Here is a 71,471-nt window from a genome sequence, read left to right as displayed (position 1 = left end):
TGAGTTAAATTCATTCACTCAATCCAATCCTATTTTATCTCATTGTCACCATTGTTTCTTCTTAATGATTAATATGATCACTGTCAATAAATGACTGTGATAAATTTCTTGTTTGAGAATAAGAAAATCGTGGTCATGTTTCATATTTATCAATCCACATAACGCCAATGAGAGGATATCATTAACTCTTTAATCAATCTATGAATTCCATTATTGTTAGTAAAGCCATGCCATACTCAAGTCATTTACCCAACATACCAATTATGGGCTCGATCATCTTTAGATCATAAGCCTCCACTTATATTAAAGCCCATGAGTTACATACGCATGATCAGTGACTAACTCAGGATTTAGGTAAATCACACCATGAACGTCACAAGTGAATTAATTCACTAATGGATTAAGAATTAATTCCACTTCGGTCCAGTCCAATGTATCATTCTTCCAATGAATACATCTATGTCTCTACCCATAGAGTCAACTGCTCCGATATCCAAGACTAGTCATCTCCCCAATTAGAATTGTAGGCAACATAATAATCCTTCTAAGAATTTGAATCAAATACCCACTTTGATTCTTTTACGGGATTACAGACTCGTTTAGATAATCTACTGAAGTAAGTTGTCTTTCTCGCAATATAAATGTTCTTATAGTGTCACTTATCATCAGTTTGAACTTAGACAATCATCGAGCTAATATTTTCTTGTCACAATTTTTCTATGCATGCAAAACACTAAAGAAAGAAACACAAAAGACATAATAGTGAAATGTAAAATTAAACTTATTTATTTATTCATCGTTCAAATACATAGAAAACTGATAAGTGCTAAAAGTAACATATTTTAATCTCATTCTTAATACATTTTTGGGTGATTATTTGAAGTTAATTGTTAATTTTATACTCCTAATCTTTTAAAATTATGTTTTAATGCTTAATAGAGCATTTGAGAGCAAAAGGAGCGAAAATTGAAGCGTCGGAGCAAGCTGCAAAAGCCACACGAGCTTAACCATTCCATACTGCCAAACCACGCAGTCATGTGACCCACACAGGTGTGTGGTAGGACATATTGATTTCACAGAATTGTGCATCAAACAACGGAAAATCATGATTTTTAGGTATGTCGAGCATTCTAAGACATATATGACTCAAATAAGAAGATAGGAGGGAGCCGTCAGAGAATACTCAAGAAAACAACTCGAAAAATACCATTGAAGCGGACTTTGAAGCAGAGTTGTGTCAAGATTGAAGATTTCCATTTGATTTCTTATGAAGTTATTATGAGTTTCTTTATTTCTTTCGGTTATATTGTGTCTCGGATGTTTTTATTTTCAAGCATGAACTAATTTTCTAAATACTTAGGGGAGATGAACCCTACGATGGATTTTGTCATTTGATTTTTATTTTACGCAATAAATACTTAGTCTTTTGTTCTGAGTTACGTGTGCTTAATTCTTGGTTTGATATTTCTAGATTATTAATCCAAATTTGATGCGCTTAAATCAGTAGTTGAATAGACCTTGTTTAAGAGTAGATATTGCGTAGGTGAGTGGAGTTGCATACAATCTCAGAAATAGGATGACATAAATCTACCAGATTAGAGTCAAATCTAATAGGGAAATCCATAGCACGATTTGATGAAATAATAAGGATTTTAATTAGAAAGAAATTTTAATTAATCAACCTAGAGTCGGTTGCTCTTATGCTCGAAAAGATATTAGCATAATTTAGGGATTTCTACAGATCAAGGTGTTAAGTAAAGAAATTACGTAATTTAGACTGATAGTGACAGATGAAATCTAGGTGAATTTTTTCTTAGGTATTGTTTCGCTTATTGGTTGTTACTTGGTTATTTTCGTGATTTATTCTCTGTTGTGTTTGTTAGTTAGTTAATTTAGTTAATTTTAATTTTAATCAATTACTCGAATTATTCAGTTAAATAATAGAAAGATGATCATTACTAGTACTTTTAGTCTTCATGGGAACGATATATTTGCTTACCATAGCTATACTATTAATTGATAGGTGCATTTACCGTAGTTAAATTTTTAGTTAGTTTCGCAATGCATCAAAAGTAATTACATGTTTACTACAATATAGGCACATTTCTCAATAAATATCTATAAAGTTAAAAGATAATGGAGTTTAGGGATTGTAATAATAAGCAAGTATGAACTTAAAATCCTATGGAGGTAGATGTCATTGTCGAAGAGCTGAGTGAGTTAAGGTTAATAGAGGCTAGTAAATTGGGTTAGCAGAGGTGTTAGGATTTGTGTGCTTAGTATACTAGTTTCACTATAATTTATTGCAATTTGAAGTGATTGTCAATAAAAGTAATTCGCATGATTATTTATTATTCTATGTATGCTTATCTTCAATGGTTTTGCATCTATAAGCAAATGGTATAAGAAAATATTGAGTCATTGATTACCTAAGTTAAAATAATTAGAAGTTGCATCACAAAAAATTTTTTAGATGCAGAAGACAACTTTTGTTGATTGTCAATCTAAAAGTATAGTCCATAGCTTATGGAATCATAATGAACAAGTGAATCATGTAATGACTATTATGTTATCTAAAGTCCCATAAGGAGATATACTTTCTTGGATATCCAAGTAGGATCAACCCCCAAGTAGAGACAAAGATGTTAGTTTAGACTGACAACATGTTCGACTAGACCTAAGATGAATTAATAATTTCGTTTAAAGCTTAATTCACTTGTGACGTTCATCGTTTTTTTACCCTAATTATGAGTAAATAAATTACTACATGTATTTAAATTATACATGATGTAGCTTTATTGATACATAATGGAATCATAGCTTGTATACAGAGTTAAAATTATCCTCTTAAAAGGCATTATATGGTTTATGAAATTGGAACATAGTCGTAGGTGATTTGAGTAGGAAAATGATTTAATCATTCATTTATATAAGTGAACATCATTTTCATTATTAAAGATATAGTGAAACCTTAAGATAAAAGTGATCAAACTAGGTGAATGGATATAACCTTAAGGGATCAAGAAAGTCCTATAAGGGTTATACACATATGATAATATTATTGGACTAAGGTTTTCAAATATAGCTTCCATAATGGTATATTATTGGGAGTTCAATTGTGATACTTTTAGTGGTTTGACTCTATTACTAATAATGATGTAATTAATAGACGAAAAGTTGAAGGATAGTTACATGTTATTGTAACCTATGTTATATATGTCCAATCAGCCTCTCCACTCGCTCACTATAACTTTGAATAGAATGCTTGTTGAATTATGAACAAATGGATACATTTAGATTCAAATAAATAGATTGTTTTAAATTATTATTTAATTGGATTAATGAATGATATAGTTAAAATTGAAATTAAATTATAATATCATTATTGTTAAATATTTTGGAGTTCAAAAATATAATTAAATATATATACATATATTTTCTAATACGATAAAATTATTATGACTTTAACGATATTATAATTAGGTTGTGTAAATTATTTAATTAAATAAATTAATATTAATTTAATTATTAAAATTAATTTGTGATCCTAATACATGTTTGAGTTTGGCAATTGATCCAAATCAAGAGTAAATATCATAAGACACAAAAGGCCCAAGCATAAAGGATACAAAGAGGTGTAGCACACTAGGGTATTTTTAACCCTAGCTATTACCCCTTGAGTTATATGGTAAAAAGAGATTTTGTTTTATTTATTTGGAAAATCCTAAGTTAACTAATTGATACGAGTCACAAAAGCCCAAATTCTTGAAGGCGAGGCCCAATAAGAAGATTCCAAGCCCAATCAAGAAATCCACCCATACTTAGTTAAAAATCAGGCCAAATTATCAAAGTGGCCCAAGTTGTAAAGTTTTATTTTTATTTATTTATTTTATTTAGTTTAAATTTTTATATTCAGTCCAAGAGTCCCAAATAAAAGACCCTTGGCCGAATTTCCATATTAAAATAATTAGGAGTTTTTTTTTAGTTTTAGTTTTAGTGTTCTAATTAAATTAGGAAAATATTTGAAAGGCCTATTTATATGGCTTGGCCAGCCACCCTACATTACATTACAATTACATTGAAAATTTCAGATTTGATTTGAGTGAAAATTCTCTTTGAGTTCTTCAAGGATTTTCTCTTGAGTTTTCTTTAGAAGTTGTTTTAACAATCTTTTTGATTGTGGGAGCCATCTTCAACCTTCTTCTTGCCATTGATATTCTTTGGAGGGGAGATTAGAGCCGTTTGAAGGGAGTTGTGAGATCTTTCGAGATTTCAAGGCTTCTTAGGACTTATCTTTTAATTTCTTACTGTCAATTCTTTCTTTATTTCTACTTGTGCTGAATCATTATCTAATCTATTTTCTGTTCTTATTGTGTTTTCAGCCTTTTTCTATCTTAAGGAATCAGCCCAAAAATCCCCAATTTCTAGGGTTTTTCCATACTCTTTTTGGGTGAAATTAGATTGTCGAAATTTGGGGAAAACTATCTTGGTGTTCAATTGGGCAGAATCACAATCTCCTTGAGGGTTTCAAGAACCCTAACACTTATTTCTATTCTCAATTTGATTCTTTGCTGATTTGGGGATTTTATTTCAGATCTGAAAATTCAAAAATCTAATCTTTTAATTTTCTGTTTCGCTTCAGATCTAATTGTTTAGGGTTTTCGTAGGAGTTTCTCGTGACTTGGCAACTCGATCTTGGTCCGCGCGCAACCCCGTATCATTTGGTATCAGATTTTGGGCGTTTTGGGTGTTCTTGGTTGATTTCTAAACTGATCTCTATTTTTTAAAGCATAAACGGCAGTTTTACCCAGAAAAATTGTTCAAAAAAATTCATTTGAGTGGGTAAACGTTGTCCGATTGATCTGAAATTTTACATACATGTGTTTGGCACTGTGATTGAATATAAAAAATTATTCCCGCAAAAAAATCAGTCAAAAAGTCAAAAAAATCGAAAAAAGACGAAATCCAATAAAAATTTAAAAAAAATTCAGCGGGTTGAGTTTTGTGCCCAAACTTTCCAGATCAAAAATTAAATATTTAAGGACATTCGAGATTTAATTTTGTGATTTTTTGAGATCAGGAACACCTCGAACGAAGTTGTCAAGTTACTCCACAGTTTTTCGGGTTTTCTGTTTTCAGCAATTTTTATTGATTCTTAGCTGTAGGTTTTCATTTGTTTGCTTTTTATTATCCTTTTAAAATATCTAACACCTTCTTGTTTCTTGTGTTAGTAGGATTTAAACGTGTGCACAATCCTTCCTCGGTGCAACACGAATCACTTGGTGTCTCGTCAGTTTTTGGCATCCTAGTCAAATTAGGATTCTTTGGTAGTTTGGTTCACACTCTCTAATTGGTTGATATAAACTCTGATAAAAAACTCACAAGATTGAATTCGACCTCATTGAGAATTTGATTTTTCTTTTTGAGTGATTAATGGTGAGGTTTGCTAACTTTTATTTTTGAGTGTTGAGTGTTTTGCAGGTTTTAAAAAAAAATGTCTACAGGTGATAATACTAGTGACATATTTAAAAAATTCCAACAACAGTTGGACGAACAGGCTGCTGCACTTCGAGCGTTGACTGCTACTATCAATGAGGTGCGGTTGAATCAAGAGCCTCAATATCGAGATCAAATTAAAGACGATGTGGATAACCAGCCTCCTGCTCATAGGCGCGCTCCTCGGCGTGTCCCTAGAACTGATTATGATCTTCATGATCGTGGACAACCCTCTTTGGCAAAACCAAAGAGCGAGCAGCAACGAGAACATCTCTTTCATACTCGCTGCCACGTACAAGGTAAGCTTTGTAGAGTTATTATTGATGGTGAAAGTTGCTCGAACATAGCCAGCACGACGATGGTGGAAAAGCTTTGCTTAACCACTACCAAGCATCCACAACCTTATCAACTACAAGGGCTTAGCAACGAAGGCCAATTTAGGGTCACTCAACAAGTGCGCATCGCATTTTCTATCGGTAAGTATCAAGACGAAGTTGTGTGCGACGTAATGCCTATTCAAGCCTGCCATTTGTTGCTAGGAGAACCGTGGCAACTGGATCGAAAAGTCACTCACGATGGTCGTACCAATAGGTATTCCTTCAAGCATCAAGGAAAGAAACTTACCTTAGTGCCGCTCACTCCGGAACAAGTCCATGAGGACCAAATCAAACTGAGAAATTCTGTTAAAACAAGTGAGGAAAAAGAAAAAAAGAATGAAAAAGAGCAAAAAGAGATTGAGAGTGAAAAGGAATGTGAAACAGAAAAGAAATTTGAAATAGAAGTTGAAGAAAGAAGAGAAAATGAGTTAGCAAAAGAAACAAAAGAAAAAGACGAGGAAAGGCTAGTGAGGAATGTCTCCACTAACCAAGATATGAATTTTTCTTGTGTTGCTACTTTTCAGGTTCCTGAAAGATCGAAAGATAACTTTCAACTTCAATACCTCTCAAATGAAAGACGCTTTCATACGATCAACTTAGGCAAAGATGAAATCACACTACATGATCCCGAAGGTAAGCGAGGTAAGGAAATTTTAGAAACCGAGTCCAGTGTAGATTTGAAAATTATTGATAAAACTTTTGGTGACTTCGTTCTTAAAAGATTCCCTCATTTTGATCCGATTAATTGTTACTCTTCGATTGTGGTTGATAAAGTCATTACGAAAAGAAGCGTGATTTGTTATTCTCTTGATTTACCTTGTGTAAAATCCTCGAATTTGCCCAAATCTATTTTGGAGAATAAGGTAACGAAATTTTCCAAATTTGTTTTCAATTTATATTCGTGCCTTAAACAGTTTATGTGGTTGTACATGAAGTTTGAGTTCCATTTGACAAAGGTTAACTCAACAACGGAGATTCGACTACACTATGCCCCCGATGAATGAAGGTTTGTTTTAAATGAAAAAGGTAAAATCGACCCTTATTCTTTTGCTTATCAAGGTAAGATGCTTGAAACCTTTGAAACACTTTTGTACTCCTCGGATAGTGATAAAGATCGTGTTGATGAACACTTAGATCGAAACGTGCTTGACTGTCCTATTTTATTTATTGATGATCTATCTGTTTTGATGGTTGATAAAAAGATTCTTGTTTTTGATAATGCATGTGTGAGTGAATCTATAGACCGTCGATTAATGCATGGTATGATTATGCAACTCTGTGAACCATGTGAATCTTTTCAAATACCTACTTGTGACGATTATGTTTACCATTTGATTTATTACTCGCAATTTATTCATGGTTTGTGGGAACAATGTGAGACGACTGAATGCCTTAAAACATGTCCATCTTTGTTTCAAATATTTGACGAGGCAGTGGTGAGTAAATTAGATTGTTTGCATGGTAATCTGAATCTGTCCATTCACATACGTTATACCTGTTCTGTTATGCTTATGATTGGACTACAAGCTTGTTTCCGTTGCTATTTACTATCTCATGGCTATTCTTTTCAGTGGACTCAATTGCCATTAGTCCCGTTCGATAGAGGAAAGTCGAGTTCATTTGATTTTTCAGATTCGAGGACGAATCTTTTTGAGGAAGGGGGGAATGATACGAGTCACAAAAGCCCAAATTCTTGAAGGCGAGGCCCAATAAGAAGATTCCAAGCCCAATCAAGAAATCCACCCATACTTAGTTAAAAATCAGGCCAAATTATCAAAGTGGCCCAAGTTGTAAAGTTTTATTTTTATTTATTTATTTTATTTAGTTTAAATTTTTATATTCAGTCCAAGAGTCCCAAATAAAAGACCCTTGGCCGAATTTCCATATTAAAATAATTAGGAGTTTTTTTTTAGTTTTAGTTTTAGTGTTCTAATTAAATTAGGAAAATATTTGAAAGGCCTATTTATATGGCTTGGCCAGCCACCCTACATTACATTACAATTACATTGAAAATTTCAGATTTGATTTGAGTGAAAATTCTCTTTGAGTTCTTCAAGGATTTTCTCTTGAGTTTTCTTTAGAAGTTGTTTTAACAATCTTTTTGATTGTGGGAGCCATCTTCAACCTTCTTCTTGCCATTGATATTCTTTGGAGGGGAGATTAGAGCCGTTTGAAGGGAGTTGTGAGATCTTTCGAGATTTCAAGGCTTCTTAGGACTTATCTTTTAATTTCTTACTGTCAATTCTTTCTTTATTTCTACTTGTGCTGAATCATTATCTAATCTATTTTCTGTTCTTATTGTGTTTTCAGCCTTTTTCTATCTTAAGGAATCAGCCCAAAAATCCCCAATTTCTAGGGTTTTTCCATACTCTTTTTGGGTGAAATTAGATTGTCGAAATTTGGGGAAAACTATCTTGGTGTTCAATTGGGCAGAATCACAATCTCCTTGAGGGTTTCAAGAACCCTAACACTTATTTCTATTCTCAATTTGATTCTTTGCTGATTTGGGGATTTTATTTCAGATCTGAAAATTCAAAAATCTAATCTTTTAATTTTCTGTTTCGCTTCAGATCTAATTGTTTAGGGTTTTCGTAGGAGTTTCTCGTGACTTGGCAACTCGATCTTGGTCCGCGCGCAACCCCGTATCACTAATGCTCTTTGAATTACTCTCTCTATAAAACATATTGGTTGGCTAGACATTTTAATAATAGAGAAATATTCTTTCTATAAATAAATATATTGGTTGGTGAGCCATTTTACCAATAGAGAAATATTTTTAGAGAAAAAATCTTGTTAAAATTTTCTAATAAAATTCACTTAGCCAAAGGGAAAGAAGAAAAAGAGTTTGTTTGTGTTATACTCAGTAATTCTATTTTTGTGATTTTAGATTTGGAGCCCACTCTCTAAGCATTCAAGATTTTGAGAATAGCAAAGAAGATTGTTTGGTTGAAACTTTGGATCGTTCATAAATCAAATCTGATAGATTAAAATGTTCGAAGACTTTCCTACTGGAATTTGACACCAACTCTAAATCCATTATGGTATTGATCAAAAAGGACCTAGGTAATTAGATTATCAAACATCACGATTCGATCCTACCATGTGTTTTTTTTTTAATTCCACTGCTACCATTTTCCCTATCTTTTGTAGTCATAAATCCAATGGGAGGTTGGTAAGTTAAGAGCATTCAATTTAGAGGTTGAAGTGTGTTAAGGGTTTGTTGGTGTAAGGGTTGTATGATCAAACTCGGTGACATTGGCAGTGACAACACTAGTAGTAAGGTTAGCCTCTGTGTTGGGAGGATTAGCATTGGCGCTTCTTAGTACAAATCTCCGGTGAAGAAAATCTCGAACACATGAACAGAACTCAAACAAAAAATCAAGAAATAGGACAAGGCTCTAAGGCGTGTATCAAGCCACTATCTTTAAGGTTATATTCACTCCCACCTATATTCCATGTGCAAAAGAGTTTCAAGTGAATTAACCTCGAGGATACAATGAAGTCAATGACTATTTGCGTTTTGCACTGACGAGAATAGTCCACTAAACACTAAGAAATTCATAACAAGAAACTCAATTTCTACAAAGAATTTCTTCAGTAATTCTTTATAGAACAATCTAATAATATTAGAAAATGAGGAAGGATAAAAAGAACTTTAGAACTTCTTGGTGTGATTTCCAAATGAAATCTCATTCATATTTATAGGAATTTTCATGTATCTTCATAGAGACATACGATTTAACTATTGACATAGGTGTCTTTTCTGAATAATAAAATCTTTAAAAAGACATACGATTATTCATCTAATATTACAACTATTCAAGTGATATAACTATTGACCAATGACCAAAAGATTTAACTTTTTATTAATTACACTCATTCATTTATAGGTATTGGAACACTATAAATATTTAAAAATATTCCAACAATCTCCCCCCATTTTCAAAATATTTTAGATTTTGATTTTTTGGAAATCAATTTGCATAAATGAAGGTGTCTTACGGTTGAACCTTTACTTAGTGAAAACACGTTAAAGTTAATCAGAATTGCATGGTAGACTAAGCTTTGAACCAACTATTTCATTTAATTAATCAAACACATCTCACACAATGATTTCAACATCGAGCAATGCATAGTATCCATGGGCACTATTATGGCCAAGTGTATGTGACCTTTTTCCATAAGTGTTGTCAGAGCCAAGCCTTTAAGCTTCTAGAAGCAGTCACAGTTCCACTCATATAGGTAGATGCCATCAAGAGTGTTCCCGTAACTATAACACTCTAACATATGTATGCTATGGGTTTATTAAGAGTACATAACTCATCCTTTCATTATCATTATGGGTACCTAGCACTTTAATCTTAGGATGGATTTATTTATAGTACTAACAGTCACATACTAATGATGTACTTTGTCTCATTGAACTCAAGATTTGACGTTATACCAAGCGTTGAGTCGAGTTTCCATCATGGGTGACTCTAATTAATAGGTTTAAGTCCCATCCCTTTTGAGGTCTTGTTAACTATATCTCTAGCAAGACTTTTTGTCAAATGATCCGCCAAATTTTCACTTGACCTCACATGATTAATAGTGATCACTCCATCATATTTTTATTGTCAGACATAGCTATGTCTTAATCTAATGTGTCTACACTTTCCATTATATACTTGGCTATATGCCTTTTCTAGAGTAACCTCACTATCACAACGGATGGAAATAAGTGAAATTGGATTAGGCTATAGAGGTACATCATAAAGCAAATTTCTTAACCATTCTGCTTCTTTAGATATAGCAGCTAATGCAATAAATTCTACTGCCATGGTGGAATCAGTAATACATATTTGTTTCTTGGAACCCCAAGAAATTGCTCCTCCACCAAGAATGAAGATCTATCCACTAGTAGATGCATGGTCTTCCAAACTTGTAATACAACTAGCATTCGAATACCCTTCTAAATCTGAAGGGTATCCATTGTAACACAATCCATAGTTAATAGTTTTCTTTAAGTATCTGAGTACTCTATTCAAAGTTTGCCAATGCAAACTACTTGGTTTACTTGTGTACCTACTCAATTTCCCAACAGCATATGCAATATTTGGTCTTGTACAAGTCATTATGTATATAAGACAACCAATTAGACTTGTATATTTCAATTAATAAATTTTCCTACCAGCATTAGATGCTAGTTTTATTTGAGGATCCATGGGTGTAGATGCTGGTATACAATTGAAAAGATCAAACTTTTTAGGGACCTTTTTAATGTAATGTGATTGTGATAAAGTTATAGTACTTTCCTCTCGGGTTATTTTAATCCCAAGAATAACATCTGCTACACTCATATCCTTCGTAGCAAATTTGTTTGACAAGAATTTCTTTATGTTTTCTATTTGTTCCAAATTCATGCCAAAAATGAGCATGTCATCTACATATAAGCAAATTATGACACCTTTTCCATTTTCAAATTTGTTATATATGCACTTATCGGATTCATTTATTTTATGGTCATTAGCTAAAACAACCTTGTCAAACTTTTGGTGTCATAGATTTGGGGCTTGTTTAAATCCATATAGAGATTTAACAAGCTTACATACCTTATACTCTTTTCCTGGAACAGCAAATCCTTCTGGTTGTTCCATGTACACTTCCTTTTTCAATTCACCATTTAAAAATATAGTTTAACATCCATTTGGTGAACAACCAAATTATACATTGAGGTAAGTGATATTAAGAGTCTAATCATAGCAATTCTTACTACTAGAGCATAGGTATCAAAGTAATCAATACATTATTTTTGTGTAAAACCTTTGGCTACCAACCTTACATTAAATTTATCAATGGTTCCATCGACCTTCATTTTTTTTTTTGAAGATTTATTTACAACGTATTGGTTTGGAACCCGATGGAAGATCAACTAAGATCCAAGTTTGATTTCCTATTATTGAATCCATCTCATCATTTATTGCTTCTTTCCAAAAAACAGAGTCTTAAGATTTTATTACCTATTCAAATGTAATAGGATCAGATTTTGTATTATACCAATAAGATTTCTTATTGCATATACTTTCACATTTTCCTTCTACAAGGAACATAATGAAATCTAGTCCAAAATCTTTGACCTTTTTAATCCTTTTACTTCTTCTTAATTCTTGACAAGATTCATCATTATTATCAATTTGTTCCAATGAAATCTCATTCTCATTTGAAGAATGAATCAATTGTTGTGGTTGTAATTGTCTTGAAATAGAATTAAATCTATTTTTATCAAAAATAGCATCTCTTGATTCAATAACAGTATTAATTGAAATTGAATCATTTGGTTCAATTACCATGAACCTATATGCCTTACTATTATGTGCATTTCCTATAAATATGCATTCAATTCCTCTTTCACCTAACTTTTTACGTTTAGGTGTTGTAACTTTAACAATAGTTCTACAGCCTGAAACCTTCAAATAATTAAGGTTTGATTACCTTTTCTTCTATTGTTCATAGGGGGTTATTTTAGTTTCCTTATTAGTAACTCTATTCAATATATGACAAGCCGTTAGAACAACTTTCCCCCAAAAACCTTGTCCATGACTTGAATATGATAGCACTAAATTTACAATTTCAATCAAGTCTCTATTTTTTTCTTTCAACTACATTGTTTTGTTGCGGTGTGTAGGGACTAAAACTTGATGGACAACCCCAGTGGATTCAAGATAACTTGAATTATAGTATTCTCCACCTCTATCCGATCTTAAGCACTTGATAAATTATTCACACTGAAGTTCAACTTCAGATTTATAAGCTTTAAATTTGTCAAGCATTTCTACTTTTGAATGCAATAAATATACATAGCAATATCTAGAACAATCATCAATAAGAGTAACAAAAAAAATTTTCCACCTAATGTAGGAGTATTATGCATGTCACATAAACCATTATGCATCAAATAAAACAACTTTGTTTTCCTTTTAACCTTAGGGAAAGGGTTTCTTGTAATTTTAGTCAACATACATCTATTGCATTTTTCAATATTATTATTTAAAACAAGAATTAAATCTAACTTATCCATGTCATTCAATTTTCTGTAATTCAAATGACCTAATCTATAATGTCATAAAGAAGATTCAACCGTATAAGCACAAAGAGTATTTTTATTCTTATTAATAATATTGAGTTTGAACATGCTCTCATACATATATCATTTCCCTACAAAAATCTCTCCCTTAGATAGAATAAACTTATCTGTCTCAAAAACAAGTTTGAAACCAAACTTATTCAACAGACTTCCAAACACTAAATTCTTCCTAACTTTTGGTACACAATATACATCATTCAATGTTAAAACCTTTCCAAAAGTGAATTGTAGTTCAACAGATCATTTGCCTTTGATTGCTATAGTGAAAGGATTTCCCATATATAAGACATTGTCATTTTCACATTATGTGAAATTTGTGAACAGGCTTTTGTCTTTGCACACATGTTTGGTTGCTCCAGTATCAATCCACCATGCATTAACATCTTGTGCCATATTAATTTCAGATATCATTACAATGAACTTTTCGTTATTATCAGCCTTAGAAGATGATTTCTTCTTTAAAAATCGACATTCATTCTTGAAATGTCTTGGCTTACCACAATGATAGCATGAGTCCTTTTGTTTCTTTTTGAATTTATGTGCTCTATTAGTCTGTTTGAACTTTCTCTTGGATGGTTTAGTAGTCTGTACTTCCTCCGTAACATGCACTTTGGCATTTTCTGAATCTAAGTTCTAATCTTTCTTTTGATATTCTTCTTCAATATGAAAATGATTTGCCAAAGCCTCAAAAGATATTTCCTCTTTCTTATGTTTTAGACTTCTTTTAAAGTCTTTCCAAGATGGAGGAAGTTTGTCTATTATGGAGGAAATAACAATCATTTCATATATTTTCATATCATATTGCTTAAATTGATTCAACATTTTTTCAATATCATGAAATTGTTCCATAACAGAACGGCCATCAATCATTTGATAATTATTGAAACGGCTAACAAGGAATTTTTTACTTGTAGCATCTTCGGTCATATATCTTGTTTCCAATTTGTCCCATAATTCCTTAGCGGTGACCTCGTTCTGGTAGGTGTCAAACAAAACATCGGATAAGCCATTCAATATGTGGCCTATGCACATGTAATAAGCATTGTCCCATTTCTGCCTTTCTTGGTTTGCAGCAACAGTTTTGTTTTCATTCTCTTCCGGTCTTGAAGAATCCAAAACATAGGCAATCTTCAAAGTTGATAATAAGAAGTGCATCTTTTCCTACCATAGTCAGAAATTGTCACCATCAAACCGATCAAGTTTGACAAAGTTGGAAGCAAACTCCTTTAGTGTTCCACTTTCATGTGTTGTAGTAGTCATCATGAAATATAACCTTAAAATTGTTAGTACAAATCTCCGGTGAGAAAAATCTCAAACACATGAATGAAACTTGAATAGAAAATGAAAAAATGGAACAAGGCCCCAAGGCATGTATCAAGCCACAATCTTTAAGGTTATATTTGCCCGCACCTATATTTGGTGTATAAAAGAGTTTCAAGCAAATTAACCTCGAGGATATAATGAAGCCAATGACTATTGGCCTTTTGCACTAACGAGAATAGTCCACTAAGCACTAAGAATTTCATAACAAGAAGCACAATTTTTACTAAGAATTTCTGCATTAATTCTTTATAAAACAATCTAATAATATTAGAAAATGAGGAAGGATAGAAAGAACTTTAGAACTTCTTAATGTGATTTTCAAATGAAATCTCATTCCTATTTACAGGAATGTTCATGCCTCTTCATAGAGACCTCTTTTAATAGGTGTCTTTTCTAAACAATAACATTTTTAAAAAGACATATAGTTTGAATAGTTATAATTCTTTTTCAAATATCAAGTGATATAACTCTTGACCAATGACCAAAAGATTAAATTTTTTATTAATTACACTCATTCATTTATATTTATTGGAACACTATAAATATTTGAAAATGTTCCAATAATGCTAAGAGGGTTAATTTCAATGCAAGATCCATGGCTCTTTAATTATTTTCCATAGATGACATCAAATGTTAATGTCTTCTTTAAAGGTGGTTTGGTTGGAGGTTGCAATTGAGCTAAAAATGTTTAGACTACAGAACAAAGAATAAGCTATGAGGGTGTTGAAGCTTGTTCTTCAGGACAGTCTCTGATGTTTATGTCAGAGTAGTGAATATAATGAAAGCTAAGGGGAGATTTTTGCAAAGTATTGATAAGGTTAAAAAGAGGATCCCTCTAAAGATAAACATACTTTAGTATTTGTTCTAAGGCCTTCAATTGCCCTAAGGTTGCCGATTGTGTAGAAGTATGTGAGGGCTAAGTTCTAAGGGGGGACTTTTGCAAAGTATTGGTAAGGTTAAAAAGAGGATCCCTCTAAAGATAAACATACTTTAGTATTTGTTCTAAGGTCTTCAATTGCCCTAAGGTTGCCGATTGTGTAGAAGTATGTGAGGGCTAAGTTGTCCCTCACATGTGATTGACTGAAATAGATATCCTTCATTTGACAAAATTGTGAGTTTAGAGTTTAACAATATAGTTCATTATATATGGGTAATATACATACATACACTCTCAACAAATCAAATGATATATCAAATCTAAAAAGTGATATCATTTACTTATAAAAATAATAATAAAAATTAGAAGTGGTTGTCAAGTGTGAATACACTTAGTCTAAAGAAACATAGGTGACTACTCCATAGGTGTAAATTGAAAAGGAAAAAGACAAAGAAGTGAAATCTCCAACATGAAGACACCCGCATAGATATTGTTGTCCAACAAAAACAACATATTAAAATTGGGTTAAGATATATAGATACCAATACCATCCTATCCTATCTCCTGTTGCTTATAATTATTGCCCATTCTCTGGGTCCCCTCCCCATCACCCAAACGGGGTTATTACAATCCAAACTAAACCTACCAATCCCATCACTCCATCTACATTTCTTATTCTAATACTATATTCAACAAAGCTTCTCAATCACTCACTCATCACTTTGCCCATCACAACTACAGGGGAACTACTACTCCATCTTTTTTGTTAGTGCTTTCCTCCCATCTTTTTCTCATGTTAATTATATTATGGGTGGATGGAAGGTCTTTTTTTATTACAGTATTATTGCCAATAGTTATAATAACAAATGTCATACGTTTCTTTAAATTCCATCCACATTATATTTAACTAACATACTACTTCCATATTTTATTTATTATAAAAATATATATGAATTCACGTATTTTAAATATAACCATAACTAGATTTATCAAAAACAAAACTTAACTAATATCGTACAAAAACTCAATTTAGAATTTAAATATCATTAATTCAATTAACCGTTTACAATATTGATTAAGCGAAAAAGGGTAATTATCGGAATAGTAATCGAAACTGCTAAAGGAAAAGGTTAGTGAAATGAGGACTGAGAATCACCTGCTTGAGCAGTTTCAATTTAGGATGTAAATTCATGCTTAATTGCTTCAAATTCTGATAATTAATCACTAAAGCAAAGCTATGATTAAATGGGAAATTTCTTTGTTATGTTATCTGAGTGGTCCATATATATAAAAGCTGGGGTTGTGGGAACTATTTTAAGATTATGATAAGTTTTTACCATAAATGCAACTCTCGTTTGGATTTCAATTTTCTTACTCCAAAAGGAATCATATAACTAAAGTTGTTCCCATTTCGACAAGGAAAGAAACAATAAAGGAGCTGAAAGATGGAAGTGGGGAATCCCAAGCCTTGATAAGGGGCAACAGTAAGTATGACATAAGCAGTACCCCTATGAAATAAACCTAATCATGTTCATATATATTTTTATATCTTGCTTGTGTCGTGTCTTAAAATTACTAAATTCGGGTGGAATTCATGTAATAAAATGTGATGAATAAAAAAAGAGGGGCAGACATCAAACCCTCTTACTATCCCACCATTTATTTCTCTCAAAGTTTGATCCAAGACTTCCACTTATACCAAAAGCTAAAAAAAAAAAAGAAACCTTTGTGAATCCTTTCAACCCTTGCTTTAACGTCCCTTTTTTTTTCTGAATTACAGAGAAAATATGATTTTCCAAAGACAAGAGGAAGCAGCTGAACCTGAAACTATATGTATCAAACAACAAAGCGAGCTAAGATTTGATGGAGATAGCAATGAAGCAGTTGAAGAAGGGAAAGCAGGAGAGTGGTTGAACCTGAGCTTGGGTGGGAATTCAGTATCAACAGCAGGAGATTCTGACACTCAACTAACACCAGTTTCAACCAAGGTTTTCTCATGTAACTTCTGCATGAGGAAGTTTTACAGTTCACAAGCCTTGGGTGGCCACCAAAACGCCCACAAGAGGGAGAGGGGTGCGGCCAGGAGATACCACTCCCAGCGGATGACGTCGTCGTCTATGATGGCTTTGCCAATGATTAGTAGTAGTAGTAGTAGTAGTAGTAATCATATGGTTCGATCACTTGGTGTTCGACCTCATTCCCTAGTGCATAAACCCAGCAGAGATGGAGCTGCAAGTGTAGCAAGGTTTACCGAAACTTACACAGGTTTTGGAATGTCAGGGTCAGGGATGCAGTTTACAGTGGATGATGCAATGGATTTTATGTGGCCAGGAAGCTTCCGATTGGATCCTCAGTCACCAAAACCACCATCCTCCGACCCATCAAAGCTGGACTTGAATCTTCGACTCTAATCAATGATTGGAGATTTGTTCATACATCAAAGCACAGATACTAACTCGCCTGACGACTTTAGAGACTCAGTGCTACGCTTCTGTTTCTGCCTTAAAAATAACTAGAAGAAACGCCAAGAATGTCCTTTCACTGTGCATTGGTATTTTAGTTATTAGTCTCTTTATTCCTTTTTTTTCTCCAAAATGAAAGAATCAAGATCATCCCTAGATATTGCTTTTCGGTTTCTTCGTTTTGGTTCTTAATTTCTAGTTTCTCCATGAATCCTTTCTAACTCTTTCAAATCTAATTGTAGTTTCGAAGAAGTCCATCAATTCCTAAACTAAAAATAATGGCATTTGTTTGTCACAAAGGATCATTTATTCCGAGATATACACACTATTCCACACATTGAACGTATCGTGTTGGTCTGGTTTAAATTTATCATTTCATATTTAATACACTGTTTACATGTTTACTAAACAGATTGTACTTATTTAATATTTTTCTAAACTTACCCGTTCTAAACTCGTACTCATCTTTCACATGTTTATGCAAACGAGATCATTGAGTAATCTTTGTGGACTGCAAGGAAATTTTCCCTATAACAAAGGGTACAATTTGGTTAAATGTTTTTACGGATTGCTATGGTTTTAGGGTGACTGCAACCACTAGAGATTGCATGGATCAAACCTAAACCACACCTTCTAGTTTATCAACTTTGCTTGATTTCTTTCCACTCCTGGCAATTGTCATGGTTAATGCTGGAAAAGACGAGACTATAATACCTTAAAACAAATATTAGATAGAGAATTCTTATTCTTGCTTACACTCAAAATCACATCATAAATTTTGCTTGTTAATGGTACATCAAGTGCATGAACATGATTTTTTTTGCTTATGAATCCACCGAAATGGATCAAATTCGCAATGTCTACATATTCAACTAATGAATCTGTTGCGCGTGGCAATTTACATTACCAGGGACTACAAGCTTTTGGGTCTGATGCATGATGACAGGTAGCCTTTGGCTGATGATGCTTGGATCACTATATGAAGCAGAATCAGTAGGATATCCTTTCTGCGCCATAGTTAGAAAAGCATCAAGAAGCAAAACATCAATGTCATAAGATTAAGCAGAAAAAGATTCTTTTGTTCATAATATATATATATAAGATTCAATGCGCTAATTTTATTGCATCCCTTGATAGACATACATCAAAGGTGACACTAATGTTACCTGATAATCTATCAAGTCAGTGTTGTGGCTGTCAAGGCTATATTGCCAAACATTAATATTGTGCTTAGGAACAACGTTCAACTTGAGTTAGATTTAAGGAGATACTTGCCCGCCCCAACAACACCAAAAGAAGGAAAAATAGCCACTTCAAATAGCACATTTTTAAAGTTAACATACCATGACAGAAATTCATTAAATGAATTCTCATCTGGCACTGGTTTGGAGAAACAATGAAAAACTACATAAAGTTTGTAGCAACACAAATTTAGCTTGTGGCTTGCCACTTGAACTTAAAAGGCAGAAAACAAGTTTCCCAGGTAACATTCCCAAGTACATATATGCAAATGAATACAAGTTAGTGTAGGCAAGGACACACAAATAACAGAGAGAAAGTAAGTGTCTGAATGATTATATACTTACAGCAGACAAAGCTTCAAATGTTCCTTCCCTCCAACATCTTTCTCTAAGAATGACAGGATTTGCACTCTCGTCAAAAACACAATGCATGCGAGTGTCCCTTAATCTCATTAGCACTCCGTCAACTCGCAGCTGTTAGAGAAACAGAGACAATGGCTGAAAGTGGAAACATATTTAAGCAGCTTATATATTAAGGGGTTTTCAGGCAACCACATGAACCAAGCTCAGCATTTCTTCCAGGATAAAGAGGAAAAAAAGGGGGCAGCAGGTGATTGGTAAAAACATGATTGCTAGGAAAATGTCAATAGCATAGATTAAGAGCAGTGCTAGTCTCCCAACTTACCCAAAATCGCAAGAGTAGAAACCAAGAACTTGGCATGACTCTCTGGGAAAAGAAAACCAATAATGTAATTAGTTGTCTTCCATTCTAACATTTTATGGATTACAATCCTTTCAAAAATCAAAATTTACCACTTTCACAGTTAGAAGTGACACTCCACTATCAGCCAATTCATCTTCATATAAAACTACCTGCAAAACAAAAACATGGTTATTTCTGTAATTTCAAACATAGGAGTATCAAGAAGAGCACATAAAATACATTGCGTCATGCCGTCATCTTTCATACTATATTTATAATCTAAGAAGCTGACCTCATCATAGAACAAAATAGGTTCCCTTAATGTGAGTGCTGCCATATCAAGCTGCTCTTTGCAATCTTCCCAATGGAGGCCCGAGTCCCCCCCAGAAATTCCCCCACTTCCATGCTGACCACAACGTACAATACCAACGAAAATAGCATCATCATCATTTAAAAAAACAATTCAAATTAGCTATAGGAAACAAAGATAAACCATTGTTGAAAATTCCTAATTTCTAAATTCCCAAACAACAAAACTGTCAAAAGTATGTCAGTCATTTTACAATTCCATTAAAAAATGAAAGAAACCCTAATTCAAGAAACGGTTTAAAAGTAAGTCGCATATGAAAAAGAGCTCAGACCTTGTCTGAATCCAGCTCCAGCTCAACCGTTTCACTTCCACAATAAGGCGTTGTAAACGTATAGTCGTAGTCCAATATCACCTGCTGGAAGGGTTTACTGCAAAATCCAAGCAATCAATTTTGCTTCACTTTTAGTTTTTCACTTAAAAGAAATAAAAAAATAAAAAATCGAAAAACACGATTGCAAATTAAATTAAAGAAAAGGTAAAATGAAAGAACATGAGATTTAGACCTTCTGAATTTCCATTTAGCAGCGGCAGGAACTTCAACGGGAGGCAAACCTTCCTGTTTCCAAGCGGCCAAAGCATCGAATGTATTGAAATGAATTTTGGTGCCGCTGCCGAGGTGTTTAAGAACCAAACAACTTTCACCGAAAATCATTTCCGGAAAGTGAGAGGTATGGAGCTTTTGCTCCCATTGTTGGAGAGTGGAGGAATTGAGAATAGAGCGCTTAAGGGACTCGATCTCCCATCCATGGATACGTAAACCGCGCCTTCCATCTTTCAAAAGCTCGGCTCCCGCCGATTTTAGGTCTTTCTCGTCTACTTCCACTTCCATCTTCGCCGATTCTACCAAACTTCACGCCTTGTTTTTCCCTCTTTTGCCTTGCAACCAAAGTTGTTCTCTTCCTAATCTTCGCCGTTTCCTCAACGTTGGTTATTCTCTCATGTCGAATCCGTTTTAGGCTCTAGGTCCAATAAGATTTTCAGAACCCTAATCGGTCCCTCCCGGCATTTCAAACTTAAAGCCCAACTCATAAGCCATTTAAGGATAAAAATTAACATGTATTTTTTTATAAAAAGAAAATTTTATACAATATTAGGAATAGGACAAGTCACATAATTTGAATTCATGTTAAAGGAATGTTTGACTAGAGTTTTAATAACGTCAAGCCTTTAATAGAATATTGGCGTGGTTTTTTTATCACTAATTATTAATATTTACATTTAATCTTAATTCTAAATATTTAAAAAATAAAAGTTATTATAAAAAAATCTAAAATTTGATAAAAATATATAAAATTCAAAAAATTATTCTTAAAAAAAAAGAAAAAATAATCTGAACGCATAAAAAGAATATTAATATGACAAAAACCAACATGAACGTATAAAAAGAAAAGCAATATGATACTAAAATCTAAGTTTATCACCACATGTTTATGAGTTTCTCATTTCTCATTTTATAGAAAATGGTACTACTTACTACCATTTTTAAGAACAAAAAAATGCAACAAATTGGCAACCTCTAGAGTAATCATATATAGACATGTACATTGAATTTTTCACGCAGATATACATTAAACCCAAAAAGAAAAACAATCCGGGTCTATGGTAATCATATATGTATTGGCTATGTAATTAACATCATTATTTACAAAATTAATAGTAGTTGCTTTGTAGAAACTATGAACACTGAACAAGTAAAAGGACCCACCCCTTTCAACCAGCAGTTGAACAACGATTTCATCCTCCAGGTGGTCAAGACAACATTCAGGGACCCCCTAACATCATTCATCAACAGCCTCCTTAAAATACCTTCCAGGGACTTCTGATGGCGAACACAACATGGCCACGCCCTTGAACTGTTTCAAATTTCTCATCAGAATATATTTGCACAACTAGTAGTGTCATGTCTTAGAAGATACGGCGTCATGATCTGAATCCTTGATGTAATATAAAAACTTGCAGCATCATTCAGCCGATTAAAGAAACTAACAACTATAGCTAGTTGGATGCTGATCCTATTATGATCTGAAGATGCAATATTGAACTTAAAAACTAGATAATCACCTTATGTTGCATATACTTCTCTGTCACAGCTCTCAAACAGTTCCCTCTTCGATTCAGATGCAAAGCATGGATGGAAAGCACGCATTCCTTTAATTCAATTGGTCTATAACCCGAGTAACGTTGCAGTGACTTGCTCTGAGAAACAAGTAAAAGAATATGTTCATGGAAACACTTAAGGTTGAACATTAAACTTCTTCACACAATGAACCTCAATCTAACTGAAACCAGTCACTGTAAAACACAAAATTACCACAAGCTTTGTGGCATTTTTTTATGATACCACCTAAGCAGTGCCAATAAATTGCCAAAATATGAAATAAGACAGCAACTCTTATATATGCTGTCTGAAGCCACTCAAATGTCACAAAATACAAAGATTGATTACCCAAGGATGCGTGTTTGGTTGGATAATGAATCTAGAAAGAAAAATAGCTGCTGAAGCAACTGTTGACGGTAAGAACTGTAAACATCCATAGTCCAGCAAGCTTAGCTCTGCAAGATAACAACTCAAAAATTCCAACTGCAATTCTTGATGCTGTGGAGCATAGAAAGTCGGCAGAGTCAGTAAGAATATAATATAACAGCAAGGACAAATATAAGTGTTGGGTTCTTACTTTGCATTTTTCCTCTGCAGCTCTCATAAAAATTCTACAAGCACAACAAGCACATACCATTTACTTCACTAGATATATTAAGATAATCAAAAGGATTTTGAGCAACATTCTTGCCTGAGGAAATTCCTAGTAGTGGGAGTACCAATTTCGAAATCCAACAATTTAAGTATTTCTTTCTCCATCTCAACCACCTGCAAAGTTATTGAGATTTCATAGGTGTAAAAGAAGTCGAGAAACAACGGGAAAAAGAGAGGAAAGACCAAAACTAAAGATAAAATTTAAATATACCTCTTCCTTAGTGTAAGAATTATCTGTGATGTAGCAAAAATCATCTATATGGGGAGGAGTGATCTCTTCATACTTACTGTGTCATCAATGGATCATCAATTCAATAACAAAATGAAATGAATTATCTAAAATAAAAAAAAAAGACCTGGGGTAACGTGTTTACGAGGCAATAAGCATGCATGAAACACCAAGAAGTTGCAACTTGTTCCTACTGACAGGATGAGAAGACAGGAATCTGTCAATGTATAACACTGTAAGATGAAGGGTGTCGGAAACAAGTTTGTATTCTTCAGTTACTTCCACCAACCATGCCATCAGCATTTCTCGCATATTCACTGTAATATCATTCTGCACCTTCTCCATGTAATTGGGCAATGGCCTCCTTTTCTCCTCAATCTGCATCAATTTCATCATTGACCATTATTACTTATCAATTACCATGCGTCTGAAACAGAGTCCCTGCTTCGTTTTTTTTTTTTTTACTTTTGAACCAAAATCAAAACCCCAAACCCCAGATTTCCTTAATTAGATTTAAATGCGAAAAAAGAAAAATAAAAGTGACTATTTCTCAAACCAACTTTAATACCTAATTAACGTTGAAGCAAAGTGAATATATAGAAATTAGAATATAGGGGGAAATTTATTATTTATAACTACCTCCAAAGAGTGGAGATGTCCATATATGGAAGATGAGAAGGAGCATTTCTTCAGATCGCCAAAGCTTTCATCAATCACATCGCTAGGTTCTTGTTTCTTCTTCTTCTTCTTCTTCTTCTCTTTCGGTTCACGCGTCAGTCTCTTCTCAGTACTTGGGCATTTCTCAATCTTGGATCCGCAGTTCGGGTTCTGACCCGATCCAATATCGGGCGAGCTGGCGAGTTCACCGAGTACGACCCGTTTCTTGGCCAAGGAAGGTTGCAGAGGAAGAGTGTTAGTGAGGGAAGTTCGCTTCCTAGATGGAGATGAAGAGCGCGTTGATGGCACGCGGTTCTCTTGATCAACTTCCATTTTTGGTGATGACTCTGAAAGGATTGTTGCAGAATTCATAAAAATTCTTGTTTCCTTTTATTATTTTAATCTTTATCATTATTTTATAAATAAGAAGATGGCGCTGTTGTTTATTTTGAAATGATTTTCCCGCCCTTTCATGACGCTTTCTTGATTTGAGTCACAACCATTCAAAACGACGCCGATTTACTCAACAATCCAATTCACATCTCAAATTTAATACACGCTTCCAATTTAAGGGTAATTTACTCGTTTAGTCACTCTAAAAATAGGTGGTTTTCATTTTAATCATTCAAAAGAATTATTAATTTAATTAATTAATTCAATCAATCCTCCATTTTCTTCCTATAGAGAGCTAAGTGGGGAAAGCATAATGGACAAGAGACTGCTTCATTTGAAGGGGCAATTGTCAGTGATATAAGATAATGGTTGTGTTTTATGATTAATTATGTGTGTGTGTTTTGTTATTCTGCTATATTAGGGTTAACTATTTGGGTTTATATACAAAATTAGTACATATTTTGTTATTTTATGTAATAATTATTAAATAATTTTAAGGGATTATTTTGTTATAATATACAAAATAATTAGTTAATTTCATAAATATTATTATTTAAATTTAGTATATGATTGAATTTCATTGATTCAGTTTAATAAGAAATATTATTTTGTTATAAATAACATTCATAAACTTATATAGGTGAGCGAATTTATCATCTAATTTATTAATCTATAATGTTTAAGAGATTTATTTTATTGCCGATTGAGTCTTATTTTGATTGACATAGGCATTGTTGTTAGTGTAGGAGAACATAGGTTTAAGTGCCCTAAAACGCATTATCTTCTTATTTAAGAGTTAGGGAGGGGCTATGGGTAGTTCTAGACATTATACCAAAAAGCAAATATGATAAGAACCTATAATGTGATTAATCGTCTTCTTTTTTACTCTTTATTATATTTAATCTTTCTCTATACTTTTTATTGTAATTCTAAATAATAGATTATTATCGTGACAAATAATAACTTATAAGGTGTAACACATAAAAATTATTTCTTTAACTGTAACTCTAAATTACTATATACATATATATTAGATTTCTTACATGCTACCAAGATAGATAATTTATTCAACATCATAGTGTTGATTGAATTTCATAGTAACAATGTTAATATTGTAAATTGATTTTAAGTATGGTTGTATTTGTTGAATATATATGGTTGCATTAAAATTTCAGATATATATATATTAAAGAATTTATATTTTTTTATTTTTAAGAAAAAAAATTATTAATTTGATTGTATATCAATTTGACAAACTTTTTAAATACAAATATTTGTATTTCTTTTTTTATTAAATGTTTAAATTTCATTTAAAATTAAATTTATTAACTTGACTAAGTTTATAAAATAATTGGTATTAATTAATATAAATATTTATTAACGTGATTTTAAGTGTATAATTTTAAGATCTAAAATTAATATATATTAACTATGTATTGATTCTTTATATATATATATATATATATATATATATATTTAAGAGATATTTCTTAAAAAAGCTTCTTTAAATAAGTTAAACCTATAAAATACTTTTATATTTTAATTTAAGAAAATTAATATATTATTTATAATTATGTAAATAAAGTAAGTTATTTGAAGACTTAAAAAGGAACTAAACATTATATAATTTAAATAAAATAAAATTAAAATAATTAAATTTAAACTGAAATCAGGAAACCACTACAACTAAGTGGCCAAATAAGGGAGATAATGAATTATTCAAATAAAAATGGTGTAACTATAATATTATAATTGAAATCTTACTTTAAGAGCAATAATATCATAATTGGAACCACCCTAATAATGTATTAGAAATAAATGACATGAGTGGCTTGAGTACTAATCATCTACTAATAACATATGATTTAAGTGAACTCTTGAATAAAATTTATAAATGACTCGAGCTATTAATAATTAAGGCATGCTAGGATGATCCATGATTACTTACTTAGCTCTCGAGCTTACCACTTTAGTTGTTTAAACTTGTAGGTGAAACTCATCCCGAAATTATTGAATTTGTGACTTGGAGGCATTGCATGACAACTTTAAGCTTTAAAGAAGGTTAAACCATGATATTATACTAGAATTCATTAGTTATCGCATGTATAAGACTTGAACCTTTTAGAGAACTATAATTATGGTGTTCTATGATTCTAGATGAAGAATGTATTCAATTTGTTGAATTGTATTTTAAATTTTGGTTCTCAACTACATTGAATTCATTTTTGGAATAAATGACATTTAAATGTATTTTAAATGATTTGAAATCTAATGGTACTCTATGATGTTGATTGGGGAAGCTATTAAATGTTTTTGGACTATTTTTTATCCTAGAAAACACAGGTTCTGGTATCTAATTCATAGGTATCAGAACATAGCTTGATGGTAGCCAAAATGCTACAATTTTAAGCTTAGGTAGTAGGTACCCATGCCTTGAGTATCGATACCAATACCTAGCCATTGGATAGACTCTCCTGCATTATTTTGATCGTTTTAAGCTTCTCAATGCTTGTACTTAATCCTGAACAGCCCCAATCACCCACAAAAAGATTGTAAATGATTTTAAGATAACCTTAAAGCCTTCAAAGATTATTTTTATCTTATTTATGTGATTCTATTAAATTATTTTAAAATTTGAACTATGACAAATCCCTAACTTTCTAGAATTGAAAGGTTGCAATTTAAGCTATTGAGCTACATATATTTGTTTTACGAATTGAATATATCCCTAGATGTACTTAAGTGACCCAAAATGACATTGAATTATATCCAAATCTTTCCAAATGTTTCTAAATGGTTTTAAAATGATTATAAAGACTTCAAAATGTTTTTATCTAAATTTTATAATTTTTTTAGATTGTTTCAAATTTTGATTTCTTAAATAGTTCTTACATTTTTTTTAATATACGTGTTGCTATGGCATTTCTCACCTGTACCGAATATTGAAATGAGTGAAGAGTTTTACAAAAACATGAAAAAAGATAGGGCATGAAAAATACTCCCACAACAAAAATATACACAAATTTATATAATACAAATTATTAATTATCAAAATGTATAAAAAATAAAATACTTCGAATATAATAATTACATTACAGAATATACAAACACTACCTGAACACACAATGAATTGCAAAGTCTAGCTAAGTGCCAGGTTAAAATTTTCTAATAGGGCAATGAAAAATACAAAATTCATTTTTTTCAACTAACAAATTCCTTGTCTGTTGCCTGCCTCTATGCCTTAATTTAAAGCTTACCCAAGAAAGAATTCGAATCTAAATCGGTTGCCTGAATCCATCCATTGACCATTTCGAGTTCTCCTGTACATCTTCACCTTCAATTCTTCGTTTCAAGAGCTGAGGGAATTTCATTTTCTGAAACTTTTTCGGTTGCGGTTTCGTGAATAGATGATGAATTATTGAAGCTCCAGCGAGCGTTGTCAAACCATTTGCTGACCTGCAGCACAAACTTGTGATAAGGAACCAAAAATAAAATAACAGAGAAATGTATGGTCATTGACAAAAGACCTGGTGGAAAGTTATATCTAGCTCTTTAGCCAAACTCTCTTTCGTGGATCGATCCGGATACTGGTTTTCCTTGAAAGACTCGTTAAGTCTCTGCAATTTTTTTTTAAAAAAGGACCACCAAGTTAATCAGTTTTTAAAAGAAAATAAATGCTGGATTTGTTTCAAAAAGAAAAGTTTTGACCCTGTCATGAGTAATCAAAGTCATAACGTACTATACTTGCCTGCTTTACAGCTTCCCCTAGTCTTCTATATGTTGATGAACCCGATTTTTTACCACTTGAACCAGATACAGTTACGCCTCCCTCTTCAGCAAGTGATAAATCTGTATCATTAAAATTGGTCTCTTCACTCCTACTTGCACAAGCATTTCCATTTGACAACGTTGGTGTCGCTCTTATAGTACATTTCATCCTTTTTCTCGATGTAGTGGCATCGTTCCAATCTTCATCATCACTGGAACTTGAAGGAATGTTGCCATACGTCTCCTATATACCCAAATTAAAGAAAACCACATAATGTAGGAAGACTGAACTGATGACGGTGACACCATCATGCACAAAGTTAAATGATTATTATAGCAATGGGTCATGGCAGGTTTTCTTATTGAACTTTAAATGACACTCACATCATATAACCTTTTGTAGTCCAACCTTTCGTTGTTTCGTTTCTTAGAAACAGCAGCACCATCTTGTTCAGAAGTTGATTCCAGTATTGATAGCAGCTCGTCCTTCAAAGACTCCTTTCCGCCACATTTAGATTTTCGTCTCTTGGAAACTGTGGAAGCACTATTAGACATGGGGTCTTCATCTTTTTGGGAAGCAATGTCATCTTCTAACATATAACCAAGATCCTCAGAATCAAACGTAAAATCAGAACTTGAGCTTTCCCGGCTTGTCTCAGTATCATGATTTGATCCATTAGGATCATAATCATCATCATCATCACCCTCTGCGTCATCAGATGGAAACTCCCCCAAATTCGGATCAACATTAGCTGGAACTTCCCATTCTTCAAATGAAAAAGTGAAATCGGATTCATCAGAACTCGACTCATCTCCCTCACCTTTCTCACCAGTTTCTGAACCATCAGGATTATAGTCATGATCATTAGAATCATCTGAACGTAGTCTGAAGTTAGGATATTGATTTTCTCCATCTTCAGATACCAATGCCTCAGGAAAGACCTTCTGTTGCAGGAATAAGCATGGTAAGCCAAGAAAAAAAAAAGGATAAAAAACTAGTACAAAGAAAGGAAACCTGTTATTGACCTCCCAATTGTCAGTAAGAGAGAAACTTGTTCCTTGAAATTCATTAAGCAGTTGAATACAATCAACTTTGCAATCGCATCCAGGGCATAACCAACCCTCATCATCGGGAGGAACTGTATCAACGAGGTAAGGGGTGGAAAAAGAAAAGCGTTAATGATAATATAATAGTTCAAACCCCGGATATCAATTTATTACTCAAGCAAGCAATGGAAAGTATTACTGTCTTCTTTTAACAAAGGCGGTTGCAAGCAATATTGATGGAATCCACGATCACAAGCACCATCACACAGAATGATATCATTGTTAGGAGATAGGTCTTTGGACCCACATTTTGCACAGAATATCTACAATTAAAGGATCTCATGTCTAAGAAATTCTAATTCTAAAACACAAATAAATCAATAAGACAAATGGCAACTAATATATGAAAAATTCTATTATTAACTATGATTCTCCTACATCCTCACTGTCGATTTGTCCTTCAGAATCAAATAAAGATTCAGGAAGCCTTCCTTCAGCACATAATGAATCAATGCGTTTAAATAGATCTTTGATTTTCAATTTGCGTCGAAGAATTTCAGATGTAGCACGCTGAAGCTCCTTCTCTGGTTTTAACTTTTCTAGGCTGAAGGTTACACAAACAATCCAAAGCAAGAAACATACGTTAGCTATCCATGGGGAAATGGGCAATCAGACTTCTACGATCACATGTAAAGAATCAATTTCAATTCCAAAAGGTGACATACATTATCATGACAATTAGTTCATAAATAAAAGAGATGCAAGATAATAATAATAAAGTAAAATAAACACACCTTTGGCCCTTCCAGCCTTCTGCAGAATATACAGCAATCAGGCTGCGCTCATAGCTTATTCGATTCAATAAATATCTAAGATGTCCCCTGATTCTTGAATATTCATCAACAACTTCTCTTTTTTCCCTCCTTTTCTTTTTCCTCCTTTGTCGCTGCTCACTAGAAGCAACATCAACCAAATTATTGCTCAGCTGACCAGGCTTAGATTTCTCTTGTGAATTTGATGGCAAAGCCCTGTCATTATTTGTCGAAGATCTTAGCATATATTTCTTCTTTATCGCTTTCAATGTTTTTCCATCCTTGCTTTGGCTAAAATTCTCGGACGTTGTTTCATGTTGTTCTACACTAGAATTTTTGGCCATGTCTTCAATTTTACTACTCTGAATAACATTGTGCGCACCTTGAGAAGGTGATTGTAAAAGCTTGTCACAATTACTCTTGTTTGTATCTTCAGGATTCAATTGCAAGGCTTGATTAAAAACATTCGTGGATACTGCAGTAGTGCTTTGCTCTGTACTATTTGGTAAACTTTCCAATTCAAGCTGTGGTCCTTGCTCTGGTGGCTTACTATGTTCCCTACGTATGTTGTCCTTATTAGAACCTGCTGTTGACAGCCCCAAACCTTCAGTAATAGCATTCTTGGACAAACCTTTAGAAAATGGTTTCGAATGTTTAGCGGGAAGGCCACAAACCCAACTACGGGATTCTTCAAGTTTAATTTTAACAATTTCAGAACCTGGCTGATGCTTCTTTTCTGATGTTTCCTTGTGTACATATCCAGAATGATACTCATGTGTCTTTCCTGGTACAGTTTCTTGAGCGCAAAAACTTTGATCGGTATGATTATGCTCACTAACACCTTTAGGAAGCAATCTCAAAGGTTCCGGGCAAGAACCGTTAGCCACATATTCAGAAGAAGATTTGTGAATGCTGGAGCAAGACACACCAGTAGCAATTTCTGTTGATTCATTTCGTGTTATAGCATGGCCACATTGATTATTATTTTCAAAAAGTTCAGTAAGTAAATATTCACTACCAATTTCATGGCCCTGCTCTGAAGTATTCTCTTCAGGGAAAACATGGTTCCCCTTTTTACTCTTTGCTTGTGATGGAGAGGCACCCATATGTTCAACCTTGATCATATCATTATGAGCCTAGCAATGCCACATTCCTGCACCCTATTACCACAATAAGGTTAGGATTTGTTACTTTAAAAAACCAAGTAAACTAATAAGTTTGAGAGTGGATGATAAAATTATCCAGATGATAGAATTCAAAGATTCGAGCATATAATGTAATCCCCCCCCCAAAAAAAAAAACTATATACATTTGCCTGGAATTGACAATAAAAAAGAACAAGACTTACCAATCACAATTATGGGAATGTTTTGTGTTGCATTCCATGAGTGGCAGCAAACTATCTATAATCTAGCTTGGCTAATGAAACTCTGAAAGGTAGAAATACTACATGGTTCAACATTAAATAACCAACCAAAATAAGTAAAAGATAAGCACGTTCTACTTCATTACAAACCAAATCATTGCCATTTACATCTAGCTATTATATAAGTTAATATAGTAATCAAATTTCTTTGTTGGCATGGACAATGTCGACGAAATGAAAGCATAATAAGAAACCAAAAATAGGTAGTATAAGTAATGGAAAAACCAAAATTTACTTGGAAACAGTGTCAATAAATCAACATATATCATATAAAGATGTAAAAAAGACTACTATAAAGTATAAACAAATTGCTAGGAGCAGACTCCAAAAAAGAGGTAACATAAAACGACAACCTCATTGATTCACTCTCGTTATCATCGACGAGATTATTTGTAAACCCTAACTCAATTGTCGTTTATTAGGAAGCATCATTCAGAAAATAAATAACATGCATTTTCAAATGTATGCCTCTTTACTTAACTCTCATTTATCCTATACCTGATATTGCTTTAACTAAACTATTTTCTTCTAAACAGATTACTAATATTTTCAGCATTTAACAAATTTAATCTTCAAAATCCGGAAACATGTTGCAAATCAAACTTAAATAGTTAATCATGCACTGAACACGAAACTTACGTAAAATAAAGCATAAAACCAACAGACATGTAGTAACCTAAGCTAAACCTATCAGCTTCGTAAAGAAAAATGAGCAACCTTTTGAAAACATTTTAGCCTTGTCTTTTTTAATCTTAACCTCAGTTTTCTCAGCAACCAAACAAATATAGACAGAAAAAAAAATGTTAACTAAGATGACAAATTGAATTGCTTGTTGAACAAGTGAACGCAACAGAAAGCATAAGATTCGAAATAAATAGTGCTCAAACTTCGTCTGGCATTATTCTTTTTTATTTCTTTTTGTTTGCGTCAAAAAAGAAAAGAAAGAGAGGAAGGTGTTAAAAGGAACTAACCTTGAATTATTGGTGCAATTCGCAAACATTCAAAGAGAGAGAGAGAGAAGGAGAGTTTTTGGAGCAAAGAGAGGGAAAAGAGGGGGGAAGCGTTCGTGTAATAATGGAAAGGGCCTTTAAATCTGGGCCACCGTCAACCGGAATGAGCGTGAGAGAGACAAACAAGGGGGATTGTATTCAGTTGGTATACTTCTTTCGCGATTCTAGCGTCACACTGTTCCTTCTTCTCCAGTTTTTGTGGCCTAGGTTGCTTTTTGGGCTTAACTCTCCTCTTCTTTCAATTTTTTTTTTTAACTTTAGAAACCATAGTTGTCAAGGATAATTTATCAAAAAAAGTCGTTTTTTTTCAAAATTTATCGAAATGGGCCAATTTTTTTATTATTTACCGGAATGGTCCATTTTTCGAAAAATTGTGTCCACGTCAGCGCGACCTGCGGACGTGGACGCTATATCCTGACACGTAGCGCGTTCCGGGGGACGCGATTTTGACGTTTTTTCACGTTTGGTTTTTTTGGCTTTTAGGATTTAGGGTTCAGGCTTTTTAAGGTTTTTAAGTCCCGGAATAAATTATTTCGAGTTGACGTTTCTGAGTAAATAGTATAAAATCGCTTCTACCAGGATGCTATTTGAGAAGAAATTATGAAATCACACCCTCGTGGACGTGATTTTTCTACAGTAGGTCATGTAAGAAATAATTTTTTTGACGTTTCTGAGCAAATAGTATAAAATCGCTTCTACCAGGATACTATTTGAGAAGAAATTGTGAAATCGGGCCCTCGTGGACGCGATTTTGCTACAGTTGGTCATGTAAGAAATAATTTTTTTTTGACGTTTCTGAGCAAATAGTATAAAATCGCTTCTACCAAGATACTATTTGAGAAGAAATTATGAAATCGCGCCCTCGTGGACGCGATTTTGCTACAGTAGCAAGTTTGGGCTGAGTCTATAAATTAGGCAGAAAATATTCTTAGAATGCATAAGTCATAGCAGAAACAATTTAGAGAGGCTAAGAAAGTTAGAGTTTCAAAATGAGTGAACGTATTAGTGCTGTTATTTACTACGATGGTGAGGTTTGCCACACCGAGAATGGTGTTTTTTTTTGTCGGAGAATACGGTGCGACTGTCATTTAACCAGAACATAGATTTGACAGAACTTCGTAAAAGAATTAGGCGTAAAATCTTCGGAACGACGCCAATGAAAGTTCTGTCAATCACGTATCGATTTTGTTATTGTGTTGATCCGGTGACATATGACTCGTTCGACATAAAAGGTGCTCGTAGCTTGGAGGCAATGGTGCAGACTTATCTTGCTAGTGGAGCATCTTATATTGAGTTATATGTACAATTTATGTCGCCAACTGATGTACTTTCGTCCGGTGTTCGAGATGTATACACGACCCCTGGCCGACACTCGGTTAGCGGGTTACAAAATACGGAACAGCCCATATTCGGTAGCGGTGTCGAATGCACATCCCCTGCAAGACACTCTGTCGGTGGATGGGACATGTACGTCGATGGCTCGACGTTTGATGCCGGAAATACATACTGGGGAACTACATCAAGTTCTAGTGGATGGCAATCTACATCCAATTGGGGACGTTATCAAATGCCCAGAAGAATGGATGACGTACTACCTACGATGTCAACCGGTGAGGGGACGTCGTACGCTGCAGATGATTATGGGTTAGAAGATGACTCTAATGTGGATCCACCTCGAGAGCCCGGGCCGGATGGTGCAGAAGCGGGATTATTTTCTGAACCGGAGCCTATTCCAACAGAAGGTGAAGATGCTGAAAGAAGTTCAGATGATGAAGAAAATCCACGATTCAGAGCATACTCACCTCCAGCCCACATGCATAATGTCGATCTGTCAGCAGATGATGCGTTAGAGTTTCCAGATCTACCATACCGGTTGTGCGATCGTACAAGTTCGGGGGTAGATTTCGGTGAACTTGAAGTTGGTAATCAGTTTACCAACAATGATAGTTTTAATGGTGCTTTAAAACAGTATAGCATAAAAAACGGCGTTAATTACCACGTCGTTAAATCAAAATCTAATAAGTTTGAGGCGAAGTGTGCGGTGCAAGACGGCACATGTTCATGGAAAATCGTCGTCTCGTTAAGGAAAATGACAGGGTTGTGGGAGATAAAAAAGTACAAAGGTCTGCATACATGTGATGTAGGTACAGTATTTAATGTATCTGAATAATAATTTTATTTTGCAATGTTGCATTATTTAATGTACTCCCTCTGTAGGTGTTTCACAAGATCATCCCAAAATGGATTCAGCTATGTTAGCTAGCTTGATACCACCCACGATAAAAGCAGATCCAAGGACTTCAATGCCAGTGATAATTGCCAATATCCGTAGCCAAATGGGGTACGCGGCCTCTTACCGCAAGGCTTGAATAACTAAGCAAAAGGCGTTAGAGAAGATGCATAGTGGGTGGGATGCCTCATATAATGAAATATGGCAGTGGTGTCAGGTGCTAGAGAGATACGTCCCAGGTGCCATCACAGACCTTGAAACGGAACATGCGTACTACAACGGTCGATTGCTACGTGGATGCCAAGTGTTCAAACGCCTATTTTGGACCTTCAAGCAATGTCGAGACGCATTTCCATACTGCAAGCCGTTGGTACAAATTGACGGTACCTTCATGTTCGGTAGGTATACTCATCGGCTATTGGTTGTAGTGGCACAGGACGACGGTGGGAGAATTCTTCCAATTGCATTTGCAATAACACCGGGGGAGTCGTCTGATGACTGGGATTTCTTTCTCTCTAGGTTAAGGAGGCATGTGTGCCATCAACCTGATATCTGTGTTATTTCAGATCGGGGCGCCGATATACTAGCTACATTTGATCGAGAGGGAAGCTTGTGGCAGCACACACACCATAGATATTGCCTAAGACAAGTTGCTTCGAACTACTACAGGCAATATCCATCTAAGAGCGAACGACGACAAGTGACCAACATGGGTATTTAGTCTATAATTGTATTAATTCATTTGTCAATTTGAATTAGTTTTATTGGTAGAAGTGGTATAAAAGATTCGCTATGATCTTATATTGGCATGGTATGAAATAAATATCGTTTTCACGAGATGTTGGCAATTTTACGATCCCAAAACGGAGAAGGGGCGGACTACCTTTGTAACATACGTTTCGAACAGTGGGCACAAGCATACGACGGAGGCCTACGATATGGCCATATAACGTCGAACTTGGCAGAATGCATAAATTCTGTTCTTAAAGGAATGCACCATCTACCGATAACATGGTTGTGCGAGAGACATATTTCCGTTTGGCGGCGCTATTTACAAAGCGAGCAGCAACTTATGCAGGCCAGATGCAGGGTGGCCATATATGGTGCAGTAAGGTAGTTCAAGAAATTAACAAGGCGAAGGCGCGAACAAACATCATGCACACAGTGTGTCACGATCGAAACAATTTATGGTTTCGCGTGACGGAGTTTGACAGACCGCACTAAGGTGTTGTTGGCGGGCAATATCGTGTACACTTGTGAAACTGGACTTGTGACTGTGGGAAGTTTGATGCACTTCGTTATCCATGCGCTCATGTTATTGCAGCTTGTTAGAAACTCCGTCTGGATCCGATGAGTTATGTGGATGAAGTGTACAAATTAGAAAACATGTACAACGTATGGAGACACGTTTTCCCACCGGTCCCAGATGAACGTAAGTGGCCGCCCGTATATCTTACTCCTTTTAAGCTATTACCAGATAGAGAATTGCGTCGCAAACCAAATGGTCGACCTTGCTCCACTAGAATACGAAACAATATGGATATCCGAGAAACAGCCAGTCAACAGAAGTTGTGCGGATGGTGTAGGAACCCAGGCCATACAAGTCGATCATGCCCTAATCGCAATAGTTGAATATAATTTTAGAAAAAATTATATTTTATTCAATTATTAATTGATAATTGTATTAATTGTATTAATTTTTAGTAAAATTATCAAATTAGTTTAATTTCTTAATTGTTAGTACCAGTCAAAACATTTTACCAAATCTAACATTATGTAAAATTATGTAAAATTATTAAGTCCAAAAATTGTGTTAATGGTTAGTAAAATTATCAAATTATGTAAAATTAGGTTAGAGTTAGGGTTTTTAATTAAATTAGGTTAGGGTTTTTAATTAAATTAGGTTAGGGTTAGGGTTTTTAATTAAATCAGGTTAGGGTTAGGGTTTTTAATTAAATTAGGTTAGAGTTTAGGGTTTTTAATTAAATTAGGTTAGGGTTAGGGTTTTTAATTAAATTAGGTTAGGGTTAGGGTTTTTAATTAAATTAGGGTTTTTATTACATCAAATAGAACTTCTATTTTATTACATCAAATAATATCAAAATAACTCGAAAAAATTTCTATGCGTATTACACCAAAGAAACTTATATTTTATGACATCAAATAATAAATTTAAATACAACAATCAATGTTTATGCCCGGGGGATTCGGTTCCACATGGCAGCCGTCGACGGTTACGCGCTGGATTCCTCCTTCCTCTAGCTTCCGGCGGCGGTTGTTCTTCCTCCGGTGGTGATTGTGGTTCTTCCGGTTCGGCATCTGGTTGTCGGACTTGGGACAATGATCCACCTTCAAAGAATAGTGTATGTGGAGGTGTTTGCATCATGAACGTCGACGGTGTTTGAAAGCCAAACGTTGGTGGCGATTGGTAAAAAGGAGAGCTCCCCGACGACCCCCCTTGCGATTCCTCCTGCGCCGCTGGCCTAGATATCGGCGGTCCGCTCGGCATAACAGGAAATAGAGCTGAACCGGGTATTTGGCTCCAACCTGCAATAGGATTCGGAAAAGGATACATGTAAGGGTTAGGGTACATATAAGGGTTAGGAAACACACCTGGCATCATAGGGAAAGGCGGTTGCGTGGGTATCATCTGTTGAATTGCTGTGTCAGGTGACTGCGCCGGTGCTCTCGTTGGGGACAGTGATTGCCTGGCCGCTCATGATGAGCCGGGTAACTGTCTGGGCCATGTTGAGAGGCTGCCTTCGTAGTCTTGTCGTCTTGGATTTAGAGGCTCGCGCATTTCCCTTCCAATACGTATTTGCCGCTGCCTCTCCTCTGGCGTAAGTAAATACGACTTGCCATGGATCCTAAACCATGGCATGTATTCTGGAACACTCGCTAACTCCGGAACGATGATTTGTTCCCGAGTAGGTAGATATTCATGCCGATTTTCCCACATTTCCGTGTACTCGGACCAGTATCTAGGTCAATCCGTACCTAATAGCCGAAGGTCAATTTTGTGGTGATCGTCAAACACCTCAGGGTCCACAGGAATCGGTTGTCTACATCCAAACTGTCGTAGCACTCTGTCTGTCTGGTGGGGCTCCACGGTTGCATAGTTGATCAACACCACTTTCGCGTGCCAAGCGTTCGGATTTTGTAAAAACTCTTCCGGGATTACTGCCCGAATTGCCGGATCCTCGTATGGTGTCCATTGAAACTATATGAACATGATAGAAATATTAGTTATATACATAATACTAAATATTAAATACTAAATATCAATCGACTAGCAAATGTATGGAAATATCTATTTGCAATAATACTTACTTCTGCTTCCGATCGTTGCTCTAATAGAAGCCGTATATCTTCAAGTTTAGGCGGTAATCCACGATAACTTGCCGGATGGTTCCACCTAATTAAATAAATTTTTAGCATACTTTTATTTTTTAAAAATCTACATAATAATTCCAAAATGTAATATAAAATTTACCTCGTTACAAGTGGGAATGTATATGGGTGGTTCACTCGAGGACGTAGAAATGGAAAGCGAAACTGTACCCATGATTGCAGTAGTGACAGGCAACCTCCGATGTTTGCTCTCCTCGGTTGCGTCGCCCCGCACATCTCCCTATATAATGTTGCCAAGACGGCAGACCCCCAACTAAATTCACCAGCTCCTCTAAAATCAACGAGTTTTAGCAACCACCTTAGATGTACACGGCTCCATGACGTGTCGGGCATCAGATAACCTCCAATTATTTGAAGAATTTATGATCGAGCATATCAGATTCTTTCAATTTCGATTGGATTTTCATTCAGATCGGGGAAGGTGGCACGTAACCAGCCCATCTCGACCTTACCTCCATCCATTTTATCCGGAATAGCTCCCAAAAGCTCGTAGCACACCGCCTCCCAATTGCTAGATTGGGTAGACCCGGTGACTGGGTGCCCGTCCACCGGCAATCCCAATTGCAGATGGATATCTTCTAGAGTGATAGTGCACTCTCCACATGGAAGATGGAATGTGTGCGTCTTGGGTCTCCACCTCTCGATCAACGCACTAATCAGTTTCGGGTCCAACTTGCATCCCCGGCCTATCGTCGCCACGTGCCAAAAACCCGCTTCCCGCAAGTAGTTCTCTACTAACGGTGATGGAGGAGCATGCATATTCCGGATATTGCATTTCAATAACCGATCTTCAGACTTTTATAACAAATAATAAATTAATAATTATCTAAAAATACATAAATAAAAAAATCTTAAATAATATTTAAAAATTAAATTTAATACTTACCATTTTCATTTGCTCCACCGATATGTGATTCCTATCAAGACGAATCAATGATCTGGCCATTGATGAAAATATAAAAAAATTTAAAATTATTTTTAAAAATATAAAAAATTTAAATTATTTTAAAAAATGAAATTGAGGGGAAATTGAAATTAAATATGGATTTGAGAGAATTTTGGAAGGAAATTGAGAGGAAATTGAAATTAAATATGGGTTTGACAGAATTTTGGAAGGAAATTTGGAATGAAATTGAGAGGTACTGTTCTCGCGCGGTCAAATTTTTTAATGTTGGGGTACTGTTCTCGCGCGGAGGACATCGCGTCCACGTCAGCGCGACCTGCTGACATGGAAGGAAATCGCGTACCCTCACATCGCTTTGACGTGGACGCGATTTCTCGGAAAATAGACCATTCCGGTAAATAATCAAAAAATCGGCCCATTTCGATAAATTTTGAAAAAAACGGCTTTTATTGGTAATTTCCCGTTGTCAAGGTGCATTTTAAAAGATTAAAAGTATTTTTTACCAAAAAAAAAAGTAATTAGATTAAAACATATGATGTTTGATGTGTGAAAAAATTATGGAAAAATATACTTGTAAAAAGATTATAAAATGGTAAAATTGTATCATTAGAGGTTTAAATATCACCTCTTGTAATTTTATTTTAGTTTAAATTATTTTTTTATAGATTTTATATAAAAAGATAAAAAAAACAATACCTTCATAAGAATATTTGTTAATTTTTAAATAGAAATATTTTTTTATTCAATTTCCAACCATTCAATCAGACATTTAATAAAGATAAATAATAATTTAAATATATGATAACATTTAATTATGTTCACGAAATTAAAAGAATTTAATGAGAGCATATCAAAAATTATTAAAAAAATAAAATAAAAGGTAGAGTAGGAATTGTGAGTATTGAACGTTTGACATGGTAACCAAATTGAGTAAAAAAATAAAGTTAGTTGAACATGATTGTTGTTAGGTTTGGTTTGGAGGATTATGAATGCATGTTAATTTTGATAGAAGGGTGTAGGCAAGGCTTTGGTGTACGAAGGAACTGATATAATGTGGTTTTGTAGTGGTAGGATCGGCCATAAGAAAAACCCACCAACACAAATAGTTATGTCAGCACCGGAAGGAAGTGAAAATGGAAAGCTTGGATCAAAACTGTAGGCAGGTAACAAGAGAGGAAGAGGTCAAAGATAGCCAAACCAAATAAGGAGAGGACTATGGATCTTGGCTGTTGGCTGTTGGTCCTTAAAAGCCAAAAAGTGACTGAGGTTGGCAAAGTTAGCATTAACATGAAAAAGGTCCAAAAAAAGAAGTTACAAGTGGGAGAAGGTGGTAGATACTCTATATAAATATGATAAATATGTTTTTTTTCTTGTATTTTTCATTTTTTTTTCTCTTTCAAAATGTCATCTCCGAGATTTAAATTTATATTCTCTCTTTAAAAGTACAATATGTTTTATCATTACATCAAATAATTTGTTGATAAAAATGTATTATTTTTATTAATTGTGTGTTGTGATTTCATATTTAATCAAGTTAATTGTCGAAACCACTTTTTTTGAAATTTGAAAAATGGATATCGATTTTGAAAATAGAAATGGGAGTCGCCACCGATCATTTATTGAGGTGTGATCGGCTCACTTTAAAAATGATTTTAGGTCTGCGAATTTTTGAGAAGACGGGTTCGGGAGTCGATTACGTACGAGGAAGGGTTAGCACCCTCGTGACGCCCAAAATTTGTACCGATTTGATTGTTTAATGTCTTAATGTCGAAATTTTGAAAAGATTTTAAAATACGATCATTTTATTTTGAATAAAATGAATTGGAAGATAAAGCTCATTTATTTAAAAGAAGTAAATTGTTACACTCAGTAAGTTAAAGTGCAACTTTCAAATCCTTGAAATTAAGTTTGTTCTTTGATTTTTAAAACCTATGCGTTTTGAGAAGGATATCCGATTATTTGGGTCAAATGAGAAAATCAAAACCCAGTAAGTTAGGGCTCGATTTCACAATATCCCTAAATATCGAATATTGCCTTTGTTAGAAAAATCCTCGTCTCGAGAAAATAACATGTCATATCCAATGCGTTAGGACACAACGTGTCGAATTCCCGAGAATGGGTTATTTGAAATTTGTATGTTAAAAAAGATATTCGATTTTTAGATTCGACAAGGAAAATTGGAACCCAATACGTTAGGGCTCAATTCTCTCGAGGATTCCAAACTTCGAGTATTTGAAAGTTTTTTTTTCTGAATGAAATAACTTTGTAATTTGTAATCTTTTGAATGAATGAAAACGATTGTATAATAATGTACCATGCGAATTGATTATTCGTAAATTAAAACGTATACTAATGAATACAAATAATCCATACATAAATACACACAAACATAGTAACAATAGCCTCAATTATGTCGATTTCAACATCAATGTTCAAAATAAACACTATTAAAAAAAATAAATCGAAATGCCTTATATCATAAACATACATTAATTTAAAGCAAGTAATACATAGGGAATGAAAAATTTCATAATAATATATAATAGTATGCAAAAGGTTGGCATGAGTAAAATAAAATTGAGACTTTTTAAAGAAATGAAATATATATAAAATAGGTAAGAAAAATGAAATTAATAGCATATTATGTATATACATGTGTATAATAAAAATAATTAAATATAAATTATGTATGTGCATGAAACGGAATTATGAAAATGTTATTATATGAATAAAATTACAAATATACAAAAATAGAATTTATGAATACATTGTAAAAATAAAATTATAAAAATATGTACAAATGAGTCGTAAAGAATATTTAAAATAAAATATTATGTAATTGAATAAACAATAATACATGATGTAATCACTGAATTTTGCCCGGGTAGAATTTCAGGCCGGGCTGGTCTCATATGGGCCCGATGATTGGGCTCATTAGGATTAAATTTTGGGTTTGTTTTAGCTCATTTTTAATTTTTGTTTTAAATATTAATAAAGTAGTAATAATAAAATTTTGAAAAATGCAAAAAAATAAAAATTAAATTTTAACCCTTGTATTTTTTGAAATTTACATTTTGACCTCAAACTTTTCTAAAATTACATTTCAACACCTAATCTTCCTCAAAATTACACTTTAACCCCTAAACTTTTTGAAAATTACATTTTAGCCCCATATTTTCCTAAAATTACATTTTTACCCCAAATATTTTGCGTCTTTTACATTTTGGTCCTTCTAGGCATGTCAGACCCCCCAATCAGCAGCCGAGCGTGCTTCCCCTCACCTCCATCTACTCCAGCAGATGACCTAGGCCATGATGCCCTCTTCTGCCACCTGAAGACAAGAAGAAAGAGGACAAAAAATGAAGAGATTAAAAAGGAAAATCAAAAGAGAGAGAGGGGGGGCAGCCAAAAAAACCAAAAAAAACAGCAGAGAAAAATTGAAAAAAAAGGCAGCAAAACACAAGGAAAACAGCAGCTCCACCGCGCGCCACCGTCTCCACCACAACGACAGCACCGCCACTACCGTCCCAACACAATCAAACAAGGCTACAAGCAAAGAAAAAATGAAAAAGCAATAACCAACAAAAAGAACACAGCAACCAAAAGAAAAAGAAGAGAAGAAGGAGAAGAGGAAGTGCAGCACCGTGGCCGTCATCCGTCGGGCAGCAAGGCGTAGTCGACGGCAACAGTAGGCAGCGGCATCACAGGTAGCGGCGGCGCAAGATAGGGCTCGCCCGAAGAAGAAAAAGAAAAAGAAAAATAGAAAGAAAAAGAGGAAGAAAACAGAAAAAAAATTTTAAAAAAATATTCTGGTGACCCGAACCGGATCCGACCCGACCCGACCCGGATCCGATCCAAGCTGCAGCAGCCACCAGCAGCAGTCTAATAGCAGACTGATTTAGGTCCAATAGCAGCAGGCCCAAGCAAAAAAAACAAAGCAAAGCAGAAAAAAATAAGAAGAAAACCAGGCCCAAGCAGCTCCAAGCCCAGCTCCAGCAGTAGTCCACCAGCAGACAGCAGCAGGCCCAGCGCCCAGGCCAAGCGCACCAGCGTCCGGCCCAGTGCACCAGCATTCGGCCCAGCGCCCAGGCCCAACGTCCAGCAGAAAAAAAAAGGGGAAAAAGAAAAAAAAAAGAAAAAGGCCCACAACTTTGGGCTTTTTGGTAATTTCCTTAAATCTTTTTAATTTAGTTTTATTTATTTAAATATTGTTTCATTTAAATTTAATTAGCAATTTAAAAAAAATAATAGTTTTTTTAAATATTAGTATGTTTTTATTTGCATGTAAAAAATATATATATATAAAAATTACTTTAACGCATAAGGCAACAGACCGGTTTAGCATCGAGACATCGATTTCATCGCTATGTTGGATGAATATCGATGACTCGTGTTAAATACGGGACGCCCTTCTAAAAATCGAAAATATTCAAAATTCCTCGTGTTTTAATAAAAATTATCTTGTTTTATTAGAATCCCGATTAAATATCAAATTGAATCGATTTAACACTAATTCGATTATTTCATCGCCATGTAGGGGTGAATATCATAGTTTCGTGTTAAATACGGTACGTTTTAAAAATAATAATAATTTCCGTATTTCAAATTTTCGTGTTTTCAAAAATTTCTCGTGCTAAAAAATTCGACCTTTCACTTTTTTAAAAAAAATTACGTTTTCAAAATTTTATCGGGTTTACAAATTTCTCGACTTTTCGCGTTTTTCAAATAATTTTCGTGGTCTCAAAAAAAATTATTTTCATGTTTCTAATATTCTCGTATTTCAAAAAATTCCGTATTAAAAAAATTCTCGTATTTCAAAAATTTTCATGTTTGAAAAAAAAAATTCGTGTTTCAAAAATTCCTGTGTTTTAAAAGTTTCCGTGTTTTCAAAAAAAATCTTCGTGTTTTCAAAAAAAATTCGTGTTTTCTAAAAATTTTCGTATTTCAAAAATTTTCATGTTTTTCAAAAAAATTCCCATGTTTTGCAAATTACCGTGTTGTAAAAATTTTCAGGTTTTCAAAATTTTCGTGTCTCAAAAAATTCATATTTTTCAAAAAATTTCGTGCTTTCAAAAATTTCGGCGATCCAAAAATTTTCGTGTTTTCAAAAATTTTCGTGTTTTTAAGAATTTTCGTGTTTCTAAAATTCTCGTGTTTTAAAAAAATTTTCGTGTTCTCAAAATATAATTATTTCAAAAATCTTTGTGTTTTAAAAAAAATCGTATTTTGATCGGATCGCGATCAACTATTAAATTGAACTTGTATTTTTGAAAATTAAGACAACGCGCATTTAACGAGATACCAATTTTGGGCGTCGCGAGGGTGCTAATACCTTCCTCGCGCGTAACTGACTCCCGAACCCTAATTCTCTCTGAATTTTCACGCAGACCTAAAATTACCTCTTTTTTAAGAAAATTTAAAAATAAAATTTTCTTCTAAAAGAGAATTTATTAGGTGTCCGATCACACCTAGAAAAAAGATCGGTGGCGACTCCCTTTTCAAATAAAATCGAAACTCTGTTTTTAAATTTTCAATAATTATTTCGACTAGCACCCGTTCCCGAAAATTTTAAGTCGCTACACATGATAAAGGAATAAAATACATAATAAGACAAAATAAAAGTAAATAAATATACTAACTAATACGATAATAACATCTATAATAATAGTAGTAATAATAGTAATAATAATAGTATTATAATTAAAAATAAGAATAAAAAACAAGGACCATTTCAAAAACAAAATAATGTATCAGGGTCTACTTTGAAATAAATATGAAGACTATCAAATTGAAAACCATTGCACACCAGAGGGACCAAAACGGAAAATAAACACATATATTCGGAAATTCAAATCTGATTAATGAAAACGACACCGTTTGTCTATGGACTGAAATGGAAACCGAGTCAAATACACAGTACAAATTAAAAAGAAAAAGAATTGAATCGTAACAACGCCCGAATACAGAGGGACTTATAGCGCAAAAAGACCATTGAGCCAAAAAGGCGCGAATCCTTCCCCAGGTCGGGTCACTGCGCGGGTCGCACGCCCTTAAACGGCGTCGTTTGATGCTTTACAGAACTAAAAATAAATAAATAAATGAATAAATGAAACCTAAAAACTGAAACGAACTAAAACCCTAGCCCCCTTTCATCCAAAAAACGTGCCGCGATTAACCTCCGCCCCCTTCGATCTCCGACCACTGTGAAGCGGCCTAAGACTCGATGACTCGACGGTTTTGATGCGCAGGTAAGCCTCTATCCTCTTTGCCGCCTTGAAAGCCAGAACTCTCCTCTCTCCCATTCCGATTCGGACGGAGTAGAGGATGGCTCCAATGGCGCGCAAAGGTGAGATCCCTCTTCCCTCATTTCTTTTCTTTATCTATCTGCTCATATATTCTAATGGTAAAACAAAAAAAAAACAACAAAAGAATTGGAAAACAGAATGGGAAAGAAAAAAACCTTTCGTATTGATTTTTTTTGTTTTTGTTACAGTATACCCTCCTCCTTTACAAAAAATTTTGTAATGGCTTTATATAGCCTAAAATGAAAATATAAAATCCCTCTTTTTGTTTTTTGTTTTTTCTCTTTGCTATCACGATTTTTGACTTGCTCCCCCCTCTCTGCTGCATTTTTCGTGTGTATCTCTGCTGTTGCTGGTTGTGTGCAGGTGTACGGGCGTACGAGGGCCAGCTGGGACGTGGCGCGGCTGGTGTGAGGCATCACGCGTGGTGGGCACGCGAGGAGGTGTGCGGCGCTGGGCTGGATAGAAGCAGGAGCGGCGCCCTAGGGTTTGCTGAAGTGTTTGTGTTGCGGGCCTGTTAGGCTAGGGTTTATGTAATCGGACTAGGTTGGGCCCTGATAGTTGGGCTGATGGTTAGGTCTGGGCTAGGCTTAATTTTGGGTTTTAATTTTTGGTTTGTAACTGGACATTTAATTAATTTTTTGGTTTTTATTTTTTTGTGATTTTGGGCCCGGGCAAATTGGGGCTCTTACATTAATATATTTTTTTAATCTATGGTGCATTATTGTCTCACGAAGTCAACAATAAGAATCATTCATAATTAGGTGACAAATTTTGGAATTATATTAGCTACATTGCATTTCTTTAATAAATTTCGTACTAGCTAATTGAATCTTAGTTCGATTGGTATGGGTATTGTTGTCAATACAGAAGGAGGATATGGGTTTGAGTGCGTTAAAGTGCATTATCCTCTTATTTATGGGTTAGGGAGGGATTATGGGTAATTCTAAACATTGTGTAAAAAAGAAGAAGATGTAGACGCCTATTTTTGTCTGAGCTCGATTGGGAGCTTATTTAAATTTTGTTCTCTCTTGGGCCGTTCGAAGCCCACCCAATTTTGGTCTATTTAAGACCTTTATTTTTCTTTTATTCTTTCCTTTTTAGGCCTGTCAAAGGTCCAAATTATTATTACTATCATCACTACTATTATTATTAAATACTATTATTATCATTTTTTACAAATAAGCAAGATTACAAAAACAATATATAAACATGAAATGAGAAGAGGAGTCTTTTCATTATTTTTGTTCTTTAAAAAAAGGTAAAAAAAAAACACACAACAACTACAAGCATTCTACTTCTTCTTATTTTTTTCCTTTTATTCTATCTTTATTTTTGGCTGTAGGGATGTCATGAGGAATTAGATTTTGGGTTCCGATGAAAGGGACGTCATCGGACTGTCGGTCCTCTGGCCCTAGGAACCCACAAAAATCCCGTTTTTACCTCCCCTTGCTAAAAGAAAGTTTTTTTTTAAAAGCTTGATTTTGGGAAAAATAGTGTTTTTTTTAAGAAGAAAGTTTAGATTTTGAAATAATAATAATAATATGGTTTTTTTAGTTATTTTAAAGAGAAGTTTAATTTTTTAAAATAAAGTTTTGATTTTCTTTTCAACTATTTCAAAGTAAAAGTTTTAATCTTTAAGAAAAATAATCTTTTTTTTTTAAAAAGAAAGTTTAGATTTTGAAAAATAAAAATCTGTTTTTTTTAGTTATTTTAAAGGAAAGTTTAAATTTTTAAAATAAAGTTTTGATTTTTTTTTCAACTATTTCAAAGTAAAAGCTTTAATCCTTAAGAAAAATAGTATTTTTTTTAAAAGGAGAAAGTTTAGATTTTGAAAAATAAAAATTTGTTTTTTTAATTATTTTAAAGGAAAGTTTAAATTTTTAAAACAAAATTTTAATTTTTTTAACTACTTCAAAATAAAAAGCTTTAATTTTTAAGAAAATAGTGTTTTTTAATAAATAAAAAAAAAGAGAATGTTTAGATTTTGAAAATTAAAAATCTATGTTTTTAAGTCATTTTAAAGGAAAGTTTAACTTTTTAAAACAAAGTTTTAAATTTTTTAACTATTTCGAAATAAGGTTTTGATTTTTAAGAAAATTAATGATTTTTTCTAAAGATCATTTTGATTTTGAAAAAAAAAAAAATCTAGCCACCATACGCGGCGGCCCACCACCGGAGGCCAGAGAGCCATTGAGCTCTCCAGTGGTGGAGCCATGGCCAACATAGAAGTTGGAAGAAGAAGTTTTTTTTTTTAAAATAAGGTTAAAATGAAAGAATGAATAATTTTTTTTCATTTATATGTGTCAAACATGGGTAATTTATTCTCACCCCCTTACTTTTAAAATTTACAAAAAATACCTCATTTTTTGCAACATCACCCTCGCTCTCTGACCTCTTTACACTCGTAACCCTTTTATTTATTTAAACATTCGACTTAATCCGGAATTTAAAAATTAAAAGGCAAATTAATTGCTACATCAGTCCTCTGCCTTCCACATTTTTTATCTTTTAGTCCTAAAATCAAGCTATGTCATTTTGTTTCCATCTTTAATAAATAATTTACACTTATATCTTCCATTTCACTTGCATTTATACATTATATATTTAATGTTAATTATGTATTTTATTTTAATATTTTATATTTATTCACACTTGTATAATTTTTATTTATTCTTATTTCGTTTTATTTATTTTCATGTCTATGTATATTTTTTTTACACATTCCCTTTATATACATTTTAATATTATTTATTTATGTTACCAGCTTGATTCTTTTATTGTATTATGAATAAGGTATATTATTGTTATTATTATTATCATCATGTTAATGTCTTATTTATTTCATTTTTCTTTTTATTATTTTCATTTTAAAAGAGTTTTAAATTTTCATTAACTTTAGCTAATTTAATGAATTTTTTTATTTTATTACTATTCGTTTTAAAAGAGGGAACTTTAGGTCATTTTGCCATCCTATAATTGTTGACATGAAGTTAATTAAGTAGGTGTTATATTTTAATGAAACCGTAAGATTTTTACATTTGTATTTAGGTTAGTCCTTAAGATCTCACCTACCATTTACCTTAGAAAATTTATAAATAATATATAAGATTTTTTTTAGGGTTTTAAATATCGTATAGGATTAGAATATTAAGTTAATAGACTTTATTCACGATTAAAACTAAAGATTTTTGTAGGTGATTTGTAAATCATGAGTAAATTTTTCTAAGTATTTTATTCTAGAAACTTTTTTAAGAAAGCTAATAAATGTTATTTAAGATTTATTATTTTAGAATTTTGACAAATTTAAATCTTAGATCAAGAATTTTAAAGTAAGATAAATCATAAACCCGACATAGGATACTTTCGTAAGATCTTGATAGGTTCAATGTTATTAATTAAATATTTTAAAATAATAATAATAATAAAATATAGAATAAGTTGTAGATGTATTTTAGTAATTCTCTTAATTCATTGGTAATTTCTAGGTTTTTTTTTTTAGAATTCTAAAATAGAATTAATTTTAGGAATTGAAAGTATTTTACTAGAATTATTTAGGTATCATTTAGGGTTCCCATTTGGTGAACACATCTTAATCGAGCTACAAGTAAACCGGAGGCGTTTCATTTAGAGTTTTTATTTAAGATTTCCATAAGATTTTAGCTTAGATTAAGACATTAATATACTTAAATAAAAAAAATCTAGCTCTTAAGACCTCGTAGGACTATCCCTAGATAGGCATTGTGGGGGTGATATAACTTTCTCGACAAGTAACCGTACTCCCGAACCCGAAATTTGGTGATGAGATCGAGTCTAGATTTTTAGGATTTTTCCGTAATATTAATTCTAGATTTTTAGACGATAGATGGCTAACCAACCTAGCCCTAATTGGCTAGTAGCGACTCTACGTAATTTAGTCCCTCCATGTCTAGCTTTACTTACTAGGTCCTCATACTCTTATGTAGGCAACGTTTTGACAACATATATATGATCAAAGATTGTTAAAAAGAATTTCTACTATAATAACTCACACAATTAAAAAAAAAAGTGTTTTTGACCCATTTATAAATAAAGAACCATATGGTATTATAGTAATTCCATTGATAATTAACTTTTTATTAATGTTATAAATAGTCAACATAGTTTAGTTGTATTGTGGTAGTTTGATTTGAAAGTTTACCAAGGCAACATCCGATATAGCCTCAATTAAAAGTTTCCATTTCCCTAAAACTTATAAACAAGTATTATAATGATGTCTCGTAGGCCGTCAATTTGGCTTAATTAGCTTAATGAAATAAGAGATCGAATCATTAAACTCCTTAGGTTAAGTTCAATCATTAATTTATTTGATAATTTCTTATATTTAATTGATGATACAAGTGTTAACAAAGGACGGAATAAGGATTGTCGATTCATTTAAACAAATGGAGAGCCAAAGTAAGGAGGTGAGTAAAGAGGAGGATAAGGTAACAAAGGAAGCTGTGTGCTAGGGAGTGCTTAAGGTTGCTGAAAAGTAAGAGGGTCGATCACTCCTTCACTGTTCTATAGAGTATTTATAGGGAAGGAGGTCTCATGTTCAGTGAGGCCACGTTACTAGCAAATCTGGGACATGATGATCGTACGGTCAACTAGGTGGCAAGGTCATTTGTATGTGGATTGTCCTCATGCATGGTACTGTTCTAACATTCCCTTTACTGAGGTACTACGAGGTTGTTACACCTAGTGGTTCCTTGGTGGTCTCCTCTTTGAAGGTGAGAGCGTACTCGCTAAAAACGGGTGACCTAGAGGATGAGATTGACCTGCCGAGTGGCAGAGGATTGTTCCAACACTTTGGTGGAGAATATGTTAAGTCTTGTAGGTCAGGAGGTAAGTGGATTTGATTGTATTTAAGTGCATACTTTCTTCGGTTTAAAAGTTAAAGAGGGATCAAGGGTTGAAGTCATGCTAGTTGGTACCGTACCATTATGATCCTAAACCGATGCCAAAAAGTCTATGTTCTATTTTTTATAGAATTTCGGTATATTGACTTGTTTCAGTCTAATATGACTGGTACCGATGCATACTTGCATGCATCGAATGGTACAAAACTTTGATATTTTAAATTATTTTTTTAATCTTAACCATTTTAATTTTTCTCTAATTACATTTAAAATTAAAATACATTTATTAAATTAAGTTACTAAATTTAATTAATAATTTTAAAATTTATGTTTACCTACAAATATATTTATATGGATGTAATTGAAAAATGTTCCATATATGATATAATTTTTTTGAGTAATATAATATATACCTTATTAATAAGTTAAAAATTAGACTATAAATATATATGTGAAAAATATTTTAAAACATCAATAAATCGCAGGAGGTTTAGTCCGCAACCAGCATGGTAATTAGGTAGCTTATTTTTCTAAAAAATATTGGATCCTACTCTGTTATTAATGCTGAAATTTGGGGTGTACTTGAGGACTTTCAAGCAACTATTGGAATTTAGGTTAGAAACAAGTGGTTCTTGAGATGGATAGTGTTGCGGCCATCCAATTGATTCAAACCATTTCAACTAAGCACCATCGTTCAGTAGTACTACGAGCTATTAAGGGGTTACTTCAACTATTTTGGATGGTTCGGATTACACATATTTTCATCAACCACTAGATGAAATTTTACAATTGTTGCACGATGATAAATCTGGCAATATGACTTAACCAAGCTTAATTTAGTTGTGATTTTATCATTCTTTTTATACAAAAAAAATCTATAAACTCCAAAACCATATATCAAAACATGCCTATCTAAAAATAAAAATAATATACAATTTCAACCACTCGATAATTTGTTAGGTTTTAAAAAATGCAGAGGAAACGAACCACATGTGGTTCTCGTCCCATTTATTTGGGTAAAAGAGGGAAGTTAATAAAGCTATTTCCCGTTGGTCAATTAATTTAAACCAAATTACAAACTCTTACGATTTAATTTTATCATGCATTAATTAATATAAAATAATGCACTTTAAAAAGGGAAAAAAGAAAAGGAAAATAAATAATACTATAATTGTTGATAATTCAGCTGCTATTTCAAAATTTAATGCTATATGTTAGTGATTCAATTTCATTTTAGAAAAAAGAAAAGCGATATAAAGTTTAGAAAATGTTTTTTTTTAAATGAACATTAATTTGAAATGGAATGATCAATGTTAATTATTTTTTTTTAAAACGATATTTCTGGAGGATATTTTTCTTAAAGATGGGATTGTTCTGAGAATGAAAAAAGAAAATTAATGTAATAATAGTAATAAAGTATAGGCATCTGTCTCACGTGCCGGATGGCCATCGTTATCTGTCTGAGAGTCAAAAATATTACCCGAAAGCAGCCGTGTGGTTGTGTGCAAAGTGTAGTGCCGTAGACTCCATTTTCAGCTCTGTGCTCCGCTGGCATGGCGGTTACCTAACCCCACATGTCCCCGACATTGCCTGCCATGTCTACCTGTGGCTGTGATGGCCCCCCATCTTGTCCCCATCCAACCCTACATTTCACTACACGACCACCCCCACAAAACAAAAAATAAAATCTTTCTACGCCTTTTTACCCTTTTTCTCTTCATTCCATTAATAATAAGTAATAAATTACACAGCTTGTACGTCGAAGCTCCCACCTTTTTTTGTTTCATTCACAAGTTCTAGTGTTCTCCTATTTAAACCCCCATTGGTTCTTCCCAACCTCATCCCAGACCTAGTTCATTATTCATAGTGTCCTCTACCTCCACCCTCCCTCTTTTTCTTTCTCTCTATCATTTTGAAGCTTTACTTAACCCATTAAAAATGGCGGTTGATTCTCCTCTCTCATCTCAGCTGGGTCCACCAGCATGCGAGAGAGATGCCAAAGCTTTGCACTTCATAGAGGAAACCACTAGCCATGCCGATTCAGTTCAAGACAGAGTCCTGACCGAAATCTTAACCCGAAACTCCCAGACTGAGTACCTTACAAGGTTCAAACTCAACGGTGCAACAGACCGTGAAACGTTCAAGTCCAAACTTCCGATCATTACATACGAGGACCTTCAGCCTGAAATCCACCGTATTGCTAATGGTGACCGCTCTGCCATTTTGTCTGCCCACCCCATCTCCGAATTTCTCACCAGGTTCCTATATAAACTCTTTTTTTCCCCCTATTTTCATTGAAAATGAGGTTGATATGCCGGCGTTTAAAGACTTGAAAAACCATGCAGCTCCGGGACTTCAGCTGGTGAGAGAAAATTGATGCCAACAATTAAGGAAGAGCTAGATCGTCGCCGGTTGCTCTACAGTTTACTCATGCCCGTAATGAATCTGTAAGCATTTAAAAAATTATAATCTATAGACTATATTTATTTCCTTTTTACATTAAAGTATAAAGTCTAGTTGGGTTTCGCTTTTTATGTATGTAACAGTTATGTGCCGGGATTGGAGAGAGGCAAGGGACTTTACTTCCTATTCGTAAAGTCTGAAACTAGGACCCCAGGTGGTCTCTTGGCTCGCCCTGTGTTGACCAGTTACTACAAGAGTGACCATTTCAAGACACGACCCTATGACCCTTACAATGTTTACACCAGCCCCAACGAAGCCATCCTATGTCCCGATTCTTTCCAAAGCATGTACGCCCAGATGCTTTGCGGTCTCCTCCAACGCCAACAAGTCCTTCGAGTGGGCGCAGTGTTCGCCTCAGGTTTACTCCGCGCAATCAGGTTCCTTCAGCTGAATTGGCGTCAACTCACCCAGGATATCGAAACAGGTGCCTTGAACCCTAAACTCACTGACACTTCACTAAGGGAATACATGGATAAGATCCTAAAACCCAACCCTGAACTCGCTGAGTGTGTTCGCCATGAATGTTCGAAAGACAACTGGGAAGGAATCATTGCTAGAATTTGGCAAAACACCAAGTACCTCGACGTTATAGTTACTGGTGCTATGGCACAGTATATTCCAACGCTGGATTATTACAGTGGTGGGTTACCTTTAGCTTGCACTATGTACGCTTCGTCCGAATGTTATTTTGGTTTGAACCTTAACCCCATGTGTAAGCCATCACAAGTTTCTTATACCATCATGCCAAACATGGCATACTTCGAGTTCTTACCCCACGAGCCTGACTCATTTGGTTTCCCTTGTGACTCACCTCCTAAACTCGTTGACCTTGTTGATGTGGAAGTTGGGAAAGAATACGAGCTTGTAATCACAACCTATGCAGGGTTGTACAGATACCGAGTCGGTGACATCCTCCGAGTCACTGGATTCCACAACTCAGCCCCGCAATTCCATTTTGTGAGGAGGAAGAACGTGTTGCTCAGCATTGACTCGGACAAAACCGATGAGGCGGAGTTACAAAAGGCAGTTGAAAATGCTTCCCGACTCTTGCGTGAGTTCAACACCAGCGTCGTTGAATACACGAGTTACGCGGACACAAGGACAATCCCCGGTCACTACGTGATATACTGGGAATTGTTAGGGAAAGACTCAGCTAACTCGCCTACTGATGAGGTCCTGAAACAGTGCTGCTTAGCAATGGAGGAGTCTCTCAACTCAGTGTACCGACAAGGCCGAGTTGCGGATAACTCAATAGGTCCACTGGAAATCCGTGTGGTAAAAAACGGCACATTCGAAGAGTTAATGGATTACGCAATATCAAGAGGGGCATCCATCAACCAATACAAGGTTCCAAGGTGTGTTAACTTCACTCCAATCATGGAGTTGCTCGATTCTAGGGTGGTATCTTCGCATTTTAGCCCAGCGTCGCCACATTGGACCCCAGAAAGAAGGAGATGATTTATTCACTGATAGGTTGATGGTTTTAAGTTTTAACTTAATATAATTAGTAGGTTCACTTAGTTTTCGTCTTTATAGATAGTTTTTTGTTAGAGGTAAAAAGTGTAAGTTGGATAAGGACGTTGCAGAGGTGAGGTTTGCATACTTGATGCCAAGGATGTAAGCTGAAACTGATGTCTGTCAGGCTGTCCCACTGAAATGTTTCTTTCATCATGTAATGAGGATTTAACAGATGAGGTTTTTGTTTTGTGACATTGCAGATATTTATTGCTTTAAATATCCTTTGTCTTTGTCTTTTGTTTTCAACAATTGTTCTCTGTCTAAAGTAGTTGCCAAGATTACTGTTTTCTACCCCAAAATGCAGGAAGAAGAAGCTTTTCAGCACTACATAGGCTTATTATGACTAATAAAAATCTAGGTGAACGATTTTCACACCAAGACTCCCTTTGTAATTCGAAAACAGTGTATCAGCGGAACCTCAAGATGTAATTCGGATTTGTTAGCTTAAAATCTTCTTAAAAAGCTTGATACTTGTTTTGGAAGGAAAGTGGCTCATAGTTATTATTGATGCAGACATTTCCGACATACCACCTTTTTTTATAATTGACTTTGTTTGGCCATTTTTTCCAGGGAACGATCTGATTTTTCTCTTCTTGTTATGCTTGGTGTGGAACAGCAAAACCCAAGTAAATTTTAACATTGATTTTTTCAGGTTCTAGCTACCAAGTGTTGCTATTGAATGGTTAATACTGTAGGTCCATTTAAAATGGTTCAGCGTTAGAATAATTCAAATCTAGAAGGGACAGGTGTTGATAAATTAATTGGAAAAGTAACCTGATCAGGCTTGCAAAGGATATAGAGGGCCTACTTCTTCAGATCCAATGGACAGTTAGTGAGTCTCAACAATTAGTGAATGATGATATGTTTCCTTGGTTTAAAAGGTGCTTCACAACACTCGTTAAGTTTGGCGGTGGGAGCAGTGCAGAAACAAGACAAAACCCATTATCAGTTGGAACTCTCAAGTAATGCTAAACAGTACACAATGGGGGATCAAAGGGTCCATAGCCTGCCACCCTACTCACTCATAAACATATAATTAGTCTTAATCAAAATTTATCATACAAAGTTAGTAGCCATTCTTGTGGGTGTCAAGATTGCTTGGCAACGGGGGTTTGTGAAGGTCATATCAAAATCAAACAGTCAAGCTGCGATTGAGTTAATCGGTGACAGTTATGGGACTGCAGGATCTTTTAAGTTGGGTGCATACTGACAGAGAATTTTATTGCAGGAACTGGGAGGTAAGATTTCAATACACAGCTCGTGGAAAGAAAACTGTGACAGATTACATTGCAAGGTCTGCTAGCTGAGAGAACAACCTGCGAATCTACACTAGTTCTATCCCAAAGGTAGAAAATTTTTTATGAGCTGATATTGCCTTGCTTTCACTTAGCCTTTACTTCGTCTTCTCCTTTTCCCTAACAAAAACATCCCCTAGAAATATAATTTAATTTGTATATAAAAAATATTTCGACAATTTCGTAATTAAATTTAATGTTGAATAGATTTATGATAATTTAGTAACACTTAAAAAAAGTATAAACAGGTGATTCATTAAAGTTTGAATCCAAATAAGCAACTGATTAGGGCTTTTGTGGACTCTTTTAATGCCTAGAAATCACATATTTATTTGGTTAAATTCTAATATTAGTCCCTATACTTTGTCCAAGTTATGAATTTAGTTAATGTACTTTAATTTTATCAGTTTTAGTCCTTATACTTTTCTAATTTTAAATTTTCATTCCTCACTAAACGATTATTGTTAATTCATTAAGTTACATATTTTTCAAAATTTGATGTGTCAAATATATTATCATATGTGTAATTTCATGTTAACTTATTATTTCTACATAATACTCACTAAAAATCTAATTAAGGAATCAACGATGATTATTTGTGTCAAAATTGAAATTTCAAAAGTTAAATTTTACTGTTATATTTTAACAAAATTATTAATATAGCAATTATACTTTTAATTTGTTCATTTTAATACATTTATTTTCATTATGTAGTATTTTGTTACTCTACTTGAAGGTATTAAAATGTGTCAAAATTTGAGACGTGATTCAATGGATGGGGGGAAGGTTCCCTTTTCAAGAGTTTAATTTATTTTTGATATGATTATAATATGATAAGAAATGTTCGTAATTTAAGTCTGTTTTATTGATAAGCTTCGGTAATGCTCCGAAACCTTATTTTGACGGCGGATGTGGGTTAGGGGTGTTACATAGTCATTATCATTATCAAACAAGCAATACCCAAAATACCAGCAAACAAACATCAAAAGTAAGAACAATAAAGGTTTTTAAGTAAAGGCTGGAAATTTATTAACGAATACTTGAAGAAAATAGAATAGCAACAATGGAGATGAAGAAAAACTCAAAAGATCATATTTTTAATAATGAAACTAAAAGGAAACTGCGTTGTATTAATACTAAGGATTAAATTGAAAATATAAAGAGTTTAAGGTACTAAACGATCAATAATAAATCCTAGCTACAGTGATAACTAACTTAATTAACTCCCATTAACACTAAAAAAACCCAAAAAAAGTTCTAATTAAAACCCTAGAACTATGGATAAGAAAACGACTCAATTATGATACATCAATATACTTATTTTTGTTACTTAGAGGAAGGACATTTAAAGGAAGGTTTTTAGTTATGTTCTCAAATGATAGAGCCGGGAATTGGATTGAATTATATTGTTTTCACCATCCTCTTAAAGAGTGTATTAGGTCTTTTGTGTCGGATTGAATTCTCTCCTTATAAGAACACCAATGTTTCTGTTATCATAACAATCTTGTTTTAAGAATTGGTCATGTGATTTTGGTTCAATTCACCTTTATTTTTAAACCTAGAACTATGGGAACGGAAATTTTTTCCCAAGTCCTTGTCCCCTAATCGTTTGACTTTTCCTTTGAACAACTATCCCACTTGTCACTCATCCAATGGATCATGTGTCAAATTTTGACACATTCTAACACCCTCAAGGTAAAGTACCAAAATACTAGATAGAAAGAAATACATGTATCAAAATGAACAGATTAAAAGTATGAGTACCACAATGACAATTTTGTCAAAGTATAGGGATAAAACTTGTCATTATTCATTTGAAAAAAAAATATAGAGACTTTGATTGATCCAATTAGATAATATTGGCCAAAACTATAATTGTACGCATAGTATAAGATCAGTGATTGAGTTTAACAAAATAAATTTAATTGTTACTGTTTAGTGCAGAAACTAAAATTGATGAAATCAAAATATAAAAACTAAATCCGCAACTTTTCTAGTCACATAATTCAATCTATTTATTTCAGGAATGTTAAAAATTAGTGATGGAAGGAAGCAAAAATAATTGGAAAGGTGAGTAGAGGTGGTCCTCCTAAGTCCTAACCCATTCGAGTCACCAAAGAGGCCCATTATAAAACTCGACGTTGAAATATGATGAAATCCAAGAATCAAAATAAGATTTGAAGTTGGTGAATAGGCAGACTGGGATATGGAGCGTTATTGATTAAAGCCCAAAGGGATGATCATCCGCCTACACAGTATTTTCATTTTCAATCCACTTGGAAATTTGACTATAACGGGGCAACCTTTTTTGTCATTCTCCAGTCCCCACTCTTTTCGTTTCTTTGCTATATTCAATAAAATTTAAAGCTATCGGAGACTTGCATCAAATGCACGTGAATCCCAATAGTTTATCATTTTGAGCATAAGAAGTCAACATAGTTTGGCGCATGATTAAAGAAAAAGAGTATCGCGACGAAGGGACAAGGTAGAATGAGAGATCATTCATTCAAACACATGCTCTCTCTTTTTTCATCTTTAATATATATTATGAACCACATTTCCATATTCAGAATTAGGAATAGTAATATCAACAAAACTGGGGGACAATGAAAATTAGTTAATTATATAATTAAATCAAATGAGTTAGGTTTAACATGTCAGAAAAATTTGTATAAAATTAGGTATATGCCTTTTTTTTTTTTGACTAATTAGGCATATGTTGAAAGGTAAGTAGGGGTGTTTCCCTTCAAGGAAAAAGCAAAGAATTTCAAAAATAAAATGGATGAAAATTCAAATTCTAATTTAAATATTAACTACCCAGATCTTAAAATTTACTTCATTCATTCTTTATAATATTCTTCAACATCATCATCTAAAAATTATAATATTTTTATAAAAAATGTAGGTCGGTTACAATTTTAGAGTGTCATGTGATCACGCGGATCAAAATTGAGAAAAATTACGAAATTTAAACAAAAAAAATCAAAAACCAAATTAAGAAAAATTGTTAAAATGTAAGTTACAAAAGGGTATAAAAACACTTTAATTTTAAATTGGCGCAAGTAGCTCCTTCTTGTAATATTTTAATAATCTAACTATTTATTTTATGTAAAAAATTTACACATTAAATATATATATTAATATAGATAATATTTTAAATTAATATGATATAGATATCAGATCGGTTCAAAAATTTACATGATAATTATAAATGTTTTTGATAAGTTATTAAAATATTCTTATTTTGATAAGTTTGATTTTACTTCATTTTTAAATTAGTTTCATTTTCGTTTTGTTGTGTCTTTGTTTTTTTTAAGCTTAATGCTTCCATGCTTGATAAAATGGGAGAGTGGATTGAGATATTTTTGCATGGATGATGGGACTCATTCGGACAAGATATTTCTCAGAAAAACAAACACCATGAACATCATCCAGACATGTGAGACTATAATTGAGAAATAATAATTTATTAAAACATTTAAATTTATTTAGACTCAGACCAATTTTAAAATTAATTAAGAAAATAGGTCGATTTTGAGGAAAAACACGTTTAGTTGAGCGAGCATTTTATACACGTGTCAGAAAAATTTGCCTAGTTGAACGCGTTTTTCCTTTAAGTTGCAATTTTTGACTTTTTCAGTACAATTAATTTCTTTAGTCAGATGATTAAATGTTTGTAGTTTTATCCTTCAGTCTCAGGTTTGATTCCTCTCCCGCTTATGTTTATATTTTTTTATTTCGTATTATTTTAACCTTTTTCATTTTTTTAATGAATGTTTTTAACATATTAGCTTCATTAGTTAAATGGTTAAATAATAATAATTTTATCCTTGAGACCCAGGTCCAATTCTCCTTTTCTAAACACATTTGTAATTTTTTATTTCATACTATTTCAAGTTTTTTTTTATTTTCAATTAATAAATATATTGTTTTCAATTTTTTATATTTTAATTCATCTTTTTAATTAATAACTCTTTTATTCATAAAATCAAAAAATTATTACAAATATGATTATTTTTTAGTAAATTAGTAAATATTTTTGTATGTGTATTTAAAATATTTCACATATAAACATAATGATATTTCAAATAATTAATTAAAATATTTCACATATAAAAATAATTAAAATATCATACTCATAATGTAGATGAAAAAATAATGATATTTGAAATATTTTACATATAAAAATAATTATTATATTTGAAATAATTATTTCATTTTATAATTTTAGAAATCACCATACCCACAATATACGTGGAGAAAATAAATATTTGACATGTAAATATTATATATAAAGAAAAATATATCAAAAAAATTAGTTGATGTTTATATTATATATAAAAGTTATTAATTTCAAATATTTTTAGCATAATGATAAATGTAAAGTATATTTTTTTATTATATAAGTACCTATTTATTATTTGATTTTATGAATAAAAGAGTTATTAATTAAAACGATGAATTAAAATATAAAAATTGAAAACAATATATTTATTAATTAAAAAAACTTAAAACAATATAAAATAAAAATTACAACTGTGTTTAGAAAAGAGGAATTGAAATTGGGTCTCAATGATGAAATAATTATTATTTAATCATTTAACTAAGGAAGCTAAAAAAATGAAGCTTAAAACAACACGAAATAAAAAATATAAATGTGAGTGAGAAAGGAATCAAACCTAAGACTCAAAGACAAAACCACCAACATTTATCTATCCGACCAAAGAAATTAATTGAATTAAAAAGTCAAAAATTACAACTTAAAGGGAAAGCGCGTCCAACTAGGCAAGCTTTCCTGACACGTGTATGGAAAGCTCACCCAGCTGGATGAGTTTTCCCTCAAAATCAACCTATTTCCCTAAATAATTTTAAAATTTCAAAATCGACCTATAGGCCTTATTTAGCCATTAATTTGAAAAAGAGCATCAAAGAAAATGATGTACTAAATTTTGGAGTGGAAATTATTCGGAGGATTTTATTTAAATATCATTTCGGTTTAAAGAAGATTATATTTAGGCAGTAAAATGGACAAAGACACTTGTAGTTCATAAAAAAATCATATTTTAAAAATATTAAATATATAATCTTTGTAAGCAACAACTAAATTTCTCTTCTTCTTTTTTTTCGTTAGAAAACTATTTCACTATTTTATGGTAGAATAGAGTTACATGATTGTCAAATGATAAAGTGAAATCCAATCACTAACAATCAAAACGACCATATTTAGCTTAAAGAAAGAGGCTACAAAAGGCCTAATCAAAACAATGGCTAAATTAACGATACATGCTTTTTTTTTTATTTTGTCTTTTAGGCCTTTTTTTAATTTAGGGAAATAGGTCGTTTTTAAAATTGGGCATGCTTTTACATTCTCTCTCTTAAGATTAGGCTTTTTTAATTTTGTTAGGTTTAGGGTTTTTGTTAAGGTTAGGGATTTTTAAGGGTTTAAGGTTAAGGTTTAAAGGTGAAATCGCAAAAGTTTATAGGTAGATTTGAGGGGTCGGAGATGTGATAACGCACCTCAGAACACATACATTTTATATGTCATGGTGGGATAGGACAATTATCTCAGAAACTCGTCCTAAGGAAATCAGGTTTTGGGGTGACAATGCTTAATATGGTCACGGGTCGAAGTCTAGGTGGAGGTTCTAGTCAGCGGCCGTGATGCGGTCACGTGTTCCAGTATAACCGAGGGCCAGTTGACGGTTGTTATACGGTCACAAAGTCAAGCTTTTTGGATACCCATAAATGATACCATATATACACCATACATAAGATTGAGGTTATAATCATAAGCGAAAACGGAAGGATTTTCGATGTAATCAATGTAATTTTTTTCTCTATTTCCAGGTAGCCAATATCTTTAACCTTTTATTCTTATTCGAAGGCTAACACCGAGGTGGACATAAGAGAACTCTCAGGCGGAGAGCGGATGTTCCGACACAATAAAGGTCAAACTCGGGTTGGCACAACAACAATTGTAGTTATTAATAGGTTGTTTAATAACAAAAATCGTTGCCACCCCGAAAGGAGCATCACCTTTATCGCATCCCAAAGCCGCTCCCAATCTGAGAGTCTTCCTACGTCCATGGTGGTGTCGGCCTTCGAATAAGAAGGAATGTTAAAGATACCGATTACATAAAAATAGAGCAAAAAATTACTCCGATTATAGTGGGAAGCCCCATAGTTTTTCCTTATGGTTATTCCCTCAAACTTTTGTATGGTATTTATAATGCAACATTTTCGGGTATCCAAAAAGTTTGAGTATATGACCGCGTAACGACCGTCTACTAGCTCCCCTGTTATACTCTGATCTATGACTGCATAACGATCATCGATTGACACCTCTACGTAGACTTTTACCCGTGATCGTACAAAGCAAAATCACTCTGGAATCCAACTTCCACATGATAGGTTTTGGAGGTAATGGTCTTATCTCGGTAATATATATGAAATGTGTGCGTCTCGAATCAATATCGCATCACTGAAGACTTAAGAATACCTCAAACAAAAAATTTTATTGGCGACTAAAATTTATAACACTAAAGTTGGAAAGAAAACGAAGAAAGAGAAATTTTGTATAGTGGAAGGATGGAGGTCGAGAGAGATGATGTTTGAGGGATGATGGAGCATGGAGTGGGAGCCTCTTTTTATAGGCGTGGAGGAAGGGTAAGTTTGCTAAGTAAAAAATTCTCGTGGTCGAAAACGTGTTGCAGGACCAGCATTTTCTTCAAATGTCTTTAAAACGTGCTTCAAATATGCAGAAAGATTCTCATGGTCAAGTATTTCTTTTTTTAGCCTTTTCGAAAAATGTTAGTGAAAGCTTGTCCAACTGGGCGTGCTTCCCTACTGACATGGAAAGCACGTCCAACTGGACAAGCTTTCACTAACATTTTTCAAAAAGGTTGAAAAAAATTGCCTGATCCCGAGAATCTTTCTGCATATTTGAAGCACGTTATGAGGCATATAATATCCTCTGAAGCACGCCTTTGATGAAATTATATGACTTTTGAAACTCTTTTTCAAGTACTACTTTTTATTTCATTATCATTATTCAACGAAAGCGCGTATTCAGAAATGGATTTTGAAGCACGCATTCCTTCTCTCATTGTTCTATTTCCTATTAAAGTAATGAAATATTCATAACTTAGGCACGCAACAAATTCATATCAAACATCAACTAGTTGAGTTGCAAAAGTCATCTGCATTTCTTTTGACAATCGTCTACTAATTTTTTTGCTTCTGCTCATCCAACTCGTAACTTATATTGAAATGAGTCAACGAGTGAAATTCGTAAAATACTATGATGGTCGAAAAGATTCATAATGTTTTCCATGTTTCAAGGCTACGGCAGCCTAGAAACTGAATATGAAAAGAATGATATTGAATTTCGGATTAGTATCATATGTTTTTGGAATACTCTATGTTCTAAAATAAAAAGAAAGTTCAATTTGGGACATTAGATGCAATATGGGTTGGTGTGGTGCCCTAATCTATTTTCAGGTAGAAATTTCGAGGATGAAATTTCCTATGGGGAGAGAGTTGTAACAACCCATATTTTAATAGTGTTAGAAAAGTGGATTTGGGGTCACAATTCTGATGAGTAAGCCTGTAAATATTACTAAATAATATTTACGAGTTTATTTTAGTGTTTTATTGATGTTAAATAGATAATTAGTTAAGTATAAGTGGTTTGGTCCTAAAGTTAAGTGGTTTTGGAAAAAGAGGTATCGAGATCTCATTTTCATAATCCGAGCTCATCAATATGTTTTTGAATATTTATGGAGTTATTATATAGTGTATTAAAGTTTGATCTGGAAATTTTGACGATTTGATAGTTAATTAAGAAAAAAAAGACTAAATTATAAAAGTGATAAAAGTTAATCGCTATAAAATTTTAATTAGTTAAAAGACAAATTGAGCATTTTGGCTCATTTTAAATTAGTAGACGGTGGTAGATGCAAGTTGTAAACCACCAAATTTGCTAATTATTATTAAGTAATGTTTAACTATATTAATCTTAATTTATTAATGTTAATACAAATATATCTTAAATTAAAATTCAAAAAAAAAAAGAAGACATTCTTGTTCATCTTTCATTTTCACGAAAAAAAGAATAAGGGTTTGAAGCTTTCTAACCTTAGTCCATAAGTCATTTTAAGTCATTTTCTTTTAACTTTTATATTTTTGATATCGTTGCAATTAGGTCCAATTAACGTATATCTTTATTTTTAAAATTTTTAAAGATTTCTAAAATTGGCATTGATGTTATTTGATGTTTTTGAATGTTTACGGTAGATTTGGAAGCTATGAAATGTTTGAAGATTATTTGATAAAGTAAATTTTGTTAATTTTTGCATTTAAGGACTAAATTATGAATATGTCAAAAGTAATTTTAAATTTCTATAAATTTGGATTTTTGAGGGTTTTAGAAAGACATAATTAATTGGAATGAAAAATGAAACTCAATTGTGAAAGCTATACTTGTTTCGGTTTTAGGGACTAAATTGAGTCAAATGTAAAAGTTTAGGAAAATTATGTAAAATACAATTAAAATATTATAAGTATGAATTTGAGTGCTATTATGATATTGGTGTTGATATTTTGAATCTTAACTATTATATAGATCAAGTTGTTGACTTAGGCGAAAAAAGGAAAATTGCCGAATAGTCTCTAATATCCAAAGCGTTATCGTTTTACCAGGCAAGTTCATACAGTATAATTTAAGTTGTTTAGGTTAATGTGTTATATTAGATTTGTTAATTCTGATTGTTGGTGAATTGGAACTGTGTTATAACGTAAGATAAATCCCAATGAAATTAGTAAAAATCTCGTATGCAAGGTGTGAGTTTATAATGAAATTAGTAAATTATAAGGTTTTGAGCTCCTGCATATGTTGCAGACTTGAAAAAAAGTGATTTTACGCCATTGATTGTTGGCTAAGTTATGTATATGAGTTGAATATAATGTATAAGTAGGTTTGAAGTGAAAATGAGAACATTTTAGGTTATAAATGTGATTGAGCTCAAAATCTTATAAGTTGATGTTGTTGTTGGAATTTTATAGGTATATTTAAATTAAATAATAGATGTTTATGATAAGAGTATATGATGCAAATTGAGTCATGCATGTGAGCAAGGTGATAAATTAGAAAATGAATTGATGATGTATATATTGGGTTGAGTTTGGAAATTTACCATTTGAAGCTATATATATATGTGTGGATTTGGCTTAAAGCTTTTTGTATTTGATGTTGTTTTGAATACCATGATAGGTGAGATTGTTTCACATTGAATAATGTTTTTCGTAAGTGATTAAGTTAATTGTTTACATTGTATGAGCTTACTAAGTATTTTCTAATACTTATTGTGTTACTACTTTTGTGTAGATTTTAGACGTCTGGAACGTGTTGATCTGATTAGCGATAAGCACACACCTACCATCTCTTGATTCGGTAGACTTTTGATGTTTTGAAGTTGGTTCCTTGTAGCATGTACATAGGTTGAATGAATTTATGCTAGTTAAAATGTGTTTTGGTATAATAGCCTTGTATATATTTATTCTTATGTTTGTGAAATTGTTAAATGGTGTTAGTTTATGACAAAGTGTAGTTATGAAAATTATGAAATTGGCAAGTTTGGGTGAGATTATTCATATGTAATAGTAGTGATATGCAATGGTTATAATATGATTTACATTTGGTTTGAGATTAGTGAATTGTGGTGCCAACGAGGGCATATTGGTTGCTTGTTTGAATGATTCGGTAAATTGATGTTTTTGTCTTGAAATGTGCATATTTTGGAGTAGGTTTGAATGGTGTTAAATGACATTATAATTCATTTGGCATAAATGGTATGTAAATTGCTTAAAACATGTCATTTATGTTGTACACAAGCTACCACACAGTTGTGTGCCGACATGGTTAGATGACACGGACGTGTGTTCAACACATTCAGGGTGGTTTTTAGTCCACACGGCCACGGTGAGTTACATGGCCGCGTGACCGATGTTTTACCATTTTACCTATCTTTTTGTAAAAGATTCAAAATGGTCTCAATTTAGTTCCGAACTTGTTTAAGGGCTTTCGTAGGCCCAATTGAGACTTAGTTTTGTTTGTAATGCATGTTTAACATGGATTTAACTTATTTAAATTGAATTATTGAGTAATTTGTATACGAATGTTTTTGTTTACTATTGTGACATCCTATAACTCAGGTTTGACGACTGAACTGGGTATGGGGTGTTACAAAAGTTATTTCATAACCTCCTTTAATTAGGGGAAATTGTTATATCAAGCCACTTCGCTAAGTCAAACACTTTAATTAAGGAAAACATACAGAAGGGATCGCCAAAATTCTTATGTGCTTCTTACATGGATAGCCACTAAAGGTGATCGCGAGGCATGCCAGGCTGAGTTTAAGCATGATATTAACACACTCTATACTTGCCAATATTAGGTTAGCCGAAAATGCGGCCCTAAAATTTTGACCAAGCCAAACTATATTTGTAAAAGACGAACCCAAACCCATTTCAGGCCCTCCCAAGCAAATTTTTTTTAAATTTTAACAATATTTATATTATTTTTAATTTAATATTTAATAATTTATATATTTTTATCATTTATTAAAATTTTATATAGGCATCTTAATTTTTTTAATATTTACAGTATAATATTATATTTTATTATAAATTTAATTTTTATGTGTTATAAATTATATAATATATAAATATAACAGAATATAATATAATATATGATAAACATTAAAAATAAGTCGAGTTAGGCTCTAAGACTTTAAATATTCGAGCCTGAGCCTAAACTCTAAATCTATTTTTCAGGCCTAATATTTTTATTTAAATCTAATCAAATTTCAAACAAACCTTTATAGGTATGTAAATAACTTGACCAGCGAACAAATCTAAAAACCACTAGATTACATCAGGACGAACTCTTAGGGACTTCTCCAACCGTATCCTATGTAATCCCCTAAGACTATCGCTAACTCTACAAAAATAGGACCATGCCGTATCCAACCATATCTTATGTAGCATTCCAAAACTCTACTAGTAGCATGTCATGGCCCTACATAATTGAGCACATATCTAGAGGCCAATCATGTCATTCTCCCCTCTTTATAAGCTTCCTTCTTCCACTAATCTCTCTCCCCACAGCCACCTGAACCACCTCTATCACCACTTCAAACTTTGTATAAATAATTATGAATTTCATTTTACATGTTTAAATGCACACATGACGTCATGAAGTCAACACATAATAAAAACACCATCCCATCAAAGTGCTTATACAGCTATTGATGTGTGAGATTTTTATATTTTGAGTCTAACGAAACAACATATGACGACAAGAAAAAAAAGACGATTTCATTACATAGTTTGCAGTTAAGGACTACGAAAATCTGTCTGCCATTAATTGTTTTGGTTGAATTAACATATCATTATTTATATATTGTTTTTTTTAAAGTACTTCATAAATATGGTCGGATTAAATTGGTTAGATCGAATATTACCTTAAAAGGAAGGACCTTAAAATGGTAAAATTGAAAATTTGTACGAATTAGTTGAATCGATTTAAAAATTAATTGGATGGATGGTTACTTTGAAATTTATTATTTATTTACTATTATTATTTTGGTAAAAAAACCTAACAAAACTAAAAAAATATAACTAAACTACAACTATGGTGTTATTCCAACATTCTTCCTAATGATCGGTCAGAAATCTCATTAATTTTTCTGGATAGATCCCACCTATGAGTAGCATTGTACTGCTTTGTCCAAGTTTAATTTGTTAAAATTTTAATTTTTTTAAATCTAATTAGCGGATCGATAAATTGGTGACATGAATGATTCTTTCCCTTAACGATAAAATTAGAATTTTAAAAACATTGATAATTTTGAGAGTTTAAATTGAAGTAGAATTAGGTAAATGCGTGTTTCCAGAATCCACTTAAGATTTGATATATTAAAACCCTTATAACTTAAAAAATAAAGAGAAAATATATAACAATATTTGTGGCTTCATATTTTGGTACTTGAATGGTTCCCTCATAATCCCATCTAAAATATTTATTTGTTTTATTTTTTAAAGTATATATTTTTATAAGTTTTAATTAATAATTTTCGAGAAATAAAAGTACCATGGAAGTCTTTGTACTAGGTGTTGGATTTTATTAAAATTGATAAATTAGTTCAATTGATCATTCTATTAAAAATTTCATATATTTCTACTATTAAAAACTGATTCTTATACGTTAGTATGAGATCTACGCGACACGTCAAGTGTAATTGTTTGGTTATTCTAATAGCCATACCAATTTACTATTAAATTTAAGATTAACCTATTTTTTTTAATACAAATTAATTCCTATTTTAATTCTAGGTTTGTACTTCATATTTGTTGAGTCCAAATCCAATGTGCTTGTGGTTTGGGTAGCTACCTAGTTCATCATCACATGACTATTTTTGTTTTTTTAATTAAACCAATAATTTGAATGGCAAGACCAAAAAGTTTCAAATCTAGCAACATGTCGTTGACAATATATATATATATATATATATAGATTTTAAAAAATATATTTATTTCACAACATAAGTAAAAGTTATAAAGGTTGTGTATCGTATTTTATAAAAGAAAATTGTTGAAAATAAATAAGATTTTGGTTGAAGTTAAAATGTTTAATGAAATTTTATATTATAAAAATATCATCATAATAAAAAGAGGTTTTTAGTAGTTTGAAATGGTCAAACATGGTATAGAGAATTTTTTTTACCTAAATATTATAAAATAAAATAAAAAATTCGAAAATGATATCTCACCCTAATTAATTACGGGAATGGATTGTTTGGGGGTGGAGAGTGGTGTGGAGGCAACAGAGGCTTCTAGAGAACAAAGCTGCTTCTAATACATAGGGGCAAAGGCTTTGGTGCCGCCTGTCAGGTAGGCACCGCCAGTTCTCGGGATGTGTTGGGTTATACGGGTTATTTTGGTGCTGTCTACTAACTAATCTCTATCAATATAATAATAATATTTTTTTGGTTAACTGATTTTTGTTACTGTAAAAAAAAAAGAATGGTGTCGTCTCTACACCACCCTCCATCCCCAAACAACTCATTCCCATTATTATTCAGGGTGAGATACTATTTTCAAATTTTTTATTTTATTTTATAATATTTGGGTGAAAAAGCCTGGTATAGATATCATCCATATTGTTTTATCATCTTCGGAATTAGTCATTGCTCTTCCTAAAAATGTTATCTCTAATTCAAACTCGAGTTGTTTCTTAGAAATGTAGTGAAAATAGTATAAATTAAAAATGATATTTAAAAATAAAAAAATAAATATTGAAAAAAGGGAAAAGGAATGGAGGGATGTGAGAGGTCACATTCTTTTTTTCTTGTTCATCGGTTACCACTCTTTCCATTCTCCCTATAGGCGTAGGTTTGTTTGTAAATATTCTAAGTTTATAAACAATGGGAAAGGAAACCCCTCTTCAACTCTAAAAGCTCCTATACTTCTCACTATCTGGCCCTCCATGAATGAGCTTCACCACTCTCTTTCTCTTCTGTAATCACTTTTTCCCCCCCTCATTCTCTTTGTTTCTTCATCTCCGAGACAACGAAACAAACTCTCTTTTCCGTGAAAACTCTGATCAAAAATGGAGAAAAAGCAAGGTTTCTTCTCTGCTCTTAAACAAGAAGTAGTTAGGGGGCTTTCCCCTTCGCGCTCGAGGTCCAGCAGCCCTGCGAGAGCCCGTTCACCCTTTGCCACCCTACTGCGGAGGAAGAAAAACAACCACAACAACTACGATGGCGCTTACGTGGCGCAACCGGAGTCCTTAATCGTGAGATCCGGGAGTCTAAGGCCTGTCGGGGAAGCGTTAGCGCCGCTCATGGAAGGTCCGGATCCGGATGGAGGCGAAGTCGGGGATTCGAAGCGGGTTGGGTCGGGGCTAGGACAATGGGTTAAAGGTCAGTTGTCGAGGACCCCATCGGTTGCCTCGATGAGTTATAGAAGGTCTGATCTGAGGCTTTTGCTTGGTGTCATGGGTGCTCCTTTGGCTCCCGTTCATGTTAGCTCCACTGACCCTCTGCCGCTTTTGAGCATCAAAGACACTCCCATTGTTAGTCCCCTTTTCCCTCTCTCTCTAGCATTGCTTCATTTCCTCATAAAACGAAAAAGAAAACAAAAGAATTTTTGGCTCTTCTTTTTTGGTGATGGTTTGACTGAGACTGGTTAGCAGAAAGGGGAAGTTAGGTTGGAATTTAAATTACCGACAATAGTATACTCCGGGTTGGTGTTGTTGGAGTGTTTAAGTTCTTTAGGGTGTTCGTTAATTTAGATTTTGGACTAACTCTAATTTGCATAGATACGTTAATTGATATTAATCAATATAGAATTTGTTTGTATTGTTAATGCTTAATCATGTTCTAATATTTGCTTTAAGCTTTTTCTACGGGTGATAGACCACGTAAACTAATTTCAACAGTGTGTTTAATGGCTGTTGGGATTTTAGCAGTGTTTTGTTTGTGCAAATACAGAGACTGAAAACTACATGTGGGTGAAGTTTCTCATTTAATCAGATGTTAAGCTTTCTAGTGCTAAGATTCTGAGGCTTTAGTAATGCTTCGTGTTAAATTTGGTATGGTGCAGGAAACTTCCTCTGCTCAGTACATATTGCAGCAGTACACAGCTGCTTCCGGTGGGCAGAAGCTGCAAAACTCCATTCGGAATGCGTATGCAATGGGAAAGTTAAAAATGGTAGCTTGTGAATATGAAACCCCCACGACAACTGTTAAGAATCGAAATGTCTCTAAATGTGCAGAGTCTGGTGGGTTTGTACTCTGGCAAATGAATCCAGACATGTGGTATGTTGAACTTGCGGTTGGGGGCAGCAAGGTTCATGCTGGCTGTAATGGGAAGCTTGTTTGGAGGCACACACCTTGGCTTGGAGCGCACACTGCCAAGGGGCCTGTTAGACCCTTGCGTCGTGCACTTCAGGTGAGTTTTTATCTGCTTATTCAACTGCATAATATTGGCTGTTGAGTTATACTTTTAGCATTGTTCTTTTTCTGATGTTCTCTTTGGGATTATTACTCCTGCTTCAGGGTCTTGATCCTAGAACTACAGCTAGTATGTTTGCTGATGCAAGATGCATAGGAGAGAAAAAGATAAATGGTGAGGATTGCTTCATTCTCAAGCTATGTACTGATCCTCAGACACTGAAGGCAAGAAGTGAGGGCCCTGCAGAGATCATCAGGCATGTTCTATTTGGTTTCTTTAGTCAAAAGACTGGGCTTCTTGTTCAAATGGAAGATTCACATCTGACTCGCATCCAATCTAATGGTGGTGACGCTGTTTATTGGGAAACGGCAATCAATTCGTTTCTTGAAGATTACCGATCTGTTGAAGGTATAATGATAGCACACTCTGGGCGTTCTGTTGTTACACTTTTCAGGTTTGGAGAAGTTGCAATGAGCCACACGAAAACAAAGATGGAAGAAGCATGGACGATTGAAGAGGTTGCATTTAACGTACCAGGCCTTTCTGTTGATTGTTTTATCCCCCCAGGTGATTTGAGATCCGGATCCATCAGTGAAACCAGTGAACTCTCTCAGGATGAAAGAGGAAAAAGTGCAATTGCATTAGCCGCACATCGTGCCAAAGTTGCTGCCCTACAAAAGGCACAAGATGGCAATGCTGACAGCATGATTTGGAGGATGGAAGCCTGATGGAGTGCATGGCAATTGTTCATATTGGTAGCTAGTGCAGACTTGTTGACTAACCCATTAGATGTTACAAGGTAGAAGTCATTTTTTTGGACTTTGGTTTATATGCCTCTATTAATCTGTAAATAGAGTATAATCATTCTCGGGTTCGAACTTCCAATGGACCTGCATGAATCTTTATATACTCTTAAAGCAGAATCCAACTATGGAGTTGGAGCTTGGTTTTCCAGTTAGGGATAGAGCTAATGGAGGTTTGATTTTTAGGTTACCTTCCTCGCTTCATGGTAGATGGTAAAGCACTCCCATTAACCTTTCTATAGTTTTACTAACTCTAATGATTGATGAATATAATGTGGCGCAGCATAAAGGGTACTGCTGCTGATTAGCATGAGTTTGAGAGCAAATGTCCAGTTTTTACTTTTTAATGTTACTGTTTCTTGATCTGTGATTCCTTTTGCGATGGGTTTGACCTAAAGGCTATTTTGGGGGTTTAGGAATGGAAAGAGATTTTGATGTTGATGTGGGTGATAAAAAGGTATGGTAAATGAGATATTAGCTGGAACTAACTATTTTTCTTACCATATGTAATCAATGATCTGAGTTGGGGTTGGATGTGTGATTTCATTTGTCCATCGCTGCTGAATGCTAAATGTATAGGCAGA

General features: G+C 33.5%; 6 protein-coding genes and 1 long non-coding RNA gene across 13 annotated transcripts in view; 3 read left to right on the top strand and 4 right to left on the bottom strand.

The window, feature by feature from the left end:
• Window positions 1-16,515: 16,515 nt before the first annotated feature.
• LOC107916533 (zinc finger protein 4) lies at window positions 16,516-17,814 on the top strand. Its single transcript, XM_016845805.2, has 2 exons — window positions 16,516-16,680; window positions 16,977-17,814. Exon 2 carries the CDS (start codon window positions 16,984-16,986, stop codon window positions 17,605-17,607), a length of 624 nt encoding a protein of 207 aa, XP_016701294.1. The 5' UTR covers window positions 16,516-16,680; window positions 16,977-16,983; the 3' UTR covers window positions 17,608-17,814.
• A 555-nt stretch (window positions 17,815-18,369) lies between these two features.
• Window positions 18,370-21,021, bottom strand: LOC107916532 (TIP41-like protein). The gene is made up of 7 exons (XM_016845804.2): window positions 20,476-21,021; window positions 20,244-20,340; window positions 19,895-20,008; window positions 19,713-19,772; window positions 19,585-19,626; window positions 19,245-19,373; window positions 18,370-18,665 (listed from the first exon to the last, which is right to left on the bottom strand). Exons 1-7 carry the CDS (start codon window positions 20,799-20,801, stop codon window positions 18,531-18,533), a joined length of 903 nt encoding a protein of 300 aa, XP_016701293.1. The 5' UTR covers window positions 20,802-21,021; the 3' UTR covers window positions 18,370-18,530.
• A 473-nt stretch (window positions 21,022-21,494) lies between these two features.
• On the bottom strand, window positions 21,495-24,023 carry LOC107917057 (cyclin-A3-1). The gene is made up of 8 exons (XM_016846449.2): window positions 23,593-24,023; window positions 23,099-23,331; window positions 22,936-23,011; window positions 22,762-22,838; window positions 22,648-22,681; window positions 22,419-22,568; window positions 22,034-22,168; window positions 21,495-21,825 (listed from the first exon to the last, which is right to left on the bottom strand). The coding sequence occupies exons 1-8, from the start codon at window positions 23,980-23,982 to the stop codon at window positions 21,751-21,753; spliced, it is 1,170 nt and encodes a 389-aa protein (XP_016701938.1). The 5' UTR covers window positions 23,983-24,023; the 3' UTR covers window positions 21,495-21,750.
• Window positions 24,024-27,005: 2,982 nt separating this feature from the next.
• LOC107917445 (homeobox protein HAT3.1) lies at window positions 27,006-32,219 on the bottom strand. Of its 7 annotated transcripts, XM_041108221.1 has the most exons (11): window positions 32,028-32,212; window positions 30,979-31,060; window positions 30,649-30,790; window positions 29,613-30,570; window positions 29,257-29,422; window positions 29,018-29,141; window positions 28,798-28,910; window positions 28,156-28,716; window positions 27,752-28,015; window positions 27,531-27,620; window positions 27,006-27,459 (listed from the first exon to the last, which is right to left on the bottom strand). In XM_041108221.1, exons 3-11 carry the CDS (start codon window positions 30,752-30,754, stop codon window positions 27,340-27,342), a joined length of 2,502 nt encoding a protein of 833 aa, XP_040964155.1. In that variant the 5' UTR covers window positions 30,755-30,790; window positions 30,979-31,060; window positions 32,028-32,212; the 3' UTR covers window positions 27,006-27,339. The 7 variants fall into 7 exon arrangements, with proteins under 7 accessions (XP_040964155.1, XP_040964150.1, XP_040964153.1 ...); XM_041108216.1 differs by having other exon boundaries at window positions 29,613-30,790; XM_041108219.1 differs by having other exon boundaries at window positions 29,613-30,783.
• A 9,423-nt stretch (window positions 32,220-41,642) lies between these two features.
• On the bottom strand, window positions 41,643-42,366 carry LOC107917074 (uncharacterized). The gene is made up of 2 exons (XR_001689687.2): window positions 42,255-42,366; window positions 41,643-42,157 (listed from the first exon to the last, which is right to left on the bottom strand). It is a non-coding gene; the product is annotated as an uncharacterized lncRNA (long non-coding RNA).
• Window positions 42,367-51,624: 9,258 nt separating this feature from the next.
• LOC107917108 (probable indole-3-acetic acid-amido synthetase GH3.1) lies at window positions 51,625-53,993 on the top strand. The gene is made up of 3 exons (XM_016846489.2): window positions 51,625-52,051; window positions 52,139-52,240; window positions 52,340-53,993. The coding sequence occupies exons 1-3, from the start codon at window positions 51,732-51,734 to the stop codon at window positions 53,712-53,714; spliced, it is 1,797 nt and encodes a 598-aa protein (XP_016701978.2). The 5' UTR covers window positions 51,625-51,731; the 3' UTR covers window positions 53,715-53,993.
• Window positions 53,994-68,310: 14,317 nt separating this feature from the next.
• Window positions 68,311-71,471, top strand: part of LOC107916534 (uncharacterized) — a 3,229-nt gene continuing 68 nt past the window's right edge. Inside the window, exons 1-3 of the mRNA XM_016845806.2 lie at window positions 68,311-69,203; window positions 69,734-70,081; window positions 70,189-71,471. The exon at window positions 70,189-71,471 is cut by the window's right edge and continues 68 nt beyond it. Of these exons, the coding sequence (XP_016701295.1) occupies window positions 68,739-69,203; window positions 69,734-70,081; window positions 70,189-70,812 (1,437 nt within the window). The 5' untranslated portion in view covers window positions 68,311-68,738 and the 3' untranslated portion in view covers window positions 70,813-71,471. The remainder of the gene's footprint in view (window positions 69,204-69,733; window positions 70,082-70,188) is intronic.

The sequence above is a fragment of the Gossypium hirsutum genome, chromosome D12 (genome assembly GCF_007990345.1).
Source record: "Gossypium hirsutum isolate 1008001.06 chromosome D12, Gossypium_hirsutum_v2.1, whole genome shotgun sequence".
Lineage (NCBI taxonomy): Eukaryota > Viridiplantae > Streptophyta > Magnoliopsida > Malvales > Malvaceae > Gossypium > Gossypium hirsutum.
This window is presented reverse-complemented; position numbering and strand designations above follow the sequence as displayed.

Bases quoted from the DNA above. Each gene is read 5' to 3' on its own strand.
- LOC107916533 (XM_016845805.2), top strand. From the start codon at position 16,984: ATGATTTTCCAAAGACAAGAGGAAGCAGCTGAACCTGAAACTATATGT.
- LOC107916532 (XM_016845804.2), bottom strand. From the start codon at position 20,801: ATGGAAGTGGAAGTAGACGAGAAAGACCTAAAATCGGCGGGAGCCGAG. The intron at 19,627-19,712 runs GTAAATTTTGAT...TTCTTTTCCCAG, and splicing joins CACTTCTAACTGTGAAAGTG to AGAGTCATGCCAAGTTCTTG. The intron at 19,374-19,584 runs GTAAGTTGGGAG...TTTCTCTAACAG, and splicing joins TTCTACTCTTGCGATTTTGG to CTGCGAGTTGACGGAGTGCT.
- LOC107917057 (XM_016846449.2), bottom strand. From the start codon at position 23,982: ATGAATTCTGCAACAATCCTTTCAGAGTCATCACCAAAAATGGAAGTT. The intron at 23,332-23,592 runs GTAGTTATAAAT...AAATTGATGCAG, and splicing joins GACATCTCCACTCTTTGGAG to ATTGAGGAGAAAAGGAGGCC. The intron at 22,569-22,647 runs GTAAGAACCCAA...TATGCTCCACAG, and splicing joins CTGCAGAGGAAAAATGCAAA to CATCAAGAATTGCAGTTGGA.
- LOC107917445 (XM_041108216.1), bottom strand. From the start codon at position 30,754: ATGATCAAGGTTGAACATATGGGTGCCTCTCCATCACAAGCAAAGAGT. The intron at 28,911-29,017 runs GTAATACTTTCC...TCGTTGATACAG, and splicing joins GCCTTTGTTAAAAGAAGACA to TTCCTCCCGATGATGAGGGT. The intron at 27,621-27,751 runs GCAAGTATAGTA...AAAAAATTGCAG, and splicing joins TAGGGGAAGCTGTAAAGCAG to AGACTTAACGAGTCTTTCAA.
- LOC107917108 (XM_016846489.2), top strand. From the start codon at position 51,732: ATGGCGGTTGATTCTCCTCTCTCATCTCAGCTGGGTCCACCAGCATGC. The intron at 52,052-52,138 runs GTTCCTATATAA...AAAACCATGCAG, and splicing joins ATCTCCGAATTTCTCACCAG to CTCCGGGACTTCAGCTGGTG. The intron at 52,241-52,339 runs GTAAGCATTTAA...TGTATGTAACAG, and splicing joins CTCATGCCCGTAATGAATCT to TTATGTGCCGGGATTGGAGA.